Source organism: Diadema antillarum, unplaced genomic scaffold (genome assembly GCF_040938485.1).
Source record: "Diadema antillarum isolate AM-2024a unplaced genomic scaffold, OU_Dant_1.0 seq00000663_RagTag, whole genome shotgun sequence".
Lineage (NCBI taxonomy): Eukaryota > Metazoa > Echinodermata > Echinoidea > Diadematoida > Diadematidae > Diadema > Diadema antillarum.
The window spans coordinates 4435-65382 of record NW_027271575.1 but is presented as its reverse complement, the minus strand read 5'-3'; the positions used below and the strand labels follow the sequence as shown (position 1 = coordinate 65382).

General features: G+C 37.2%; 1 protein-coding gene across 1 annotated transcript; it reads left to right on the top strand.

The window, feature by feature from the left end:
• The first annotated feature begins 302 nt into the window (after positions 1-302).
• Positions 303-21929, top strand: LOC139736818 (annexin A5-like). The gene is made up of 9 exons (XM_071647480.1): positions 303-344; positions 2778-2853; positions 4433-4527; positions 5628-5741; positions 6482-6538; positions 11300-11401; positions 11791-11878; positions 21091-21203; positions 21786-21929. Exons 1-9 carry the CDS (start codon positions 303-305, stop codon positions 21927-21929), a joined length of 831 nt encoding a protein of 276 aa, XP_071503581.1.
• The last annotated feature ends 39019 nt before the right edge of the window (positions 21930-60948 follow it).

The window sequence follows — 60948 nt, the reverse complement described above, 5'->3', positions numbered from 1 at the left end:
ACATGTACCGAAAACAACAAATAGGGAACGAATAAGAACTGAGATACATGCGGAATTATACTAAAAGAAAAACAAGCAATATGGCCCGTGTGGCGGGGGGGGGGGGGGGGGGGGGAGGGGTATAGAATGAGAGGGACAGAAAGATTAAGAGAAGGTTAGAGACCAAAACGAATAGTTTTCCTTGGGTGTGTCACTCGCCGAACAGCTGCTTTCGGCTTCACTCTGCATTTCGCCGTCTTGCCGAAAGGTTGATCTTTGCTTTCTCTTTCCCCGCGCTCCTCATCGGTCTCCAAAACATCACGATGTCTGCTCCGACACCAACTACCGAATCGACCACGCCAGTCGTAAATATTTCACTTCGATTGTAGATTTACTAATTTCTTTCTCTTCCTAGTCTTTTTTTTCATGTCTGTTTTAAAGGGTCTTGGACTTCAGATAACTGTGAGGATTTCGATTTTTGCCCTCGTATCGCGAGGGTAAAAATAAATCATTTTCTTCAAGATATATTTTGTTGACAGAGAGCACTTGCACTTTAGTAAATTTGTATATTTCCTTAATATTTCCACATTATCCGCCACACTTGATTAAGTCTCCAGCATCCGAAATGTACATGTCCATTATTGATTTCCAGGTTTGCTTGGTTTTTTTTTTCTCTCCCCTCACTGATCCGCTCTTTCTGATATCATCCACGTGAATGGCCTAATATGCCTTAACATTCTGTCGCGTTTTATACATTTAGTATCATCTGTCTCAATTTTTCAGGCTTAATATCAGAATGGCTTTTATGAATTTTCTGGATAGTCAATTTACATTTGTTCCTTCAAAAATTACTCTACCCAGCGCTTATTCATGACTTCACAAACGCTAGAGAAGACAATCAGTCAGCGACGTAAGCCATCGAGAAATATCTTACCTTTTTAACAATAACTTTGGAGTACCGTCGTAAATGTATTGGTGATGTAAGGTATAGCTTTGCTTCTTTTAATCCTTTGTATGCCACGTTATTTCCTGTCCATGGATATGCATGAGAAATTTGTCCACACTCTCTACTCATTGGTGAAGTAAGTGTTAACAACGGGCTGGGCATTACCCATTTTACAAAGTAATATATTTTTATAACCAACTCACCAGGAAACAACATCATGATGATGTGGTTGTCAGTTAAATCAAGATGTTACGGTGAGGGAAATCCCAGGAAATTAAATGTTTGCGATGTGATACGCTATAATTTTCACTGCGTCGGATCGAACATTTATTGAAACTCGTAAACCGCGCGCTCATAGAGAATATTGTAGAGAGCACGGTAAGCTTTGTCCCCAAAGAGGTTGCAAATGATAGGAAAATAGTTGAGATACCTCGAAGGGTTTCTTGACTTTTCCGATGTTTATAAAGGTGAATAACTCTTTAATGTGGTAAGAGACTGGTTACTTTTTTATATGTGAAGCGTCTCCTTTGTAGAATGTATAACTTTGATGAGGCAGTAGTTTAGCTGTCCCTTTATAAGTTTAGCTGTCCCTTTTATAAGCTGTAGCATTAAGAAGTTTGCAATTACTAGTATCACGAAGTTCCTGAACTAAGATGTTGTTCCCTTTACGTGTAAACTTCTGAATGTATTCATTATCTTGTCCATAATTACTTTTCGGAGAAAACTGCTAGATATAATTGTATACTCTCCAGTCACCGAAATCACTAAGCATACGCCATACGGATGCAATGTCAAACGATGACTGTAGAAACAATTTTATTTACCGAGATATCGAATCGTTCATTGTTGTCCTTACATACCATAGGAATCCATCATGATTAGTTTATTCAAAAACTAAAATTTCATGTAGATTGTAATGAATGGATTTTTTTAATGTGAACTTCTAATGTACATTTTTTCTGAAGGAAATTGCAGGCAGGGCTCCATTTGGTCTTAAAGATATCAAACACTACAGCATCAACCTACCTATGAGGAAGTTTATTACTGTTTATTATAGTTAATTTCTGGTACCTCTTACTCGCATGCGCCGATATAACGTTAGATATATTTTCCATTTATTTCATTTAAAAAATAAAGTGCAATTACATTAAAACATTTACGTATTTAAAATTACACAAAATCAGTACAACATTGTGATTAAGTAAAATACAGTGAATTAAAGTACAAGAAGTTTGCTGTTAGGGAAGACTTTTCGAGTTGTGAGAGTTTGATGCAGAAAGTTTAAGATTAAGTTTGCTGACTAAATCTTTTCATACATGAAAATGTCTTTAGACTTTTAGCTGTCATTTGCAACTCCCACACATCAATTACTTCATTTTTACAAAGCATTACAGACGCTAGTAGCAAGAAGGGCCGCGTACGGCGTGAGAATTCACCAAACAGAAAAAGAAAACGTCTAATAATGAAACGTTAACGAAATGTCACACATGAAATCAATCACTTTACGTACAAAAAAAAAGTATCGTGATGTGATCTGCGTCCTGCAACATCTTTTTGGGTATGTGTGTATGTGTGTGTACATGTCCATTCTGTGTCTGTTTTTATGCTCTTTCAAAGTGGTAATATTGTTCCTAAATCTAGTCTGATATGATGATTATGTATTACATAGATTTAGTATGGATCTTTGCGTTGGTCGGATCCTTTTATTTTCATTGTTTTCTGCATCCTTCACGGTGTGGGCGTATATCAGGACGTTTGTCTGCTTATCCGTTACTACAGAAGATACATGTATTTCCCACATGTTAAATTCGGTAGTAGATGAATTATATCAATATGTTCTTCTTTTTCGTAGGGAACAGTCACGGCTGCCGACCCGTTTGACAAGGATGCTGACGCCGAAGCCTTGAAGAATGCGATGGCTGGATTCGGTGAGTTCTTATATTTATGATGCTTTGAATTATACCTCTGATCTCATTTTTTTTTTCTTTTAGATTTTTTTCCCTCCATAATGACTATGCCCCCTTTTGACAGCCCTTTTAAAGTAAAGTTGACAAATCTTGATAGTCATGTCCTTTGACTCTAGAGTCGGTAGGATGATGACAGTAGAAAAAGAAACTTGAAGTTTTAAGAAAGAAAGGAAATTAAGATAGTTCGGAGTTCGGAGATCCGCAACGACGTCAGCCGGTAGCTATAACTTGACTGCGCTCCGAATCGAACTCTTTTAAAGGACAATTCCACCTTCATATACATAAGGATTGAGAGAATGCAGCAATGTTAGTAGAACACATCAGTGAAAGTTTGAGGAAAATTGGGCAATCCGTTCAAAAGTTACGAATATTTTAAGTATCTGCGCAGTCACTGCTGGAAGAGAAGACTACTACAGTGTATGATGTCACATGCGTACAACTATATAAGGAAAATAAAAAGAGAATTTCACAAAACTTTACTTTTTGAATAAAGTGCACATTTCCTCGACTTGCTACTGACGTATGTTAAGAGTAATATTATTCCCCCTGCCTTCTGAAAGAGAGAAGTCGAGTGTTCTTTTGTTATGCGAGAAAAAGGGAAATATGTTGAATATTCTTTATTCTTTCTTTATATCGTTGTACTCATGTGACATCACAAGCTATAGTAGTCTTTTCATCCAGCCGTGACTGAGCAGAAACTTCAAAAATGCATTACTTTTTAACGGATTGTCTGATTTTGCTCCAACTGTCACTGATGTGTTCTACTAATATTGCTACTGCTGCATTCACTCAACCCACATGTCTATGAAGGTGAACTTGTCCTTTAAGGAAGGAAGTTGTAATGTGTCTTCGTGACGATAATGTCGTTGATGCTATGCGCATCAGGTGCTGATGTTCTTCTCTGTTTACTTCTTGATCTGGTTGTTATTAAGGTTGTGTTTGCAGATATCTTCGCGAAGTAATTCTCCTGAGCAGTTTGTTTTGTTTTACAATTTCGTAATTGCGTTCATATCTGTCATTCCACTGGACATACTAAAATGTGCACTTACTCTTTTGTAACATCACGCTGTGATTAAAATGTTTTCCCCTCTTTCTTTCGTTTTCATTCGTTTAAGTTTCAACGCGAATGAATCATGCATAAGAATGTGTATTCTATGCAAGATATCTTACTTGGTATTTATCACTTGAAGTAATTGATTTGAGATCTGTATCAGATTTAACACATTTTAAGGTGCAGGTGATATCAATTCATTCTGAAGGAAGTTGTTCTAAGTCGCTTTTTTCATCTCTTGTTAAAGTGCGTAGCAATAATTTGAATGTTGTGAGCGAGCAAATGTGAGCGAGCAATGCGAAGGTGACGACTGGGAAGTTTGATATATTTGAGTGGTTGCATGTTTAAGCGTACGTGACGGTATAGTCTGTCTCTACGTGCTGTGTGTTACTGAATGTGTTGCCTGAAAGTATAGTATACACTAATTGCGCAAACTCAGAGCCAACGAGCTTACGTCATAATCACGTGTTGATTTGCCGACCAATCCAGGTACTGACGAGGACGCTATCAACAAGATTATGACGAAACGCTCCAACGCGCAGCGACAGGAGATAGCCGCGGCCTACAAGACCAAGTACACTGAGGTATGAGCACATTTAGCGGCTTTGCCGACGGCCCTGGCCGCTCTGTAACTTTGGAGTCCGTAGAGTCTATATCAAAATCAGGCTCGCCACTATATCTACTCTACAGACTGCAACAGCGCCAGGGCCCTCGATAAGAGGCTAGAGTAGAGTGGGACCAAACACGAATGTGGTCATAAAGAAATGTTTGTCTCATTTAAAAGAACAGCAGTGTTATGAATAATTGAAGTGTCGTGAACATGACTTACCATTTAGGATGAATTAGAAACGTCATGAAATTTAAGAGCAACCAAAACCATGCAATCGATCAGGAGGTTCGATATTAATACTATGACGTATAATGAAGGTGTGACCAATGACAACAACTCTACATGCGATGAAAGGTTACAGTCCAACATGACACCTTTCTCCTAACAGAGGGAATTTATCAGTAAATACATCGACCACGTAAATTGGATTTCTTACCTTTTTTAAAAATTGTTTTAAGAGAAATATGGTCTCGTTTAGCAAGTTCAGTATCTTCGAAACGAGTTACCGTGCGTGAAGATATTTGATCATAAGCAGGTACAGCTGTATTATAATCCGTGTGTGCTTAACAAGAAAGTTAATTTTTAGCTATACTATTTCCTTTTTGAAGTGCCATCTAACTTTTCCCCCCAAGAACAATGAATTTTAATGTTGTTGTCCTGGAGACATGACGCTCTACTTTCTCTGTTAAAATTGTCGTAAGAGATGTTATAATCTTCCAATTTAACCACGAAGTAGATTTGACGTATAGACAAAATGATTAATCATGTATCAAGCTAACTCTTTTAACATAATTAAATACATTCTTTTATTAGTGAAATATTGAGCAAAGAAAATTGTATTGTTGAGGGATTCGAACCCGAGACCTCCGGTTTGCAAGACTGGTGCTCTACCGACTGAACTATAATGAGCCCTATAGTGCAGTGTTCGTCCTTTTTTGGTATACAGGGAAAAAAACCAACAGTTAGACTTTGGTAAACTTGTCACGTTGTATGTAGTTTTACCGGCAGCCGTTTGGCATAGGTTGACAATTGCATCCTGTTGTTGAAACGCGATATGTGACTCTCTTCCCTCAGAACTTGATCGACTGTCTGAAGGACGAGCTGAGCGGCGACTATCGGCTGACAGTCAGCTGTATGCTCGACGACCCGGCACTCATGCTGGCCAAGTTCGTCAACAGGATCCTCAAAGTAAATCATTGTCAAAATTTCGTCATAGCGCCCTCTATGTATCGTGACTGCCAACAAAGACACAAAACTGAAACTCGTTCATAATAGTATGTATTTATTCAAGTTCATGAAATTCTTCCGTCGAGATGCTTTCATTGCAGCAGCAGCAGCAGCAGCTGCTGCAACTGATTGACAAATTGCCCTGCATCGACGTAAATAAGCACTGAATTGATCAGTGTTTTGGTAGTAGCCATGATAAAAAATCATGGGCGTACATACCAACTTGAGCGGGATCAGGAGGTCGTGGGTTCGAATCCCGCTCGAGTATGATTGTACGCCCATGATCTTTTATCACGGCCTCCTACTAAAACACTGTTCAATTCAGTGCTTATTTACGTCGACGGAGGGCAATTTGTCAATCAGTTGCAGTATGTATTCAAATTATGCTGCCAGCATAACAGTAACCCTCTCTGTGCCAACATGGCCAATAAGTCAAACGTGTGTAAATTTCACACACAATACCTATGGACAAAAGATTAATCTGTCAGCCCTTTCATAACCTCTATCTGTAATTGGCCTCCTAATGTGTATGCGCAATTCTATGCGGTATTGACCAAGTCAAGTTTTTCAACGTAATACGCATTCATGTGCGTGCGTATTTCAAAATGTATGTTTGCTTGCAGACTGCTTACCAATATACATAACCTATGCCCATCTAAATAAAACATAAATATTGTTGTGTTTTATACTTTGAATTCCAGGATGGTGACTGCAAGTCCGTGCAACTTCTAGAAATAATCTTCCCTCTCAAGCCCACTGTAAGTTCTTGATGTTTTTTGCAATGAACATTATAACTATATATCTAAAGAAAAATAGTAAATAGATGTAATATGTATAATCATTAATATTCGCAACGTTAGTACTGACAAGCCAAACAGCGTATCTTTTTGACAAAGGGTAGTTAAGATGAGAATCGACTTGACCACTGATATACTGAAACATTTAACCAGCTCAGAAATACTTTGAAAGTTTAACAGTCGGTTTTTAGTGTGTTTGTTTGTTTGTTTGTTGTTTCGTTTGAGTTTTAATCAAAGAGATGTCCAAGTATCTTTTCATTTATTTCCGTATACATACACATGTATGGGAAAACTTAAAAACAAAATGGCCCCGGTCATCTGCCCTTATTTGTAATCTTGTCGAATTTTCCTCTTTATAATCATTCCTCACTCTACACCACTGTCCGGAGAATGACTCTAACTATCTACCTTGTGTCATCTACAACACAAATGTTTTACCACGTATGCATGAAATCGTCAAACAAGGGGTCTAAATTCTTAAATTCATTCACACTACACTTGTCTGAATACAACATTATATCAAAATAAAGAGATTACTTGATGCAGTTTCTATGCAACAAAACAATTATAGCTGAATACTAATTTGCATTTTACCAGGCGAATGCATCTCTGACAGTGGTGGCTGTTGCCTTTGATATAATAATCACTTCGGTTCTGATACTTTTCAATGTTGGAACAGTGATAAAGAAACGATTTTCTTGAATGGAACGGCAAGCAATAAAAAGACAAAGAACTCTCCCTCTGGAAATCAGAACTTTTCAGTGGTGCATATTTTTCTCTGATGATACTTTGAAATGTAGGCAAGGAGCGTCAGAAGTTATAGTACACTTGCTATTAAATGTCTCCCTCTTTACGCTCTTTTGGCGAATGTAGGAGGTTCTGGCCGTGGCGGCGGCGTACAATGAAGGCAAGTATAGACAGATGTAATAATGTAATCTGTTGAATCATTTAAAATTCTTCTCAAAACTCATCTGTTTAATCAGTTGTATTTTTTTTTCCTGGAGGCGCACACAGTCAGTTATTAATTACTATATCACTGTATCACATGCATTTTTCTTCTTCTTCTTTTGTTACTGTTATGCTGGTTTTGCTAATGTTACTGTGTTTTCTAGCCTTTTTTTATGAATAGCACCAGTGCGCTTAGAAACACCAGTATGAAGTGCCATTTAAATGCAATTATTATTATTAGTATAATTATCATTATAATTATAATTATTATTATTATTATTATTATTATTATTATTATTACTATTATTATTATTATTATTATCATTATTATTATTATGTAATCATGTATGTCAAAATCTAATACAGAAGCATGCCTATAATGTTATAGATAGATGGATGGATGGATAGACAGATAGATAGGTAGATAGATAGATAGATAGATAGAGAGAGAGAGAGAGAGAGATAGATAGATAGAGAAGATGATAGTAGATAGGCCTTTGTGCACACGCACTCACCGATATATACCTAACATACGAATTTATATAATTCATGTATGTACTCATTATAATGGCTAGATTGTCACAGATGGGAAAGGGTCATATCCGTTTACTAAAAAGCAGAAGCTGTGATTTCTACAGCAATCATCATTTTGTTTGCAAAGGTCGCAAGGATTGAATCTCCCGTTAAAAATTTTGCGTATTACCCCTGTCACGTGATCACGTTTATCCAATCACTGGCCGATGTCTGGCGTATCTGAAAGATGTAATATTAACATGTTTTGCTGAGAATGCTTCAACCGCATTGTTAACATTGGCGTATAAAAATGGAGCGTTCAATCATTTTTCTCCGTGTGAATTCGGAAGGGTGAACGATAGTAGATTCAGCAATGAATACTCGTCTTCGCACTAAGATCATGTTTTTTGTTTTTTGGTTTTTTTTTATTGATAGGATCACACTACTTTGTTGTCGTTGTCAATATCGAAAAACTATTATTATGAAGAACTTTATTTTCATAGCCATTCATGTTGAGCAAAGGTATCATTGACATGTATATCAACTTAATACCCCCTGCTGTGTCATGTGTTATTGCTACTATTTTAAGTAACACTGATATAAATATATTAATGACGTATTATCCTATTTTGTGGTTTTAAAGTCCAAAATTGCTTTTTATTATGTTTCTTGGTTGTCCTTTTAAAACATTTTGCCAATGATATCAAATCAAGAACCCATTTTATGATCTAACTTCTAAAGAACATTGTTCTGACTTTTGATTACTCAGCCTTTTCTACAAAGATGTCAGATGACGTCATGAATGGTCTGGACAGTCCCTTTAAGACCGTACTCGGCAACATCATCGCTGTAAGTCTAAGGGCAAATTAGAGAGGAAAAAAACCCTACGTGAAAATAATTATTCGCACTGAAATTACTCCTGAATAAAGACTAAAACCGCAAAGCAGGGAAGTTTTATGCATGGACACTTTAAGTAAAGCAACTTTTCGAAAGAGTCATCACGTGATGTGCAGACCACGGAGTCTTATCACGTGACGTACAGACCACGGAGTCTTATCACGTGATATGCCTCCTCTCAATCTGCATGTCGTATGAAACGTTAGGCACTTACTTGGACGATTTTGCTCTAGACGTGTATTGCAATATTGTGGATTCGATATTATCAATTTCAGACACTGTATTGATTTTTCTTTGTCGGTGAATTCCTTTTCATGATCACCTGTATTGCGCTACTAAGAAGGAAGTATAATTATACCTCAGAGATCAAGCACTTCCATTTCTACTGACACACATATTGTTTGTTTTTTTTTTTGGGGGGGGGGGTTACGCTGAACGTGACACCAACAAAAATGTGGTTAGATTCACGCGAATACTTGCTTCGTTATGGGTAAACTTTCTCTATTCTGTGAATTCATGAAAAGAAAGGAAAATCAACGAAATAGATACCTAATATATTAAGTATTGCCATCAAATACAATGACCCAGTCACATTCTTTGTCTTCAAAGTTTATCTTCGATGCATTCGGATCTAGGCAATCTGTTCACTACGATACTATGAACTCTTCAGTGATTTTGTAATAGGACATGATTATTATCAGGCTGTGGGTTAACCTTTGTGTCTTTCCACTATTTCAGGGTGAGCGTTCAGCTGAGCCGGACGCCAACCCCGAGTACGCCAAAACTGACGCGGACTACCTCGTACAGGTGAGAAAGATCGACAATGGATAATTTTGGATTTAATCTTACAATAGCATGTCTAAATTTGTTTGTTTGTTTTTTTTTTTTTGTCTGGAGATTTTACGTGAGTGCGATGAAGAGAGAAGAGTGAATGAAACGGTCTTACTAATGGTTTAAATGCCAAAATCGATCAATCCATTTTTATCATCTTAAACAGAAGACATTGTAGGCACGAGCAGTGACAGAAGGTCGCAGTCCTTCAAGAGTCGCGTCCATAACCACTTTCTGCAGATTGTATAGCATATTATCTATCAGGCCCCACTGTTTTCTTTTTGTCATTATCCCTATCTTAAGCTGCATGCGAACCCTTGATTAGGCCACGAGGTTGACACGTATAGTGCACAGCTGCATTGTATGCATGAATTAAACGGCTGAAAAAAGAAACGATTTGAGGAATATGTGATAACTTAAAGGTAGGGGATACCTTTTACAGACCTCCCAAAATGCAGCAAAACATTAAATATGAACCTCAGGGGACTTGTTTAGGCCTCTGCTGAGAAATTTGAAAGTCAACGGTTATCTACAATTTGAATAATGCACAAAACTCAACTACTCAGTAGTTCTGTGTGTTAGCCACACTTAAGCCTTTTTGTTGCAGTCTTCTGTATTTTTATCTATAAACACAAATCTAAAAGTATAAGAGCTGATGTAATAACATATAGAGTGTGTGGCAAGAATGTATATAGAAATGTTTGTAAGTTTTGATGAACTTTCTTCACAAAATATACATGATGGACACACATGCAGTGCATGGGTCTGCAAAGGTAGCCTAGTAATGTACTGGAATTTACGGTGAGCCCCGAAAAAAATTCAATTCAAAATCTAACGGTCAATAAAAATGTACTAAATGTTACCTGCCACTTTCAATACTTTATGGGAGTTTCTAAAATGATACTCTCTTCAACATACCACTGTATTTATGCAACTCTTCATTTAAGGCATGCAAATGGGATTCCCTACCTTTAAGTGATATACGCATGGTAGTTACATGTACTTATCAATGTTTTCGACTGACAATATCAGTGGCAGCCAAGTTAAAGCCACTAAAAATGATAGCTGGTGATATCACTGGGCAATATTATTCTCTTGTTCATTTGTATTTATTTTATGATACTTTTTATGTTCTTATTCAGCCGGTATAAAAAAAAAAACAATTACTACCCTCATTGTTAGGAATACACTTTTGCTTAATGATGATGATGAGAATGATATAATGCAGTCTTTTTATATTTCATTACAGGAAAAAGAACAATCCGTTTTTTCTTTATTGCTGCGCTGGACTTTTTAAGTCATCAATTAGCTCATCTTCTTACAATGACAAAACTTCTACGGAGTGTATTATACGTTATTGAACATAATATCTTTGCTTTGAAAAGTAATACATTGGCGCTACTTTCAACATTTTTCGCATTTGAGTGTAACGTTTGCCGTGAGTATGACGTCATAATCATTTACGTATTTTGGATTTCGTGAGTATGACGTCATAATCATTTACTCGTTTGGGATTCTGCAACTTACTCGCAGACTGACCCGAAGGATTGGCAACTACCCAATGAGAGACTTGACGAGGTGTTCGGCAAAGCAAGCATCTCTCACCTGGTTGAAGTGTTCAAGCAAGCTGATCAGGTACACGCCCACTTTATCTAGTCTTCCTTTCATCCGCCAGCAGCTTTTACATTTGCTTCACATCTCACTGATGCTTTATACACCATCCGCAATGACAAATATGAATATGAAAGGAGAAACCTAAGTAAACGTCAACATTGAACAGCCTCATTCCAGATAATGAATCCTTTTATCAATGTTCACATGCAAGGAAACGGTGAACAATATGTACGAAGAAGAGGGTCTCTTGCTAGCAATTGGGATCTCTCAAGCATGGTAAAACAACAACAACAACAACAAAGAGATTAATAAATTGAAAATTCGGCTGTAAAAATGTACATTCTTTATTCATCCTATCACAGACGACGGTTTAATATCTGTTTTTTTTTCTTTTGCTTTGTCTCTCACAGCGATTTGTTGCAGCCAAAAAGAGCTTAGTGAAAGTTGTGCAGGACAGCGCGATGTCTGAAGAACAGAAGGCTGCATTCATGGTCATGAGTAAGTGCAATGCGTTAAAAAATATATAATGTACCTTAATCGGTTCCATTGGTCGGGCTGTTGGTCATGGAAAATTAATGAATTATCATCATGTGATTGAAGAGCGTGAAGTCTTTAGCAATAAACATAGACGTGTGTTCATAACTTATATAAGTTATAAGTTATATAACTTCATAAGTCATTACTCTGGGGCAATAAACGTGACTGTCACTGACTATCAAAATTGTATGTCTGGCCAAGAATACGGGGAAGCACTTTTCATTTGATTTGACCCAAGGAAGTAACTGAATGATGATCATAATTATGTTCAAGTGTTGATGATATTTCATCCCTTCAATTGAATTGGGCGTTTTTTGTGGTTTTTTTTTTTCTATAAATAAGCTAGTACCCAATATTCTCATATATAACTTTACACTGCTAGAACGCTGTGTAAAATTTCGTTGTTTAAAATATTGTTGTTTAAAATTCTAAACAATGTTGTTTAAATATAGAAAATTGGAGCTTGATTGCCTTAAACAGCGGTTGTTTAAAAACAATTCGGAATGATTGTCCAAACGATTAAACAACGTTGTTTAGAAATTGATGGGCAAAAGTCATGTGATAGTCATGAACCAATCAGCGGGCCTGCATGTATATCCTTCGTCGAATCACCGCGTCGCAATCGATCGCGCGCCGCCGGGGTGGCGGCCACCGCGCCTCACACACACACGTACAGTTCTCACACGTTTATATGTACGTATGTACAGCCCAGTAGCGCGACTATTCATCATGATGGACGGCGGTGACGATGACTGCGATGCAACTATATGGAGTCACGAACATTCTCAGCAAATGGGGTCTAGCTATAGAAGAACTTTGCCAGTCATTCCAAGGTATTTATTTATTTAACTGATAGTTACATCGCTTCATGCCCATCTGTAATTTGCATGATGTATGAAGCTAGTCACGGCTCACGCTTTGGGTTCTTGGCCGGGCTGCGCTACGCCTCGCCTTCATGCATGTAACGTTAGATCTAACTTAAACGTTAAGACTAGGTCGTCTGTACCGGTACGTAGACCACTACATTACTTGTATGTTTTTCAACCAACTCGTGCTTGTATAAACACTTGCATAATTCAATCCTGGCCCTCAATCCTTACATACATTTTCAAAACTTCACATAAAATACGAATTTCCTTTACAAAAACTAATCATCTAAATCAGCGTACGGAATATTCCCATTGTTGACACAGTACAGTGGCCTATTCGTTGTACAGACAATACTAGTAACCACCTTACAGTACCGTATTCTAAGTTGTAACAGGCACCGTATCACATCATGCACAATTATAGTAATAGTTTCTATAGGCGCAGTGTCCGAGTTCGATGATGTAGAAATCTAACAAGTTAGTTAGGCATAGGGTCTAACGTAACGGTTAGGGCCTAGCTAGGCAATATAGGGCCTAGTCAAGGGCTAGGGCCTAGAAATTCTAGAATAGGCTATGTTTTAGACTGCTAGTGCTAACTAAGTTCAATTACATGATGACCTGTCTCGATCATTTCCTACCTCATAATTTAGAACTTATAATGGTCGGCTGTATGATAGCCCTACTACATCGACCACCCTCTTGTAATAAACCGACCGTGTATTAATTGGCGCACTGAACGCTTAGTACGCACTTCACTGCATCACGCAAAACACATACAAATGGATTGGCTTTGACTGTTGATGAGGATGGTGTGGGAAGACGCGAAAATTCACCGTTCATTAACAAAGTTAATGGTTTTAATCAAGGACAAAATTTCGAATGAATATTTTCACCGAATCGTAATGTAATGTCTATGGAAGTTTCTAAAAAGCTTCGTACAACACGGTGTTCAATACAACTCGGCTTGCGTGCATTGTCAATGCAAAAACAGCGGTCGATCTCAATAAGGAGCGTTACCGCGGGGAGCTGAAACGAGTCCACGCAAGTTCGACGGCGATATTTTTGCACTGAAACTTCGAATCGAAAAGGGAACATAGGCATTTGATAGCCTAGCTCTGGATTTTCTCAATCACGTAGGTTTTTTGCATGAATTTCAGTGTTAAAGTGTTCAGTGTTAAATATTCTTATCAAGCAAATAAACATTAGGCAGTCGATGAGTAGTACGTCCACCCGTACAACCAAAATCTACTGTAAACATAACGAACCCCCTAAAATCCAATACTAAAGTGCAAGTTCAGTTCTGCTACTTTTGCTGGAGCAATTCATTCTTTACTGAGCATCATTGCCATCAATGATGCTCGATGAATTAAGGTTTACGTAAGCTTCCAGTAGAAAAAAAGGCCTAGAACCCCTATAGAAAATGAAGATCTGTGGTGTTTTTAACGCACAATATAATCTATGCACAACACGTAAACTTAATGCCTGTAGTAATAATATACCACCTTAGTAGAGTTCTATTTGTTTCGTGTAGGTAGGTGGTTTAGAATCAATTTTTGGCACTTTTGTCACTTTCAAATAAGTTTCTATGCAAAGATTAGGAGCTTTCTTCTCAGTCTGTCAAGATTTCCATACCAAACGAAGCACATTGTGCAAATTCACACAAACTGAATTGTGAGAAAAATGTTTATAGATTGAACATTTTTGCAGAAGCTAATGATCATGCATAATTCACTCCATCATTTATGTTTTTGTTATCAACTTGAGTATTATATTTTTTTCCATTTGGTTTATAGCATTCTTTCTGGGCCACCCTTAATATGATTACAAATGCAATCTTGTTCCCTAATTTGTACAGATCAAGCAAGACTTCAGCCAGGAGATCATGGCTGAAGACAGGATGTTTGCAGCATGGCCATGTATGCTGACAAAGTACTCTAGTATGGGGAATCAAGATGTCCATCGTAGCAAACGCTGCTTATTCATCACACGGGTGACACCGATGGCCTTTCCCAAGGTACATTTTAAAAAGTATTGCTCTGTGTAGAGATTCTAATCTACAGCCCCAGTACCACCCTCTCCTTTTTTGCATTTGAGTTGAGGTGAATTTATTAACAACATTAACAAAATACTTACAGTATGTACATGACTATAAAAAAAAATTGTTAGACCGAGAAATTCATTCAATGCTTGTTAATTAATTTCTAAGACTTTCGCAAAAACCTGCAAAAACTGAAGTGGATCTGTAATTTCAAAGCCAATATCAAAGAGATCATCCGGGCTTATGCATGCCGACTCTTGATGACTCTGCTTTGTCCATCATTCAACTTGCATGTCATGTTCCCGTATTTGGTTTTGTTGCCGATTCGACATCATGAGCTTCCTTGGCATTTATCATGCACTGATCGAGTGACACATTGCATGCCTTTAGATCTTCATTGATGTACACACTTTTCATGTTCTCTTTTCCTTTCAGACTAGAATGCCCAGAATACAGTTTGTTCCTTTTGTTTGCAATAAAGTGGACTTTGATCTGCCTGCTCTTTCCTTCTTGCCTTTTCCCCAAGATGATGACAAGATCATGAAGATGAGATGTCCTCTTTCCAAATGTCTAAGCCACCTTCCTTGGCAACATTTGACTCGCCCTCAGTAAGCTCTTTCTCTGTCTCCTCAGCCCCCTCTGGCAGGCCAGTCAGGCAGAGATTGTCCCTCCTTAGCTCATGTTGGACCTCCTGCTGGAACTGAATCCTCAAGAGATGACATGTGGATTCAGAACATCTTTAATTGTGCTCATACAAGCTTCTTTCGCTCCTTGTATCACATGCGGTAGTGCAGCTTTAATGACTGTAACTACAGCTTGGACAATTATTTGGGAGAGGCTGTCTCCTGCCCCTCTCTCACATTATAGCACCCCACGGCCACACAGTTCATGTACACTGAAACTTCTGGATGGTTTGTCCTTGCCTCCTTCATCTACCATTCCCCTTTTCTTCTCCACTGCCTGATCAACTCACATGATAATCAAGCTTTTGTCATTATTGGATAACATTAACAGAGAAGTCTTTTATGAACTATTAAAGTTTTTGCATTCTTTTTCCTACTACTTGGAATAAAAATCACTGGATCTTGAACATCCCTTGCTCTTGCTAGTCTAATTAAGATATATGCATATTAACTGATCTTGCTTTATGCAATGCCAGAATATGACATGAACCTCCTGCAAAAACCCAAATGTCATTCATATTGCAGTAGTCTTTGTTAAGCACTTAAAATTAGTGCAAGATTATTCTTATTAAGGCACTGGCTGTCAACACCATTCAACTTTCTTTCATCCAAGTTCATGGTAACTCTGATTGCTGCTTTGTAGAATAGCATGATGATTATTACAGCATTATAATTCTAATGCTTGGCCTTACAAGTTTGGCTCTACTCATCCACAATTACTTGCCCGTCTTGGTAGTAAATGCCGTTGCCAGAATCAGTCCCTCATTCAAAATGTGTAGTATTTTCTACAATACCCTCCAAACAACTTGAAAACAGCCCCCCCCCCCCCCCACACACAGTTAGTAATCCTGGTTGCAATCAAGTACAATATAAGTACATAAGCTAGCATCTGAATATGAGCTAATACTAGTCAGCATTTCTCTTTATCAGCCTTGATTGTGTTAATATTTTTAAAGGGTATATTTGTACTTATCATTCACAGTACTCCCCCTGTGTCATACATTTTGCTCCACAGAGGAAAAAGAGACGCTTGCATTCAGCATGCTGCCGCTAGTTTGCCGAGGCTGGACTGCGAGGGTGTGGGGCAAGTGCTCCTTTCAGGAGTCGGAGTTATTCTACGACTTTCAACCTGTAAGTACCTAACTGTTCGGAGGCTAATCTTCTAAAACAAGTGATGTGTTGCCCTCTTATTAAAATGATGAGATGGACTTTGACATTGCAATACAAAATATAAAAATCATCAAGCTGTGGTCCATAGTTACACAAATTCCCAGTTTATGCTTTTTCATTTGTTAGTTTAGTCCATGGATTCTACATATTTATGCAAATTTACTATGTTGCTAATGTGTGCTGTGAATCACAATAATTTTTTTTAATGAAAAAAAAAATCTTATATTACATAGTCAACATACATATTTACTTTATTTTGTGCCTGACTGCTCAATCACACACTTGTCCATTTATGTCCTTTTCATTTTGATAAAAAGGGGAAAAAATTCGCATGAAATACAAAATTGGTCCCAAATGTCGCCAACAAGGAATATTCCATTCATCAATAAATATTGCACTTGACCTATGGTATCATTATATTCAGCAAGATGCTGGAAATATATCACATACCACTCATATACATCCAATGTGATACAGGGTGTCCCCCCCCCCCCCCCATACCAAAAAGAAAAAAGACCTCGCATACTCCTTAATGTTCCTACAATGTAAGTGGACAAAATTGTTATACTACTAGCATTGGAAAGAGTAACTTACCCAAAATAATGAAATGCAATTCAGAAGTAGTTTTTGTTTGATAATACTTTTTGCCTGGGCTTGCCAGCAATAAAACTAATTGCCTTTCAGAAGTTCCCATAGGCCACACAGTTGAAAATTCATTCAGCCAGGTCATGGTTAGCCCTTGCAAGAATAGAAAATGTAATACTGTACATGGATGTTATATACTACATAATATACCCAATTTAGGGTATATGTTTGCAAATGAAATGTTGCAGAATTTGGCCAGGCACTTTATTATGAACTCTACCTTGAACATTGGAGAGGTGTGGGAAATATATCTGTTCTGATGGACTTCATTGTACCAATGCCTCAACCCAACACTTCTGCGTAGATTATTTCAAGATTTTATCGAGATGTATATGCATGTTTCTTTTCCACTTCCATTTCATTTTACAGGAGGGCACAGACCTGGCTTTCTACATTGGACAAATCGACAGGAAGCAGAGACCACAGCCCTTCATCTTGCTGATGGGAGGATCCTGGAAGAAGCCACTGCAAACCTTTGTCATTAGGAAGTTTTCGCTACACGACGCGAAGACCGAGAATACGAGGAAGCGATCACTTGTGACAGTCCCCGTACTCTGACTCCCGTCCCCATATGTATGCAGTTTCGCTTTCCTGTACAGGACGGAGGCGTGGGGACAAGATCGCTGATTGGTTGGCTGACTGGCTGGCTCACTCCTGCCCAGCATCGGGACCGAACGCTATTTTGGGCAAGTACTGTACTCGTTTTCCCCCGGACGGGACGTTCCTCGGATTTGATCATGTGCAGAAGCAAATTTCGCATACGACACGCTTAACTCCCGGCTGCGTTGTGCTTGCAAAAACTCCCTATTGTAGAGAGACAGGGATTCTTGTTTCCAACTTTGACAACGGCTGTGGACTGTGCATTCAAAGTGCATTATGTCCTAGATGTAGAGTACCAGGCTCAATGTTTTGCTGCCTGGCAGTTTTTGGAGACAGTTGTGTATAAAATGCCTGGTAAAGTGACGTCCAATTCTGTGAGAGAGATCAGGACATACCTGAACTATTCAAATCAGGAAGATTAGATGCGTAGAATGAGATTTTCATGGTCATCAGAAGTTTAATTGACAAAGTTGACTTTTAGGTCATTCGTCAAAGCAAAGGTTTGGTATCTATGTTTTATTTGTTTATAACTCAATAAGTAATGGATACATGTCACATGGAAAGATCAAAGGTCATGAGAAGATTGTTCTATTAGTGGGTAATGTTGGCCCTTGAAAACTTGTGATAAAGATGGGCTAGAAATGAATTAAAAAGGGTATTTTGCATAGTAGTGACTTAATGAAATATTGGGCAAGATCTTCACAGGTTTATACTGAAGCATGACAGTCAATTTTCAGAACTATAGCAATTGTGAAATTAAAACCTCATATCTGTTGAGCATAATGGAGGTGACACTCTGTACTGAATGTGGCCTTCATGAAATTCAAGATGAACTGTTTCGTAGAATGTATACACCTGTATTTCCATTATAAATTTAGTTCATTGTATATAGAGTAATCTTCATTACTGCCATCTCTATCACAGGAGTGACTGAGATGATCTTTGCTGGACAGATGTGCTGTACTTGGCACATCCCAGTTATGAAAAAAAAAACTGTATGTGTTGGTAGCAGGTATGACTTCTCAAATTACACCAGTAAACAGGAGTAAGTTTCATTATAATTACAATGTACTGTATATGTTATTTGGTCTGTTCAGATATGCTGAATATAGGTATGGAGTAGAATTTTCACAAGAGATAAAACTTATTTCTTAATGTGAATGGTTTCTCCATCTGCAGTATATTTACAGTCATCATTGTACTGTCAAGGAAATATAATCTAATAACCCCTGACTTACTATTGCAGATGTTCCCCAAAAGCATTGCAACTGAAATGATTCAAATGCTGTTACATCAAATTGAACATTGTTAAAAATGATCTAGTTAATAGAGAAGCTGTGTAGTGCAATACCTTCAGTAATATTTTCTTAGTGGGGCAACAAAGTACAGTATTGGGACAGAAAAGCAAATCCTTAGAGGGCCATTCCCTTATGCTTCGCTTATGAGATTTCCAAGCGCATGTAATAGTGACAAACACTTCAAGAACAAAGTCAGTGGTTCTAAGAAAATCAGATAATTATTCCAGGAAATAAGACTCATTCAAGATTTATCTTGTCTTGTCAGGGTATGATCACTATAAAACTGGATAATGTGTTTGTGAGGTGTGCATTGGACTGTAAAAGCATTCTGAAAAATTACATTCTCTGTGTACTGTTCATTCAGTTAGCCCTTTTGGACCCATCTGAGGGCAACTGATGGTCCCCATGCACCCACACAATATGAGAAATGAAGCAACAAAATATTCAATGTGGCACAGGTATAGATAATCTCAAGCTGAACACATCCATGTTATGCGTAATAATTAATTCTTTAATTATGCATGTATCAAATTCAATTTGTCATTGCAGTTTAGTTGAAATATTGTGAAATGTGATTTTTACGGCGTTAAGCGCCCCATTTGTATGTAAGTGGAATCAAAATGTACATTTGACAATACACTAAGCTTTAGATGAGTCGAGGTCAATTCAGCTGGGAAATCACTTAACTCAAGCATAACAAAAGCTCGTGATTTTTACTCTGCAGTCAAACTGCATATTTTTACTAAATCCGCGCAAGTCGACACATTTTTCTCGGTTCTCGAGAACTTCGACTTATCAAAGGTTAACTGTATAAGAAGAATTGTTACTCTGTATATATTTTGAAAATGGATGAGACAATTCTTGATTGGCTCAATTTGTTATTTGTAATAAGTTTGCACATCGATGGACAGATTGACCGATTGAAGGTTTTCTAATGATACGCTGTCAGTGATATAGACAGTGAAAATGTGCTGAAATATATAATTGGCCAAAAAATAAACATTTGTGTTATTGTGCTTATATACAAGTGAGTTGTACAGTAATATGGGATTAAGAACTGTTTAAATTCTAAACATGAATATTTAATATTTGCTTTAAACAACCCAGTTGTATAAAATTACTTTTAAACAACCCGGTTGTATAAAATGACTTTTAAACAACAGTTGTTTAGAGTTTTAAACAACTTTTTTTAAACAACTCAGTTGTGTAAAATTACATTTAAACAACAGTTGTTTAGACTTTTAAACAACTTTTTTTAAACAACCCAGTTGTATAAAATGACTTTTAAACAACAGTTGTTTAAATTTTTAAACAACTTTTTTAAACAACCCAGTTGTTTAAATTTCTTTTAAACAACAGTTGTTTAGAATTTTTAAACAACAAAGGGTTAAAAGTTTAAACAACTACGTGTTGTTTAATTTTTAAACAACAGTTGAGCGATTCACCGGTTAACTTGTGGTTGTTTAAAATTTTAAACAACCTTGTTGATTTTTTTCTAACAGTGTAGCAAAAGCAGAAACGTATTGCTATGTTGGTTGTTAGGGTTGAAGAACCGGAAGAGTGATAGACATGTTATTTTTCATTGTCTTGCATTGCGTAAACATGTTGTCTTTACGTCTTTGGTAATAGCTTTTTTTAATTCTCACAACGTAGATGTACAAAAGAGTATTATTGATTAGGCATTTTGATATTCGCGTAATTCTTCCACTCTGCTATAAACGGATTTTTCAAGTGTTAAACATCAAGGGTTGATCTTGATAACAACGCATAAAGTATCGCTTAGAACAGGTCCTCGACAATACTTAAACTGATGATGTGATCACAGTTGCCATGACAACAGCTCTACCCGTCCTTTTAATCTCCCTTACAGTCAAGAGCCTCTATACTCCTATTGCCTTCTACGCTGATGGGCTCTACTACTCCATGAAGGGACTCGGTACCAAGGACGAAAAGCTCATCAGAATCATCGTCGGGCGCTCTGAGGTATTCTAACAGCGTCTTTTAGCTTCTTTCATTTTGATTAGAAACTTCAAATACTTATTTCTACTGTACGGACCCGGATGTAATACACACTCTATAGATTCTAATTTAACCTGGGACAATACGTCGTGGAGGAGGAGCGAGGAATCTTTTAGAAGGTAATAATGGGGGCGCTGTGGCATAGTGGATAAGACTCCAGACTCCCGATCGGAGGACCCGAGTTCGAATCCCGGCCAGTGCTTACGTTGATGTTTTACCTACCATGTCCCTCTCGGCCCTGGTGTATAAATAGGTACCTGGCGACGCAAGGGTAATAAATAATGGCAGTGCCCTCTGGTAGAGCAGTGGCAGCACTGAAGAGGCTACCCTGGGTTAATAAAACCTTATTACATTATTGTTATCATTATTATTGTTATTATCATTATTATTATTATTATCATTATTATTACTATTATCATTATCATCAATAGAGTAATTCTCCCTTTTAACGTCATGATTTCCAAAGTGAAACATGAAAGAGTATTTCCCTGACACGGCCCAGTCACTTAATTGTTTTTGTTTGCACGTTTTCTCTCATTTCCACAGATCGACCTAGGGACGATCAAGGCAAAGTTCCAGACCGCCTACTCCACGTCTCTGGCCGATATGGTGACAAGCGACACGAGCGGAGACTACAAGAACATCTTACTGGGAATCATCAACGCCGATGCGCCACCTGCCTCCTCTTAAGTAACTAAGGAGTCGGGACCAGATGTACATAGTTTACAAAGTGGCTGGAGGGAGTAAACTATTTGTGTGTTTTATATCCGTGACTTAGATAACTTTTATGATAGAATATGTTTCTCTCTTTACCCCCCCCCCCCGTCTCTCCCTCTCTATCTATCTGTCTATCTATCTATCTATCTGTCTATCTATCTATTTATCTATGTATCTATCTATCTTTTTCTTTCCCTCACCTATATAGAATGGTAAACAACATAATCGTGTCATAGTAAAGTTTTCTTATTTCTCTTTCTGCCACTTATTCTGTTTTTATCTCCTTCTCTCCTATGAAATTATATAAACTATACAAACATTATACATAACAAAGTAACCTTTGTTCTCTCCCGTTGGTGATCTTTTTACAGCTCCCTCCCCCTCTCTCTATCTATCTTTCTATCTATTTTAATTTCTCTCTCTCTATAATAAATATATTAGCTTTCATTCCCCATTATATCCCTCTCTTGGTTATAAGAAAAGAAACGAAAAGTATGTGGTCATGTCTTTGCTGAAAGATATATTCATCCATTTTAATTATTAACTTGTATGATCAGTGATAAGACATTTGCTATTTCAGTGTATGTTATTCAACTCGAACTATTAGTGCAAATTGTGAGAACTTATTTTTCTTTTGTTTGTTTTCTTCTTTGATTCCACTGAGACAAATGCATTCAAATTAAAGCATTAGAATAACTCCGAAGATAATTAGTCAAATTATAATGAGCTCGGCATCTTTTGGGCAATGTCGTCACGACTCATTACCGGAAGCACGCGACAGGTTGACGTCACAAGCTGCTGTATCTGAAAAATCAATGCCTACATTAATTCGATCTGTGGAAGTTGTAAAAGTCAATTCACTCATTTGTGTTTGCATGCTCATTGATCATCTTCACTTGGAATGATGAAAGCTGGTATCGAGCGATTAGAGTTGATAGACTTTCAAGAGTCGAAGTGCATTGACCTTTAGCATGTCAGGTCTCTTTAAAACCTTTCACCAAACTTTCGATACTAGCGTATCAGTGTGTAATCATATTATGCTGCATTTCACCTACTGAGTATATTCCATGTGAGTGCGTAGATGTTCACAGGTATAAGTCGTAATCTAAGCAAATCGGTACAATTTCCTCGATTTTTGTGTTTCTAGATTTTCGATCAATCTTATTTCTTTCTATTTTTTTTTTTACTCAGGGAAAGAACAAAATATATTTTCATATGCTTGAAGCCAAGACAGTGCATTTCATGAGATGATGTAAGATGATGGCTGTTCAGCTGTAATAATGACGGGTTAAAGCTAGAGTGGGTGTTTGCCTTCGTAGTGGTTAAATGTGAGTCATATACATATATTATGTGATGTATACGTATTGTTATTATGACCTTTGTTGTGTACCGAAGGTAAAAGGTATCCACCGGAACGGGATTAAACAATAAATAAAAAGCAAGTGATCTCAAGCTTGTTATGATTATATACTTTGGTGTCAGAATCTGCTGATTTGCTTTAATACAGGAGGAAATACATTTTATATGTTATACCCGCTTGATGTCTCTTGTGAACCACGGCAGCGATTGATTGCAAAAGGAGTTAACTCGATTCTTGTTAATGTGAGATATCTGTGATTAAAGCTGTTGTAGAAACAAAACAAAAAATAACAAGAAATATGGGATATTCTTTCTCATAACTTCAAGAAGATTTCTTGTGATAAGACATAGGTATCACTGGAAAGGTTTTAATTTGCTCAAACTGATGATGAACTTACCTTAATGGCGCTTAGCCCCATTTGCTACACCAAACTCTTCATTTGAAGATTCCTCATGTGTGTATTCAGATTCAGATTTATTCAACACTTTCACTAAAAACAGAGGAAAAATACAGAAAATTGAAAACACCATACTATAACAAGAAAAGAATGATCACAATAAGCATGAGTATAACATTACGAATATACAATACATTTGAAAGTGTTCGGAGACAGACAGAAAGGCTATGCCTTATTTAAAAGTCCTGTCCCCATACTATTTCATTCATAAAGTATCAAAATATTGATTGAATACATTTCTTTATGAATTGATACACACATACATACGCACGCACACACACACACACGCTGACATATTTTATAAGAGAATAATTTATCACACAATTTCGACATACTGATTTAAAACATGTAATCTTAATTTTCTTTTAAACATATTCAGCGATGAACTCTGTCTTATTTCAGCCGGAATAGCATTCCATATTTTTGGTCCATTAACAAATATAGAATTATATGATGGCATGATTCTGGCATAAGGCAGTGTAAATCTATCTTTGACTCTCATATCATATCTTTTGTTATTACTCATTTGAAAATAGATCATCAAACATTTTGGAAGCATCTTCCTAAAACATAAGTACATACAATTGCACTTTGAAAATAAAATATATCATTAGATTGTAAAATCTGCAGATTAAAAAGTATAGGCGATGTATGGGCGAGAAAATCACAGTGATGAATAATACGGACCAGCTTTTTCTGCAATAAAAACAATCTCCTGGCATTGGTCATACCTGAATTTGCCCAAGCTATTGCACAGTAGTTTGATTGAGGTGATATACGAGAATATTACAAAGAAGAAGCAACACCTTTCTGGAGAGAAATCGCAATTTATGAAATATCCCTACATATTTTGACAATCTATTGCAAACGACACTAGTATGTTCGTTCCAATTAAGTTTGTTATCAATTGTCACACCAAGGAATTTAATCGAACAAACTTGACCAAAATGTAAATCGTTAACTTCGATCTTAATTTCGTTGATATCTATCTGTCTTTTCGTGAATACCATATAGCTTGTTTTCTTTGCATTAAGAACAAGTTTATTAGTCTAACCAATCAAAAAAATTCGAAAATTCTTTATTAAAATCATTTTGAAGAACAACTGGATCTCTACCCTTCATGAACATACTGGTGTCATCCGCAAACATTATTAACTGCAAAGAATCTAAAATATTACATATATCATTTGTATATTACAAAAAAAGCAAAGGACCAAGGATAGATCCTTGTGGCACACCACATCTTACTGTCATCATATCAGATTTAATATTATCGTACACAACATATTGCTTTCTTCCACTTAAATAGGTATCAAACCATTGTAGGTTCACTCCCCTTATACTATACAAATCTAGTTTAATGAATCAAAGGCTTTACTCAAATCTACAAAAAAAGACCAATCATTATTTCTTTATCATCAAAAGTATCAGCGACCTTGTGTATGAGTTCAACAATGGCAGAAGATGTAGAATGTCCGGCTCGGAATCCAAACTACTTATTACTAATCATATTGTACTTTTCCCAAAACAAAACACAAATAAACGATTATACACACATTTTTCTAACATCTTTGAGAAAAGAGGAAGAATAGATATAGGTCGATAATTACTAACTTCTTCTTTTGAACCTCCCTTGTAAACTGGAATGACCCTAGCAATTTTCATTTGATCCGGAACAATGCCTGATGTAAAATATAAATTGATAATTGAACTCAGTGGATAAGCTAACATAATCATGAATAACTTTTTTTAATATCATAACATTAACATTATCAAAACCAGGGCTCTTACTATTCTTGAATTTAGAAACAATGTCGATAACTTCTATCGGGGTACATGGCAATAAGAAAAGAGTAGATTGATTTTTGTTGACATACAGCAAGAAATTTCCAGTGCCTCGACATTTGGCGGCTAAACTTGGACCAACATTATAAAAAAAAAAATCATTAAAAATGTTACTTATTGCATACTTTTCGGTAATAATACTGTTATTGCACTTGATCGAAGTTGGTAAAGTTTTCTTCGACCCAGAGCCTAATATCCCAGGTATAATATTCCATGTAATCTTCATATTTCCTGCAGCACTTTCAAATTTCTTTGTAAAGTACAATCTTTTAGCTTCTTTAATTTTCTGTGTCACTTTATTTCTCAATATCTTATACTTATCATACATATCTTTACTATAGTTTTTCTTACGTCTTTTATACAAACAATATTTATTATTACATAATTTTCTTGATGATTTATCAAACCATGGCTTATTTCTTAACTTCTTTTTCAAAACTTTCGTAGTTGAAAAACACAAATCAGAAATATACATAAACTTTTCCAAAAAAGCATCGTAAGATACATTTATATCATTATCATAGACATTCCACCGAGAATTCTGCGTCTCGGTAATAAAACGAGCAATATTTTCTTCATTCATAACACGTTTCATCTTAATATCAGGCTTCTCATTTTGGCGTAAAGATACATTGGATATTGCAAAAATCGGGAAATGATCACTAATGTCTGCTACAATGACACCTGAGAAAATATTTTCAAGGTCATTTGTTAAAATGTTATCAATCAAAGTAGCTGAATTACTGGTGATGCGTGTCGGACTATGGATCAAAGGATAAATACAACTTGTCATACAAATATCAAGAAAATTATTTACATTCTGAGGAAAAGAAACATAAAATAAATTTAAGTTATAATCCCCTAAAAGATGAAATTATTTCTTTTCTTTATTTACAACTCTCAAAATTTCTTCTAAAACATCATTACATAAAAGCACAGATTGGTCAGGTGGACGGTATACAACACCAACTATTATATTTCTATCAGTATTTTGTATCTCAACAAATACAGATTCAATGTACAAAGTATTTACATCTAAATCTGGCCTATGTTTAAAATTCAGAATATTATCAAATCCGACTCCTCCTCCTCATTTTTGTTTCTCTTCCTTTTGTAATGAAAACATAATTATCAATATCAAAAAATGAATCATTGCTTTTCAGCCACGTTTCAGAAATACATATTACTGAAAATTCCACTTTCAACATATTAAGTAAGGTTAGCATACCGTCAAAGTTTTTGTTTAAGCTTCGACAATTGCAATGAAAAGTAGAAAACATATCTGATGACTTAATACTTTGATTATTGAATTCATTTGGGGCATAAAAGGAATGAGAAGGCTCAAATACATGGTCATCGCTGTGAATCGGAGATAAATATTAAGAAATTCTTTCAATATTGCATGAACTTAGTGATTGCTGAATATCTTTCTTTGTCAGTCATCATCAAACATTTCAATGCACACGCGCACACTCACACACACCATATACAAACAAATTACAGATGTAAGAAATTATAGATACATACAATCAAAACATACAAAACTATAATTCAAACGATAATCAAAGTGACATATTGGACCCTGGAGATAAATTCCTTTTGCTTATACATTGACCGTTTATGTACATTTTATATTGATAAATAGCACAAGTTTTAAAAAAAAAAATCTCAATATCTACCTGTAAGTGATGAAAAGTTCAAGCATTGCTATGTGACTTTACAGTAGATCAAGGTCTCTTTTCGAGTGGATCACCTTTGTCATCATCCCCCCAGATTCTGTGGTCATTGAAACGTAGATTCGACCATCCATCGTCCAGGCATGCTTGATTTTGCTGTCGGGGGCCTTTATCTTGGAGAACGCCTCCCATAGTAGAGCTCTCCTCAAGTCTGTTAAGTCTTCAAACATGCTGATGCCTTTGTGCTTCCCTTTCGCGTCCTTGAGCTTCTTCCTATGTTCTTCCTGTGTGTGTGTGTGTGTACGTATTAAAGGGATCGTATAGTTTTGGTTGAGACCTAATTTCAGGTTTCTAACATTTTTTGGTGAGATAATAAGAAACCTCTTATGAAATATGAAAGAGCATGTAATTCTATGAGGAATTCAACGTTTATTTGATGAAAATTGGTTTTGAAATGGCTGAGATATCCAAAAAGGAGCGATTCTAATAAAGTATGGGACCCACACTTTATTACGATCGCTTTGTTTTACTTTGTTTTTGGATATTTCAGTCATTCCAAACCCGTTTTTTATCAAATAAACTTTGAATTCCTCTTAAAATGGTATGCTATGTACTATATCATAAGTGTTTTCTTGGTATCTCGCAAAAAGTTAAAAGCCTAATTCTCATCTCCACCAATACTGTACCATCCCTTTAAGTGTACACATAATTATACATTTACTTGAAAGGTACAAATAAGAGAAGAGTGAGGTAATGATCTCTATATTTTAATCCTTGTTGGGCTGTTGGGTATGAAATACGATAGCTTGAAAAAAAAAAGGTCAGTGCAGATCCAAATAAATCAATGTAGAAATCTTATGTATTATGGTGTACATAATAGCCACCGCACACTACGACTTTCGGTCGCGCGACTGAAGCGACTTCGGATCTGAAATAAACAAGCGTGTTTATTCTGAGGCTAACGTGATTTATTTTGGATCCAAAATCTGTCAGTCGTGCGACCGAAAGTCGTATAGTGTGCGGCGGCCATTAATAAGTGTGTGGTGTCTATATGTGTGTTTGTGTGTGCTTGTAAGTGACTCTGGAATGTACACGAGATCCAAATAAATATGTAATCACTGGCATCATCGGTTGGAGGTTTGACGAAAAAGACATTCTATAGACAAGATCACGGGCAGGATTCTAACTTTGAACTTTCTGAATGAGATTCCCTAACCCATACCAGGGTACATCCGCTATACTATCCGGCTATCATAACAACAATTTATCTTTTGTGACCGTGAAATCTTCCATACGGCTTTGCGCATGGATGGGGTGACAATTACAGAAACCATAGATAAGTCTATAATATTTATGTTCCATGCTCCTTCGTTGCATTCTGAGTTATGCCTTTAAACATAGCTGTATTCATAATAGCTGGGACACAAAGAGTTTTTACTTCGCCATCTGTACAGTTATAGACATCTCCTCGCTGGTCTGATTATGAAGCACAGATTTGCATATTTCCTGAAGTAAATCAATTAACTCACAAAATATGATGGCGTTAATGTAATAAGTAGCCACTGCACGACACAAAAAAAAAAATGAAATCAATAATGTGTGCCGTTATCGCAAAGCTCATTAATTGATTTCCTAAAATGTCAATTGTAATCAACTGATAGGTACATTTTCATTCAAAAAAAAAACCTCTAATTTATCTGAATTGATTCATAAGCTTATGAATTCCTAAACAAATTATCAATTTATGTAGAGTAGTTAAGCAGAGTGGCAGGTCAATGAATATCCTGGGAACATTCTCTCACTGCTATGAATCGATTGAATACACAAACAAACTCTTCTTTCTATTATTATCGCAAATATCAGGATTTCATCATGAATACTTTGTTGCTGCCAGTTGGAAATCGCTTTGATATTCGGATGGGAGAAGGGCCTTATATACGGCCGGATAACAGAGGTCGGACTGTACCATGAAATAAGGGTTTTAGCAATCCCCCCCCCCCAAAAAAAAGGGAAAAGATGAGAAAAAATCAGCAAATTGGCAACACTCCACGTCGACATAATTAAGTGACGTCAAAATCAAAAGGTTCCTCTCCTCATCGCCTCTTGTGCGTGTACCAAATCAAATAATTCTCATTACAGTTTCGTGGCAGTGCGTTGCAGCAGTCCAGTTCAACAAATACCTTTAAAAGCACCCCCCTCCCTCCTCCCCCAAGATTAATCAATTCCGATGAGTATCAAACAATGACGTCAGCGTTCAGCATACATGCCACGAGTTCTTACCAGATAACATCCCAGTACCGTGATTGGATACTTGTTGCATGGTAGAAGCTTTTGATTACCACGTTATCAGCGTTAATGACTTTCGCGGAATGTCATCAGTTGATGGGCCATTAATGTTTAGTCTTCAATGAAGTCACTTAAGGGGCTCAATTCCTATATGAGGTCAAGTTTGTTCCGTTGGGTATCAATATAGAGACCATAATAACTATCATTCCATTGCATGATGACAGTAGTGTAAGTTTCGATGATCCTCCCATAAGCACACTAAAAATGTACTGAAAAAAAAAATAATCGCCATTTCTATTATTGTTTATTTGCCTTATGTATTATAAAAGTATATGATATATACTTATATATAAATTATATATATATTGTATAATATATAAATAAGTATATATATATATATATATATATATATGACATATGAGAAAGGGAGGAGAAATCGGTGCGTAGCTTTGACATTGTTATTCCTCATACTGTTCCTCCTTTTTGGAAAAGCGCAAGAGTTGAAAAATTGGTCTCCGCCGGGAATCGAATCCGGGTCTTTGGCATGGAACGCCAACGCCTTAACCGCTCGGCCACGGAGACGTCATAGCGATCCAGGCAGACCCAAGCTCGAATACCCGACGGACCAACCTTTCAACTCTTTAGCATACGTTCCTTTTTGGGAGAGTTGTGAATAACGACCAGCCGCGTGCCTCAGCTGGATCTGCAATGAGATTCACGTAGCGGTTAATTAGGATAATGTTTTTGCGAAAGAGATCACCGCTACAACAGCTTTTTGGCTTCTCCTTAATAATTTTGCATATGTGACATATGAGAAAGGGAGGAGAAATCGGTGCGTAGCTTTGACATCGTTATTCCTCTTACTGTTCCTCCTTTTTAGAAAAGCGCAAGAGTTGAAAAATTGGTCTCCGCCGGGATATATATATATATATATATATATATATATATATATACGTACATATATGTATATATATATATATATACTATCACTACGCACGTGCGGTACCAGTTTCATATCTACGAGAGATATTACATCACTGAGATTGAAAACACTATTTGCACTAGGGTTCGAATCCCTGTGGGCCATGTGTAACCATGCATGATAAAACAACAGCAAAAAGATATAAAAGACTGATTTCCCATTGGCCCTGAATATGTGCACTTGTGGTCATACACCGACAATAGCGGAATTTTCAGTTTGTCCTTGCAAATTTATTGAGCAAGCATAGTCCATAATGTGTTCAACAAAAGAAACAAAGAATGATGAATTAAAGGTTTTGTTTACCATTGGGAGCCGTGATTTTAAACATGAATTATTCAAGTTATCCCTTTTGATGTATTGTGCAGGTCAGTTGTATCATAAAACATCCTACCATTAAGAAAATCGCAATAAAGCCTAAGACATAATGAGATATTATTGCTTTTCTCAATAAACAAAAAATGTAGACGGTTTATTGTAGAAACAATTTGATTGTACGTATTGTTCACATTTTGTGTATTTAAGAATACTTAACACTGATTAAACTGATTAACATTATTTTCTAAATTGATTGTTTCTATCTGTTACTCACATTTGGGAAATGTTTTTAAGCACTAAAGCTGGGTTTTTGTTTCATTTGCAAATGGTAAAAACTGCCATTTAGGGATAAGTAGAGCCTTTTTAATTTTTGTATATCAAAAGGATTATTAAAGAAAGAGATGAAAAGATGGGGAGATAGGACAAGAGAAGGGATAGGGGTGTAATAGAGCGAGGATTGCAAATAGGTATAGATGCGGAGAAAATGGATGATTAAAGGACTCCAAAGGCAGGCTAAATGCAAGATGCATGGAGGTCACTTGTCTTCGTTATCTTGTTCGCTAAATTTCAGACACACAATGACCATTAGCTGTCAGTTCTCATCGAAGAAGGATCGACATAGAGGTAAAACTCTCGATGACCAATCCATTTTTCTCATCACGCTCAATTAACCTCTTCAGTTTAACTTGGCCCCTGAAGTGATCTTTCCTGTCAGCCTCAAGTAAGAGAGTAAATTTACTCACTTGGGGTGGGGGGGGGGGTGGGGGAGATGGTTTGATGTGATCTCCTGTAAGATGCATGTTTTTTTCAATTTCTTTTTAACTTTTTAACTCTTTTTAACTAAGGATGCCCTTGGAGGCTTTTTTTTTAATCATGGAAACAAACTTAAACTACGTGTCTTCCCAAAACATTCCTGAAACAACAAAAAAATAACAGCAATGAACAGGTCTTGTTGGGGCACTCTTTGTTTGAGGTGTTCTCCAAGCGAGTTTTGTAAACTGTTTGACATCTTATACAAATACAGACAGGAATGCTCATTCAATTTTGTCATTGGTGCTTGCAAAATATTATGAATATGTGGGCTCTTTATAGAATGTAAGGTTACTAAGAGTTGTAATAGCGTATACCATTCCGACGAGTCTTTTCACACAATCATGTTTCGTGAAATGTTGTCATCGAAAACGAAACTAATTCTGATATCTGTTTACTACTAAAATGACTGCCTCCACGTGTGCTTAGAAACATAACACGCTTCAAAATAGTGATACAAATAGGTTTAGTATATTCGTTTGAAAGACATCGTAATGCAAGGAAAATGTAGGTCAGAATAGCGCTTCAGATATCATGCGAGCAGATAATGAAATATATACCTCGTTTTTTTCATCTTTCGAGCCTAGTTCAGACCGAAGAGAGAATTTCACTTTCTAACTTTTCTTTATATTATGATTTGAAAAGAAGATTTGAAAAGAAATGTTGTCATTTTGTTATGTTCAGAACATTTTCTTGGATGGCACATTTCATGAATGCACTCACCACACTCACTCACTGTTGCCTGTCTTGTAAGTGCTTCTCCGAGATGAAATACAATTATATAGATTAAATTCACCTCTACAGAAACATATTTTAGAGTTGATGTTACCCAGACATAAACACAACGTAAATCTGCGCGCCTCCCCTCCGCCCGTCGCTTGTCATCATGGCTCTAATGAGGAACTAACGATGTCGCGCATGCGATAGATTGAAAGACTAAACACGTACAGTACGTTAACCATGCAAGCGACATCAATGGTATCCAAACGTACCTTGAAGATGCTGACTTCAACTTATTTACAGTTATTATGGTCCAGTTTAAAGGATAAAATACTATATGGGGGCATTTTTTTTTTTTAGTAAACACGTCTTTAGCAGTTTTCAGCTTGACCAAGTATTGTGTCACTAGAGTGAAGTCATGCCAACAATTCGTGTAGGTTTCATTAGAACCGGACCTAAAATATGCAAGATACCAGTGGTGACTACATACACAATTATTTGGCAGACGTGATGACGTCATAAGCTTGAAAGGCCTCCGGTTGATCTACAAGTCATACTTAATATACACACGGTTTCAATGAGAATATTAAGATGTACGTTCGAACAGCTACTTGAATAATGTGACCCTTTAATGTCCTAACGGCGATGTTTGTTCTTTTTTTTTTCGTTTTTTTGCCGTTTGTGAAACAACGACTTAAAACGTGATTTTTGATGAAATTTGTTTTCTTAATAATTTGCATGTTTTGGTTGGAAATTCTTATTTTCTTTCTTGAAGTCGGATTTACATAAAAAATTCACCGCTTTTGCTTCTTGAATGTTACTACTTTTTCATTAAAGTTAGGGTAAAATAATTGATTTGATATTGTTGTATTTTTGCATTCTATTCTAGTCTTTTGCTATTTCCTATTCAACATAGCAAAATAAGTAATCGTAAAACTTTTATGGCGCTTTTATCACAAGTCTATGTGACAAGTACACGTGTCTCGATCTGAGTAAGAGAGTGAGTCTTAAAACTTCATAAAATCATGTATAATTGCAAATGAATGAATGAGACAATGGGTATGTTTCCCGTCCGTATCCCCGATGCAACTACAGCTCATGTGACGACTTAAAGGTACCGTTTACTAATGGGTGCAGTGAGTTAAAAAATGCTTGAGTTATCATATCTGATGCACATGTGTAGGTCAGTTGTATCACAAAACATGCTACCACATAAAAAGAAAATCGCAATAAATCCTAGGATATAAGGAGACATCACTATTTTTTCCTCAATAAACCATAACTGTAGACGGATTATTTCAGAAACAGTTTTATCATAACTTTGTTCACATTCTGTTTATTTAACAATACTTAACATTGAGTATACTGATTATTTTTTTTTTTACATTGGTTGTTTGTATCAATAACTCACATTTTAGAACTATTTCGAAGCACTAAAGCTGGGTTTTTGTTTCATCTGCGAATTGTAAATAATGCCTTTAAATGCCGGGAGGAGAACGCATGAACTACGCCGAGTCTGTTCACCCCGGTATATACCCAGGGAGGTGAGACTACCTCCCTGGTATATCAGACACGGATGACTGGTGTTACCAGGGGGTCCACAGTCCTGGTGTTACTGAATAATGTAGATCTCATAATTGAAGACGGAGGATGGACCTGGCAGTCTCCTTTGGGACCGAGTGGATCAAGAATCTCGCCCGAGTGTGATGGGGTGAGGAGGTTACGGCATATGACGTCACCCCGGCCAACAGCCGGACGAAGAAGAGGCGATTGAGAGAATGACTGGGCGCACACTGACAACATTCCAATACATGTCTATAGTGAATGACTGCCGTTCATGTCGGCTTAACATTTTCAATCCTATTCCCCTCCCCCTCTACCCCCCCCCCCCCCCCTCCCCCTTGCATCTGTCCAGGAACCGGTTCTGGCATGCACTCCTAATGACAGCTGCAACGTCGCTGCTCCCTTTCAACATTATGCAATATCAACCCCGTTCTCTTGGATGCGAGTTATTGCCCTGGCGCACGGATCATACCAAGCGTTCGAGAAGACGCCTACTTCCGAGTTGCCTAGTAACAGCTCCAGAGTTCTATTCTAGTTATTTTTAAAATGTTGTTGTTTTAAGATAATGCTATGCATTCTTCATCTTGTCGCTTTGCTCAAGTGCCTGAGAGAGGAACGCCTGAGAAAGTTTGTCAAAGTTCGTCCAGGAAGAGACGCTCACGGTAAGTCGAGATGACCAAAGAATCAGAGCTGAGAAGAAAGAGGGGTGAGGTTGAATCATTCATTAACTACATTCATACATAATTTCATATTGGACAGTTCAACAATAATTGATTATTGATCGCTGATCTACATAGATTCCTTTTGACTGTAATACATCTGAAAAACCTAATAATAGATCTGAATAGACCCACTATTATGCAACTATTGCTCGTAATGAAGTTGATGGGATTTCGATTGCCAACAAAATCTATTGAGATCATTTTTTCCTCCTAAGGAAGGAGATGGGGATAGGAACAGATATAAGGCTAGCGTTTGAGGAATGCTACTATCCAAAGATAAGTTTATGGAATGGAGAGATAACGGCTCAGCAGCGTTGGCTTGTTTGGGTTAGGATCACCGGAGTGTGCAGAGACGCTACTGCTTGTAACAAAACTGTATGTGCCTTCCGTGGGATGAGATCTGTAGCTGAGTGCGGCCCATTGTACGCGAGACTAGAGTGCAGATTTCATATTGTTTGTTTTCAGCACCTGACACAATAGTACACTGTTACAACGCTTGTGCGTTCCTTGAGAGGTGATCTCCTTTTTTTTTGTTCACACTCTCTGTGCTTTGTTCATCCTGTAGTTGATGTGTGTGATAGTGTATCCCTTGCTACCAACTTAGTTGATCCTTATTGCCCCAGAGATTTTGGACAGTGTGTACAATACCATAGAGGTTTACTTTGCCAATTTGTACTCAGAGCACGCAAAGAAGCTAATCTCCTACCTCCTAGTTTAACAATGTATGCACTCGAGACTATCACTGAGCTCGAATGTGTTTGCCTTGCCCTTTGTTGGTTAATTTGCTTGTTTGTGTGCTTCTTTCTTTGCTCAAATGGACTCTTCTTTATTGTATAATTGTATCCATCAAAATGTAGACTTTTTGCCATGACGTTCAAGCATACCGTTAGCATATCATTAGAAATAAACGCATGTTGTGAAGGCTGTAACAGCGGATTTCGTTTTCATGAAGTATGTCTTATACAATCAACCAATACCATCAAAAGTCATACACGGTACCATAGAGATATATCTAGGGAGAACGTCACCTATGTATTATTATTATTATTATTATTATTATTATTATTATTATTATTATTATTATTATTGTTGTTATTATTATTATTATTTTCATTATGATCATTATCATTATTATCATTATTGTTAATATAATCATTGTTATTATCATTATTATTATTATCACCATTATGATCAATTTCATTATTATCATTATTGTTAATGTATTGTTATTGTTATCATTATTATAGTTATCATCATTATGATCATTATCATTATCATTATTGTTGATTTATTGTTATCATTTTCATCACCACCATTATCTTTATTATCTTAAAGGGATGTTCTGTGTTCATGAAAATGGATTCTTGATGGGCAGTTGATGAGAAGTTCATTCACAAGCTCCCTGTATAAATGAGCAAAGACCGGCCCTTGTGGAGAGATGAGTCGATATTAAAGGAAAGAGTACTGAGAGATATTGGAGAGAGGATATTAGTACAGGGAGAAAGATGTGTGCTAATTGTGTTTGTGTACATGCCAGTATGCGTATACGAGATCCATAGATTCATCCCAAGTTGGATCTGCGGATGAGTAATGATACCTATACAGTTGAAACTACATGCCTGACTAAGGAAAGATAGCTAACCGTGCACTGCCAAGCGTAAATACGTAGGATACTATAGTGGTTAGCTATCGCACTATCGACTAAAATACTGTGTCTGAAAGATAATTGTTTTTAGATTGCAAGTGATATGCCTTGCTCAATTCATGTACAATTGCATGTTTGTTTAATAATTAAGTTTGATTTATCAATTAGGTTTGGATCATAACGTTGGTTATTAACCCTTTCTGTGCCGATGAGACAGATTTGAACAAATTTACCACACAAACCTATGTACGAGAAATTAACATGGCACATAGAGGGTTAAAGGAGATTTAGTTCACCGAAGAAGCTTGAGGAATATATACAGATAGTGCCATATCTTACGATTACATTCTACAAATGATTTTGTGCCTATTTTTGCTGCTGGTACGGTGGATGATATCATGGAAACAAAATTATTGTTTGTTCGACAGAGACTAATCTATTCGCAAGTAACCCATGACATAAGAATGGGGTATGACGTGTATGAGTCACGTGAGCAATCATTAGAAATTAATTCTGACAGACATCGGGTTCATCTGTTTGATTAATATCCTAGGAAAAAGATAGAGCCAAAGATCCAGGCGGATCTGTTTTATCCAACTGACTTCGATATCATTTTCTCGTCTCTCCTTCCTCTGCGGTGAGTTTATCCATCCATTAGTTGGTCCAATTTGATTCTAGTTAGTCAGCAGTAATAATGTATGCCAGATCGGAGTGCGCACGTAAGCTGCCATTAGCGGCGCCAAGCCAAACAAACAGGCGGGGAAAAAACACAATACTTCCCGGACGACAGCGTGTAGGGTGCTGCATGCCAGACGGAAAAATCAATAAAAGAATTTCTTTGAGTTATCTCTTTTTAAATCTGTCTCTATACTTTTGTCTATGTGTTTTACTCTAGCTAACTCATAATTTCATTTTCCTCTTTACTATTTTCAACACTTTTTTCCTTATTTTCCCGTATTGCAGTTGTCTAGCGTTGGTAAGAAAGGTAGTGTAGTTTCCGTTTTGTTATTGTTTCTTTCTTCATGAATTACGATTACAACAGCATAGAATATGAGCGACAGCAACAACAGCATGATAAGTACTCTTTGTCATCTATCATATCAGCTCAAATGTATATTTGTTTGTGACCATTTTTTTTTTTTTACTTGCTGCAACTTTAATGGCGGTTTCCTTTTTTTTCCTTCTCGCCACAGCTGTTGCGGGCATTACTATCTTACTTTGTTTAAGCGGCATGTAACAGAACATTCGCAGTCTGCCTAACAAACGAAGCATGACTGTTGTTAATCTCAAATCTCAAAGCACATTATGTTGCTGGCACCGTTAGTAATGACTAAAGACAAGATGCGGGAGAAAACTTCGGCTCTTTTCTCTCCCTCATTTTCTTGTTCTTTTTCTTCCTCATTCATTTCTTTTCTTCTTCTTTTTTTCTCCTTCCTTTTCCTTTTCTTCTTTTTGTTCTTCTTCTTCCCCTTCTTCTGCTTCTTTTCTTCTTTTTCTCCTCCACCACCTTCTTCTTCGTCTTCTCCTTCTTCTATCCCATAAACAGTCGCAGGCTTTTATACCGGTATGGCGCCACAGAAAAAACAAAAAACTTCAACCAGCTTTCTTCATTCCTCTTTTTATTATTATTATCAATGTTATCTTTACACCTCTTTTTTTTTTTTTTTTGCTCACCCCTTTTGCGGGAAATTACCTGTCCGACGAGTACCCCATCCTTTGTTCTACAACATCCCTCTTTCTTAACCTATACTTGTTATAGAGCATGGACTACCGCGTCCATTGAAAAGTTTTCTCATCCGTGTGTGCTCTGTTCACGCGATTTTCGTCTTTCGGCAGTTTGTGTTCGGCCACAAGACGTCACTTAGTTAATACTTTCTTCATTTTCCTTTGTTCCTGCTGCATGACATAAAGTGAATGAAAAAAAACTTCTAAAATTACAAATAATATTTCAATTTTTGTTCTCAATGCAAATGCACGTATATAGTTTAGGATGTCCATGCAATAATGTCTTTACCATTATTTTGTAACCATTTTTATGTTCACATTAACAAAAACTTGATTCATTCATTCTGATTGCAATTGTCCTACTTCTTGTTTCAATACGGCTGATGATTAAAGAAAGCAAAATTGTCTTTCATTTCGTTGTTTTTTAGAAAAAGGGTCAAGCAAATGAAGTGGACCATATGAAAACATGTGATGTCTATATGGGGAAGCTATCAGGGTGCCCAGTATACTCCAGAAAACGTGTCCAGATTTCATGCGAGCAGTGTCAATCAACCGACGGTCCCCCACAGCAACGCCATAGCTTACACAAGGGTGCCCGAATCAACCCCCCCCCCCCCCCCACAAAAAAAGAACAACAACGACAAAATTAATGCGCAATGCTGCAATGGTCTCTTATTCTTCTTTCCTAATGCTCGTGGCAATTAGCAACAGGTGAACTTGTATACTGGAAGGTGTAGGTACAGTATTATAAAACTATAGTTTACTTGTGGAGTGTACTCGAAATTTGAAAGCACGTCTTATTACGTCATAGTCCGGTCCAGTCAATTATATTTGCTTTCGGTCAAATACTCCTGGACGTGGCGCTAATTCCCTCACTCCTACGTATATCCACCCCCCCCCCCCCCCCGCAAGAGTAATCGAGTTTCTCTCGGCATGCCTCTTGGGCGAGAGACCATTCAGCGAGAAGAACGCACTACTTCACATCACATCAACACCGTGGGGTCGTCCCACCAAACTATACAGCGAAAAGCACTGCTCGTTCATACACAGGGGAGCTATCCAATAGAGCGTACTACAGACTCTCTACGCTGCTTTGATTGTGAGAGGAACAATTATTTTATCACTTCCCCGTTTCCCGTTCTATAGCCGGATGATACACCATGATACACTGACAAGATAAAAAGGAACTCTGAAGATCACTAGTCATTTAAAATTCATTTATTGGATGAAAGGGAAGAATTTCTTCGTAACATCGGTAAGTCCATCCACAGATCATTACGGTAAAGGCATTTGTATTTTTATTTGTCACTATATTGATTTGTTTTGTTCTACACTTCCAAAGTCAGCATATATATATATATATATATATATATATATATATATATATATAATTATATAATTATATATAGGTGTGTTTGTGTGTGTGTGTGTGTGTGTGTGTGATTGCATGTGTGTTTGGGTGGATGGGTATGTGAGCGTAAATGTATTATGTATAATTATAATATGTATCATGGTAAAGAATTGGATAAATACATTCCTGAGAACTTTTTAACGTTATTTTGTTCGTATATGCCTGTACCACGGAAACAAAAGCTAACAAAAAGGAAGATTAATGACCTATTTCAGCTTTCTTTCAAAAAGGTCGCTCGTTGACACCGAATGGGCTTGTTTGTCACCATATAACAAACTGAGTGCCCGTATATCTGTCATTTTAGTGTGCATCAGATTAACACAAACGCGCTAAGAAGAGATATATTTTATATGCCAACTGAATACCTGCATATCTGTGATTCCGGTGTAGATCAGTTTCCGTGCTTTTATCTCGCTTCTATCGATTACAATTAAACGAATTCGCAGTGTTTAATGGCATCCGCTTTGTGACCACATGAAAGCGCCATTAGCGCTTCTTGTCAGAAGAAATGTGGTTTTAATGTAAGAGGCAGAGTCAGCCAGGTAACTACAAGAAAAGAGCAAACAGGTATGCAGTGCCCATCTACTCTTTTAATAATAAGATTTTTTTATTATTATTGAAAAAAATTCACGAATGTGTAGGGTGTATACACCTTGTTTTCTCATATTTCTTGATTTCACTTCAATTTTATTAAGTTTCATTCATAACAGTGAGTTTACATTCTTACAAGCACTCACTGTTTCAGCTAATCGAAACATTTCATAAGATATTCGTCCTTTCGAACTGTTGACATGTTACATTGTTCAACCTGTTGTACTTTATGATTATACCAACTTGCTGAGAAAGAGCAAATAACTAGACTATAACTCGTGGGAAGTTGAGATTATTTTCGCCGTTATGAAACAAATCATTGAAACAATCCAGTATAATTTCATCAAGTAATCACAAAAGGGTAATAGCTCTTGACTCTAGTTGAAATTAGAACCCTATCCATTTGAAGAAGTGGGGAAGTTCTTTATTCTTCTCTGCAAGCATTTACATTCCAACACGAAGGAAAAAATGATTTCTTTATTTTTTTTTCAGTTTGCATCTAACGAGGTCCACAGTGCCATCATATTCCGATAGTTGTTATTGTCCGCGGCAGTTGTTTTGTCAAAGCAACAAAAAACACATTGGGCATGACTTGATAACGAAGCTCGTTGCTGATGTGATGGATTTCTTCTTCACTTCACTTCTTGTAACTTTTTCACGATGCAGCATTATTTTCTCTTTCTTTCTTCCTTTCCTATAATTTCTCCTTGAAAGCAAAATGTTCAGTCATAACAGACATCCGGCTCGCATAGCAGCTTTTTGAGTTCAAAGGTCAGTAGGCATAGCAAGACTTGAACATTAAACTGAGGCCGTTCTGTGTGTTTGAAATAACGTGCAAGGTTGTCTTTGTCCCAGTTTTAAGCCCATTGGCCCGAATTCACGAAGGTGGTACAATATAACCATGGACAAAGATTGTACTACCTTCGTGAATTCGGGCCCTAAAGTCTTCTGATTGTGACTGAGCTATTTAATGTGATTATTTCTTAAGCGATTATATAAAAATAATCAAATCAAATCCTGTCAGATGAAACTAGCAGTTGATATTCTGTTCCATTACGCTCACTCTCTACATTAACTTTGCTTTATACTAGATCATTGTTTCTTGATTTTAAGTTTATGGAAGTCAAAAAATAATGATGATTTGTCCCATCAAACGCGTTTTTAGAACAGCAGGTTACTTTTGTGAGCAAGATTTTTTGCTACATGTGGATGCAGAGGATATTTTTGAGCGTTTTGATTTTTCGACTGAGATGAGTGAAAGAAAATAGTGATCTCATCGACAGGCTGTGAGAAATGTTATAATTAATAATTTGTCGGTAAACCCTAATACTTTAAACCAAAATGTCCGAAGACTGTAAGGCATTTAGTGCTTAGGTAGAGGTATGTTACCATACTGAAGCACGATTCAAAAATGACCTTGTACGAATGTTTTGCGTCTATCGTCGCCGCTGCACAGAGTCGGGGTGCAAGATATATCATTACGTTTCATTCCACATTCAAATGCTGTAATGAAACAACACAATACCATTTTTTTTACATCGATTGAAACTGTATTGTCATAATGACTTAATAAAGTTATGATATCGATCGGCAGCTCTCATTCCTGATTCGTATACAGGGAGTACAGTACAACGTGCGTGCAATATCTCAATCATCGCATCATGTTTGATATTTCACTAGCTAAAAAGTCTTGCGTCATGCAGAAGCATGTGGAAATCTATTTGGCGCCAATAATGAGTTTCGTCAATAATTTGACCGTGACGTCCTCCACATCCACATAATCGCCGAGTGGCCTCGTACCTAATAGAGATTTAGCAATCATAACCCGATCCTGGTCATCAATCGTAAATCCTTAGTTTTCAATAAAGATAGGTTGTTTCATTCTAGGACTAGGATTACAATCCGTTGGCAAGAAATCGCATTTCTGTAATTAGATAATACAGTGCACAGGTGCAGGGCTGGTATACTTTTGGCTAAAGTGGGCTTCAGATGTTTTTTGTGGGATAATGAGGAACTACTTATGAAGTATGAAAGAGCATACGAATTCAAAAGAAAATCAAGGGTTATGTGATGAAAAATAGTTTTGAAACGGCTAAGATATCCAAATACAGACTGGTCCCAATCAAAACTGGGGCTCAACTTTTATTAGGACCACTTTGATTAAGATATCTAAGCCAATTCAAAACCTATTTTTATCAAGTAAATCACTCATAAGATATGAAAGAGCGTACAATTCTGAGAGAAATCCATAGATTCATTTCTGGAAATCAATTTTGAAATAGCTGAGATATCCCAAGACAAAGTGGTCTTTATACAGGTGAGACCAATTGTTTATTAGGAACACTTTGGGTTTGGATATCTCAGCCATCTTAAGAGGATTTTTCATCGAAAAACTTTGAATTCTTCTTAGAATGCTATTAAATGCTATTTCGAGTTTCATAAAGCGGTTTCTCATTATTTTACAAAAAAGAAAGATAAATACACGAAACTCCATCTCAACTAAAACTACACCATCCCTTTAAAAGAAATGGTTTATATTTAGCGATAGAAATGGTTTATATTTAGCGATATGGTGAGCTAGGAGCACCCTTTAAAATATTCTACAGGTATACGCCTTTAACAGCAAAATGCATGTAGGCCTATATATTTCAAATTCTATTGACCACCATATATTTTTGTTACGTTTTATGTTTGATGTGATATGATGTGATGTGATGTGATGTGATGTGATGTGATGTGATGTGATGTGATGTGATGTGATGTGATGTGATGTGATGTGATGTGATGTGATGTGATGTGATGTGATGTGATGTGATGTGATGTGATGTGATGTGATGTGATGTGATGTGATGTGATGTGATGTGATGTGATGTGGTGTGATGTGATATGATATGATAGTCTTGATATGATTGTTAATATATTGTTTGCTCAATCGTGAAAATATAGCTTTGTTTTCCACTGGTACACAACCAAAAAGATTTTGCAGTCAATATGCGTGTATTTGTTTGTTGGTTACAAATTACACTGTGCAATACTACGTCGCCTATTATCAATGTTTGCGAAGTCACTGCTGCCGCGGCAATATTCCAACGCATATCTGCAACAGTTATCAATTAATTACATCGTCTTTTAGTGCATGGAAAAGTGAAAAAAAAGCATTAATGTATTACACATGATTTATTCTGTGAAATCATGCAAGCATTACGTAAGAATACCAAATCACAAATACCTGGCTATTGTCAGACGAACAACATCACGTACATTACGTCAGACTGTAATGACATGTATTGGACTAACGGTTGCGTAATCAATTTAGCCGAGTGAACATGAATGCCTGTCTGTGTACATATTTGCACACACGCTGTTTGAGTGAAGTCTCTCTTATACACACGTCATACAAAGGAAATGAGTACGTGATACTAAGTGTCTCTGGATACACAGCTCCATGTAAATGGAATAATCATATTTCTTCATCCTTGCATGTTTTTTTTTAATAATCTTTGTAGTTATGTGGCGTTGCCAATAGTCAAACATTAAGTTGCTTCACTTTTTGTGTAAGTATAATTATGATGATGATGTGGTCTTATTCTGCAGTGTTGGTTCCGTCCATGCATACATGTCATGTTTTAGAAGAGCGTGTATGTGTGTGTGTATATCATATATATATATATATATATATATATATATATATATATATATATATATATAATTATTTCCTGCACAAATAAAACAATTAAGAGATAAGGGAATATTATAATGTTTAAAAAAGGATTTCGTTTTGATCAAAATCATGATGTAAAATTGACCTGCCGTTGTTTGATCTTACTAGTGTGTATTGTTATCTATACTCCTATAATGTTGTTTTCGTGAAATCGATTTTTATGCTACTGAACGAAATTCAAGAATTGCAAAAGTGTGTGCCAGTGTGTGTTCGTGTGTCTGTGTGTGTCTGTGTGTGTGTTGTAATGTGGTTGACATGGTATATGGAATGCTTTTAATATGAAACATGGAACTTACATATTAATTCCTTTTAGCATCGCTTCTTCAACACATGGTTTCACCTGATTCCATTAACGTCATTTTGCTTCCGTCCTCTGTAGGCACGTAATTTTATATGAAATTAATGAGGTCATAAAATATTTAGCCCTGGCATTAGTCAATAAAATATCGGCCTCAATGAGTCAACATCAACTCACAAATAAATCATAATCCATTCCCTTTACAGTTTTAGAATTACTTTGAATCTTGGTCTAGAAGAGCGGTACTGAAAGCGATTGCCATTTCCCTTTTACCACATTCTTGTACAAATACAACAGCACAATGGAAGAACTGTTACGTTCATGAATCAATCATTTTTGACGTCAGTGTAGTGCTTGTGAAGGTTGCTTTAACTTTAAGAGCAAAGTAGAAGTTCTTTTTTTGCTGTCAGTGTAATGTTGTTGTTGTTTTTTTAAGGAAAATGGAAGTAGATAATCTGAAGGATGCATGTCTTCCTTTTTTTTTTTTTTGTTCATCACATCCACAGGTACATTTCAATTCTGATATTCAACCAGAAAAGTAAGCACCTGTGTAGATAAAAGAGTAAGGACAGAGATGGCCCGCAAGGCGATCTAACAAACGTCTGGGTCATCCCACGAGACCAACACCCACGAACCATACGGCCCACGAGTTCGACAGGGAAAGAAGGTCCACGAGTCATATAGGCCACAAGTCATATAGCCCACGAGTTCGACACAAAGCAAATAAGGTCCATGATTGCGACACAAGGCAAACAAGGCTCATGAGTTCAACACTACGCAAAAACGACTCACGAAACCGACTTTACACATCACTTGGCTTAATGTATCGGTCACGTGCGTCTTTTTTATTCGTGTCCAACTCGTTGTTCCTGTTTGCGTAGTGTCGACCTCATGGGCTGTTTGACTCGTGGGCAGTATATATGATTCGTTAATGTCGAACTCGCGACGGCCATCCTTAACGTCTGGCGCATTTATTCGTAACGATAAAGGCAAGACTTTAAATCCAAATAATTCTGATATTCTCAAGAGTCCAACTTCAGAGTGAGGTTTGATGATAAACTGTCTTCTAATTAGGAACGTCTGTGGCCAGGGTTCTCCATTTTTTAAAGGAAATTTTTTAGATTTTTTTTTAATGTCGTCAATCATTTGTGTCTTAAATGCACCTATCATGTTCTTGTGCAACTTGTTTACATAACTTAGGTATGCATACCTTTTGCACTTTGAACTGCATATTAATCATGTTGAACATGACACGCGCGCAATTAAGCGGTACTCGAAAGAACCCATCGAACGATAGATCCTCTTGGCAGGTGGTTTGTCGGTACTCTGAACTGTTTGGATCACCAACACCTCATAAAGGTCTAACGCCTGGATACGCCTTTGCTACTTAGCCTGTAAAAGTGCAATTCAACGCCGTGTTTAGGTTGGCATTAATGAATAGAGTGGTAGTATCAAAACCGGCTTAAACTGATATAATTATGTTATGGGATATGCTTTAGACTCAAATTAGCCATGCTGATAAACTCCTCACCAGCTGACAAGTCCCCATTCAAACTATAAGCAACGTTTTACAAAAAATTAAATATGTTCTTTTTACTCTAAAATCGATGCGTATATTTAACGTATTTCTCCCATCAATTACTTCAATCTTTAAAAATTCTATATGGAATGAAATGAAACAGTTCATTAATCGGTGACCAATAACACTATTCTGACATTGGTGCTGGGCGTGACCTAAGTGGAAGAGTACTGACAAGTTTGAATGAGACGATTAATTATTTGTGTGTGTGAAATTACGTTAAACTGGAAAGTTCCATAAAATATCTTGTTTCAAGTCAGATTTCGGTGACACATGTACAGCTATCATTCATTTTTATCTGATCTTTCTCTTTTCAAAGAAGTTGAAAATGGACCTATTGCGGCATTGAGCATTAAAGGCACAATTTACCATTTGCAGATGAAACATTCATGTGGCAGCGTGCGGCTCGCTCTTTGGATTACGTTAGAAGATGTCGGTATAAGTATTAAGAATTAGTTTAGGCCCGACATATTCTTTGTATTGGTGCAAAATCAATCTTTTCATCACTACCGGCAACCAGGGATAGACCGGTGGATACAGTGTCGCTGCTCGGAGAGCAGTATAGATGACATGTTCGAATCCCGCTGGTCCCTTTTTTCCGACACATTTGTTAAACTTTAGATTAGTAGTTGTGATCTTACAAATACATTTGTACAGAGGGGGACAAGTGATAAAAATCAACTTTACCATTTTAATCAGTTGCTGTTTTCTCATCATTGATAGTTCTATAGTTACTAACACTGTTGCCTTTAAAACGAATATGGTCAGATGCAGTAAAAGACGAACAGTGAGTTTTAGTAGTAAATAATAGCGGCGGCAAAGGACGTCTTAAAATTATGTTTTTGCAGTCATTGTAGTAGCAGTACTATCAGGAGTAGAGAAAAAAAGGGTAATGACTTGAGTTAAAAGCATTACTGAGAATTAATGGTGTAAGTGTCAGCAGAGATAAAACTCTCTACAAAAGATTATGCTTTAATAGCAAATTCTCATCAGTGTATTACCGTGATAATAAACATACGATTATGAAAAGCCTTGATTTGGTGATTACAAATCCACAAAAAGAGAGCTACTCGCAGGCTTTAAAAAAAATGTGGAACAAAATGAAGTGCTTGATATTTAAAAGATTTAAAAAAAAAACAGCTAAAAACCAAAAGAAAAAAAAACAAAATGTTTTTGCCTTCTATCAGCAAAGAAAGCATCTTACCGAGAATATTACATGAAAATAATTCCTATCAAATTCAAATTCAGTCATGATTATATCGTAGCGTTGTCTACAGCCATAAATATTAGCTTCTTGGACTGGTAGAGAATATTAGGTAAATAGATCTCCCCTCAAATCTCTGTAATGGTATAAATTGATGTGCTTTTCAGACCAGCTAATAACTCCCAAAGTTAATATCAGTTCTTCGGTTTCATAATAGGGTCACTGAATTAAAACCAATCTTTTATCAATTATTCAGTCTTTCATTCATGCATTTCCAGAGGCAATTAGAAAAAGTCCCTATTATGGTAATATCAGCAGCAATCGTAGATAATGTCTTTTAATGATAGCGAATATATTCCAAACGTAATCATTCTCTGACGAAATGAGGTAGAAAGCCGCCAAATTGTCTGCAGCAAATTACTTTTCACATCAGAGGCGTGCCTGGGAATGATGTGTGTTTGCTCATTTTAATCATTAGCAGAAATCACGCAGATTTCTTTCTTTGGGGGAAAAAATAAAAGGACGTACAATATTTAAAGGTAGCGTTGGAAAATAAAAATTGAATTAATATTAAAACCTTTTCTTTCGAAATGTACCGTCAACATAATTCTTGTCTCACAAAGAGTGAAGTGTATTTCATGCTCTGTCAGAAAAAAACAAATATATATATATGTATTTTTTCTATTGAAAATAGATTTGACTGAAATTGGATTCGAGAATTTTCTCCTCTTAAAATTTAGTGTGACTGAAAATGGATCATCAGGTCTTGGCAAGCCCATTTGCAGTTTGAAAACATGATACAAATTTAATTATCTGCCTGCCTGATGTTTCACGTTTCAGTTGATTTAATATTCATCGATCGTCATTGTTCCTCTTAAATTTTGTGTTCACATAAAAAAAAAACCTATGTTGATCAAAATGGATGTGGCATGTTTTCTGGTTTTTTGGTCCCACTTTTTCAGGGTTGGGGCTTTTATTTGGGGGGGGGGGGGAATTGAATAAGCCATAGAATCTTTCAAGTAAAATGTCAGAGACAAATTCACATCGAGTTCTCGCAGACGAAATCAGAAACAAAAATGACTTGCGGATAGTCGGCTTCAATTCAATAGCCTCGCGTCCACCATTTTGAAGAAGGAAATCACTTTTTTTTTTCTATTTCTTATTCCATGCTTAATTTTAGTTTGCTGTCTATTTTTGTATGCGCTGGATGTGACCAGCCCTTGATCGAAATTACATACTTTATTTTAGTGACCTTGCATGATATTCAAAGAAACAAAGGTGGCCCATGATGCTTTCTCATATTCTTCAATCATAAAATGAAATCCGAAGATTTCGTAAAACCGCATTGGAGTAATAGATATCTTCGTCATTGCCCAGTCACAAAAACGTCAATATACGAATGTGTGTATGTGAATATGAAGAATGCAAGATGTATTGATACATCCGATCATATACCATAATATCAATATACATAAAGAGAGAGATAGAAATAGATAGACGAAAAGATAGATAAACGCAAAAAGAAAAAGGGGGAGGGGTGGAGATTCAGGGGGTATAATTATTCCTGAACGTAGATGAAAGTGAATTGAGCGCTCTTCATTCTTTCGAAACACACAAGTAGGACGAGAGTGGTTTCTACGCAGCTTGTTTGCAGCGGGAATACCGGTATCTAGGATACAGTGGCATTTCAGGGAGACAAAAAAATAACCAAAGCATTGAGTTATTAGTAGAGACTCTCTTCACCAAAGTATGCCATTTCAGTGGAGATGAGGCGGTGGATAAAGTCAAAATACGTCTACTTACAGGAGAATACATCAACTTGACATTTTCTGCGTCCAAAAAGTTGATACACGAGGATCCTTTCTGGTGATATATAATATAATAGGATATAATGTAATGTAATATAATGTAATATAATATAATATGATATAATGTAATATGATATAATATAATATAATATGATATAATATAATATAATATGATATAATATAATATGATATAATATAATATGATATAATATAATATAATATAATATAATATAATATAATATAATATAATATAACATTTATTACATTATATTACATTTTATATATATATATATATATATATATATATGTATATATATATATATATATATATACTCCTGGAAGAAACCTTAGGGAGACGTTCGTGAAATACATACCTTACAGCGACAATATGGTAAACTCTGAAAAGAGTGATTTTGTCATAGTTTCTATTTTTACATATTACGTTAAAACATTGGAAATGAAGATCTCTTTTTAATCCGAAATATAAATTGGAACCAAGAAAATTCATTTCAGATATTTATTCTAAAAGTGATAATTTTGTCTCCTTTAGGTTTTCTAACCCAAGAGTCCACCTTAGGGAGACACTTTGAAAAATAAGTATCTTAGGGAGACCTTTTTCCATAATGTGCCAATATCAAATTTCATATTTATGTATCACATATTAGGGAGACAGAGTTTAAGTACACACGTATTCATATACATATTGACAGCAATACGTACATTATTTTTTTTCTTCCTTCTTTTTCTTATTATTTTAATAGCATTTCTGTTGCTATGCTGTTGCTATTGTTCACAAGGAAATATTCAATTCTTATGTTGTTTTAATGATTAAGTACTCGTAACTTAAAGTTTCATACCCTTCCCCGTAAGCTTAACCCTTTAAAGCCCATTAAGGGGAGGGGGGCATTGAGCCCGTACCAGATTTTCATTTGCCTTTCCTTTGCCCTCTATCCAATTTCAACCAGATTTAGTGACCTATCCTAACATCTTATTGCAAACATTTCGATATACATTTAGCTCTATTTGATATTGCTGGCTACCATGGCAACCATAAACTGATAACCATGTCAGTCAGATTCATTTTTTTTTTTCTGTTCTACTTTCAATTAACAAAATTACAATGAATGGAATGGGCGTTTCTGGGCTGAAATTTGCTGGAGAAGCAACATGTGAAGTGATTATGGTCCTAAAAATGTTTTTCTTATCATGTCTATTGTTTGTATGTGACAAAAGCATCAAACGTTGATAGCGAAAATAAAAAACCCGCTTTTTACAACGATTGCCCTTCTATAATGTATCATTTTGATTCTTACACTCTAGTTATGCCTGTAATATCATTACATTATCATAATCAATTATTATCTATCTACAAACTCAAAATTCCAATATCATGCAAATGTGAAATGTGATAACTATACACGTACGCCTACCTATCCCAGGTCACAGGTCTCAAAATGTATTTTTTATGTCATATGAATAGCGCTCCATGTGATGATCTTGAGAAATTTCCACCATAGCCAATAATGAGATTCTACTTACTTATCATTTGTGGCAAATATGAGAATGATTGGTCTATAATAAGACATGTATACCGAGATGAAGATATTACACAGGAAAATCATGTTTTTAGCATATTTCTTATGTATTTCTTTATCGTTTCTCGTAAATAGCGCCCTCCATGGGTGACCATGAGAAAATTCAAATGTACGGTCATGCAGCATGTGAGTTGCTCTATCCATGTGCCAAATATGACGGTGATATATTAAATGATTAAAATAAAAAGTTAGCCCCCCCCCCCCGGGCTTGGGAAGGGTCAAAATAGCTTGGGCTTTTTTTTTTTTTGGGGGGGGGGGGGGGCTAAATCCTAATAAATCCTAAAATCTGTCAGATGTTGCCACAGACTATAGGTGACCCTGCATCACAAAACGCACAGAAAGTCGCCAGACATGTAATTTTAGTTAAGAGCATAATCTAAAATAGCAGACTTTAAGTTTTAAAATGATGTATAACTCAAATCAAATGGACTCTCCTAACATATTTTTATCTAAATATTGAAATGAAAACACACACTCAGGAAAAGTGTGAACTGAGAAAAGAGGCTCTGAAGTGCAGTGTCTATTCAAGCACTAACTAAATCTTTACCAAGCCGCGCTGGCTGTGCAATGAATGGGACAAAAAACAGGATGTAAACCACAAAAGTAACAATGATGAAGAGATTATCAGATTAAACTGAAATTGAGCGTGCCTTATCAACATATTTTGTTCATAAATGATGCTAACTTTCAAAGCAGTAGCATCATCCTTTAAAAAGTTATCAGAGTTGAAAGTGAAGAGTACGCACAAGGTTCTTAAGAAATGAAAAAGGGACTCTAAAAACACACCTGATAACACTATTCTACCAAAACATGTTCAAGATAAACTGCTAAAAAACACACTTTGCTACCCGTTTTATGATCCCAAATTTTAGCATAATGTAGAAGAAGACTTGCTCTTTCAGAAAATATGAAAAACTCAAGATCGCTTAAGTTGGCCCATTTCACTTATTTTCAGTCCTCACACAAAATCAGTGTGTACGACTTTTTGTTCGTTTTGTGGTGCACGGTCACATAGTGTCATGGGTGTCAATCGTAAGAAAAAAAAAGCTCGCACATTTGTATTTGTAGTATTTTTTTTTTTGACTATTCTTCCATGATCAGTACGCAAGCTTATACAATTTGCAAAATCTCACGATTCAATGTTTCAGAATTTAAGTAGCATGACAATGACCCTACCACGAGTACAAGGCATGGGCGTAAATACTAGGGGATGGGGGTATGAATCCCTCCCACCCCCCCCCCCCCCCGAAATACAGGTAACAGAACTGAACAGTATTCTATCTTGTAGGATGTTGTGTAAATACATATTTTTCTCAAGCGCTGAAGAAAGTAATAATCGACATACACTGTAAGGAATGGCCCAGATGTTAACAACGTCAATAGATATAGACCTACATGTAAACATGCTATGACGCGAGCAACTCGGGACCATCTGCAAAATATGTACGAAAAACAAACAAACAATAACAAAAACTATACCGCCATAATTGAACCCTCTCCATTAATTCCTGAATCATTCCTGAGAAACGATGATGACTCTGCTGACTCAGTCAGGATACATCTATGGGTATACTAAGGGATGATCAGGGGCGTCGAATCTATCTGGGGGGAGGCAAAGGGGCATTTGCCCCGCCCCTATGGGAGTGTTTGGGCAGACAAATCATTTGTCCCCACGAATTTTCAAGATGAGGACAAATCTCGAACTCTCTTCATGGAAAATTGACCAAATGCCGCCAGAGCTATGTCCCAGATCGTTGAATTGCACTCATAAACCTGCAAAAGCTCCGCTATATACTGGATCCCTTACAATATACTTTGTACACTTTTGAGATTGACGTATATTTCCAAATAATTTATCACAGAGTGTGCAGCAGATCTTTCACTTACAAAAGCTCCCTCATATGCAGAGGGGTCGGTGGGGGGGGGGGGGGTTCCCCAATAAAAGTATCGTGGACAAACATATCATTTTGCTCCTCCTCGTAACTCCCGAGATGTGGAAATGTTCTTACCTTTTTTTTAAATAGAAAACTGTTTTTATATTTCACCAAAAGATGGCGGAATTTCAATTCTGAAAATACAAAATCTCCTTCGAGTAAGAGGGGGATAGGCCTAGGCCTACCCCCTCCCATACCCTCCCCGTACACTTCAGATTGACAGATTTTAAAATGTTTCATCTAAAGTGTGCACCAGGTCTGTTACTTCAATTAAAAGAAAATGCAAAAGTTCACTGGGTGGGAGGAGATATCTAGATGCTTTCAATTTTTGAAGGGTCCCCCCCCCCCTCAAAAAAAAAGTATACACTTCTGGGATTGAAATTTTCCCAGATTACCTTATAAATGTGTTTGCGACATATTTTCATCTGAATTCTAAAAATGCAAGGGGGGTACCAAACATATAATTTTGATCCCCAATGATTCCCGAAATGAGGAAACTTTTCTTGCGTTTTTGGATAGAAAACTGTCCAAACATCTTATCCAAAGTGTGCAACACATTGCAGAATTTCAATTCTGAAAATGCGAAAAAAAAAATATCTCGCGTGGGAGGGGGTACCCCCTCCCCTTTCGGTCCTTTTTCTTTTTTTCTTTTTAGATTGCAAGATTCCCAAAAGTTTTATCTTAAGAGTGCACCAGGTCTCTCACTTCAGTTACAAGAGAGAACACGACAGATCCATCGCGGTGGGAGGGGATATCTTCTTTGAATCCACATTTTCCCCGCTTTGTTTTCCATTAAAAACCTTATAGTACATTCTGGGGATTGACAGCTTTCCAAATTTTCCATCGAAATTTTTTCATTTGTATCTGTATTCTAAGAACGCAAAAGCCCAGTTCGTATGCATGGGGTAGATTCTGGACGACGGGGGTGGGGGCAAACATGTCATTTTGTCGCCAAATAATTCCCGAAATGAGGAAAATTTTCTTGCGTTTGTCTAAATATCTTTTCCAAAGTATGCACCAGAATGCATGCAATGTAAAATCTCTTGTGCTTACGAGGGGGATCGTACCCCTCCTAACCCCTCCCGCTCTGTGTCCCTTTCCTGAGCCTGTTGCATGTGACCAAAAAAAAAAAAAAAAAAAACTCATTCAAAATTGTTTCATCCAGTAAAACAAACTGGTGACAGAACATTGAGAGATATATTTTTGGAATGCATGTGCAGCTTATCATAATCCTTTCCATATTATAGTTCCGACTTCCAGTTGTTTTGCTGGTTAGGAAACATTGATGTGTACACTATACGTAAAAGATTACAGCCGAAATAATTTATGAAATTATCGTGATGTCCATTATTATTTCACACTGTATCTTTACAAATGAATAATTTCATTCTTTCAGAATGGTCCGTTATAATGAGGAAGAGATAGGCGTAAAAAGGATCACGAATTCAACCATGTCGTCTACCTTTCCAGAACGCATGTATAAAATGCGAAGGATTTTGGGGAGAAAAATACAAAACGCATTTTCAACCCCTGCTGATGCAGACATGGAATACAGCCTAAATATTTAATGTAATCATCGCGATCCCGCTGGGCGCACACAGCGTAAAATAATATACTAATGATGCACAGGATAGAGTGTCAATATCCTGTGCATCATTAGTTTTATAAAATGGGTCGAAAACTAACAGCATTATTCACGTACCTTTGTGGGTCAATACCAGTCAGCTACATGTAGCACTCGCTCAAAAGTCAAGATGTCCGAAGATGTTCGTCCCAAACATTTACGCACGTCGCACTCGGAAATCCCGCACATAAGTACTGTACGTACGTATACAGTTCGGGAAACCCACTCATAAGGGGGGCCCCTCCTTATAAGTAACCCGTCCCCCTTATAAGTAACCCCGTCCCCCTTATAAGTAACCCCCGGGGCACCCCTTATAAGGAGTCTCCACGCTTTTTTGCAATGCAACGCGAAAATGAAAGGACTGCGGCAATTCGCTTGATTATGTCCATAAAGCTTCACAAGTTTCCTAGTCACTCACGAAATTTGAGCAAAATCGGTTTGAGGCATCATATATAAAATCATGGATTTAAATGCGATGTCAAACGACCCATGCGAATGCTGAAATGCGAGCGATTACTGGCGCGAGTGTCGCCAGGCGCGGCGGCGCGGCAATGCTTGAGTGCAGACGTGGCGACTGAGTACGGAGACTACATTAAATATTTAGGCTGTATTCCATGTCTGCATCAGCAGGGGTTGAAAATGCGTTTTGTATTTTTCTCCCCAAAATCCTTCGCATTTTATACATGCGTTCTGGAAAGGTAGACGACATGGTTGAATTCGTGATCCTTTTTACGCCTATCTCTTCCTCTTACTCTTCCTGAGTACGGAGACTTTCGTACTCGGTCGCCACGTCTGCACTCAAGCATTGCCGCGCCGCCGCGCCTGGCGACACTCGCGCCAGTAATCGCTCGCATTTCAGCATTCGCATGGGTCGTTTGACATCGCATTTAAATCCATGATTTTAGATATGATGCCTCAAACCGATTTTGCTCAAATTTCGTGAGTAACTAGGAAACTTGTGAAGCTTTATGGACATAATCAAGCGAATTGCCGCAGTCCTTTCATTTTCGCGTTGCTCTGCAAAAAAGCGTGGAGACTCCTTATAAGGGGTGCCCCGGGGGTTACTTATAAGGGGGACGGGGTTACTTATAAGGGGGACGGGTTACTTATAAGGAGGGGCCCCCCTTGTGAGTGGGTTTCCCGAACTGTATAAGAGTATACGTACTCCACGTACTGTTATGCACAAGAAAGGCCGCCGGCTAGCTGTTGTGGCAGCCCGCGGCCCGAACTAGAAGTTGTTTACAGGATTGACAGCGCGTATAGTAGCGCGTGACGCACTTGTAACAACTGATTGAGTGCGCACTGCTAGTGTAAAACATTGTGACGTACGTCAGGCCAGGGAGGTGGAAGAGAGACTCTTCTTAGTGCATACCTGAAGAAAATAATGCACGCACACGTGACTCCTTTCAGCGCTTCCAATTGGCTACATTCTTGAACCCATTTTATAATATACTAATGATGCACAGGATAGAGTGTGTTAGTGAAGGTGCGGCGCGCTCGAGAGTATTGACAATGGTGCGACATGCACGAGGCGCAGCCGAGTGCATGTTTGCAACCGTTGTCAATACTCGAGAGTGAGCCGCACCTTCACTAACGCCACGAAATAATCCTGTGCATCATTAGTTTTATAAAATGGGTCGAAAACTAAGAGCATTATTCACGTACCTTTGTGGGTCAATACCAGTCAGCTACATGCAGCAATCGCTCAAAAGTCAAGATGTCCGAAGATGTTCGTCCCAAACATTTACGCACGTCGCACTCGGAAATCCCGCACACTCAGCTAGTACTGTACGTACGTACGTATAAGAGTATACGTACGCCACGTACTGTTATGCACAAGAAAGGCCGCCGGCTGTTGTGTGGCAGCCCGCGGCCCGAACTAGAAGTTGTTTACAGGATTGACAGCGCGTATAGTAGCGCGTGACGCACTTGTAACAACTGATTGAGTGCGCACTGCTAGTGTAAAACATTGTGACGTACGTCAGGCCAGGGAGGTGGAAGAGAGACTCTTCTTAGTGCTTACCTGAAGATAATAATGCACGCACACGTGACTCATTTCAGCGCTTCCAATTGGCTACATTCTTGAACCCATTTTATAATTTTGAATAATGCATGTTACTCTGCTTGCACCCATGTTCAGAAAAAAAGTAACAAACGTTTTTAATACAATATGACTTTGCTTATTAAAATTGTATACTGTGTTTCACAAACGATATTTCTATTCTTTCAGAATGGTTCAAAACAAGATGAAGAGATAGGTGTCAGTGTAGAAAGGATTACGAGTTCAACCCTGCCGTGCACTTTTCAAGAACGCATGCACAACACACGCGAAGAGATTTTTCGGAAGAAAAACAAAGAACACGTTTTCAACCCCTTCTTTTTTATTCTTTTGGCTACGGTATCAACTCACAAATGATTCCTTCTTATTCTTTCTCAATTATAATGATACATTTACTTGTGTAATGTAATAACGCAAAGTGCAGACATGAATACAGCCTAAATAATTAATGTAATCATCGCGATCCCGCTGGGCGCACACAGCGTAAAATGATTTTGAATATGCATGTTACTCTGCTTGCACCCATGTTCAGAAAAAAAGTAACAAACGTTTTTAATACAATATGACTTTGCTTATTAAAATTGTATACTGTGTTTCACAAATGATATTTTTATTCTTCAGAATGGTTCAAAACACGAGGAAGAGATAGGTGTAGAAAGGATTACGAGTTCAACCCTGCCGTGCACTTTTCAAGAACGCATGCACAACACACGCGAAGAGATTTTTCGGAAGAAAAACAAAGAACACGTTTTCAACCCCTTCTTTTTTATTCTTTAGGCTACGGTAGCAACTCACAAATGATTCCTTTTTATTCTTTCTCAATAATAATGATACATTTACTTGTGTAATAACAACACAAAGACTGCTCATAAGTTTGATTCCTTGGTATATGCGACTCCACGCTTATGTTTTTCTTTGTTTTTAGTGCGTACGTTGATAACGAGGAACCAGTTATAATTCGGCGGTCCCACGGACCTCGTTATAACGGGTTTCACTGTATATGTTTCTGGCGACTGGCCTGTCTTGCGAGTGTGACGGCGATATTGATTTCTAAGCTTGAGGAGACAGGTCAAATGATATTTTGCTTCCATTGTAATGACATCTCCTACGACTATTCTGGCCATTAGTAAGGTGTCATTGAGCTCTGAGATCATGTCAATGATATTTTTATCAGCGTCGAATGTTGACACTTCATGGAGGACATCCTCCACCCTCTGCTCCTTTCTCACAGAAGAAACATTTTTGAACATCTCTGCGCTTGGTGAGCCTTTTTTGGTCTTTATTTGGGGTGTGCACTCTCTTTTCTTTGGCTTCTCCACTTTAGATTTATTGAATTGCAAATGGTAAGCTCTGTGCCATTGAGCAGAGTTTAGTTGTAAGAAAGCTTTCAACACTTTCTTCGTTCCAAAACAGAGTTAAACTGGAACAGCATTAATGACTCGGAACTGTTCGACATTCGACAGGAAAGACTTGTAGGGATCTGTCTTGTCACCACTTGCCCTTGAACTCTTGAAGGGACACTTCAAGGGTTTATCGGTGTCTTGCTGGCAAATTACGCAACGATCCCACTTACCATGATGGATTACATTCTGAAAAGCAAAAGTATTGGAATTTAATCCAATTATCGTATAAACCTTTGAATTCCATTCAATCATTTCACTTAAAGGACAAGTTCACCTTCATAGACATGTGGGTTGAGTGAATGCAGCAATATTAGTAGAACACATCAATGAGAGTTTGAGGAAAATCGGACAATCCGTTCAAAAGTTATGAATTTTTGAAGTTTCTGCTCAGTCACGGCTGGATGAGAAGACTACTATAGCTTGTGATGTCATATGAGTACAACTACATAAAGAAAGTATAAAGAAAATTAAAGATATTCTCACTTTTCTCACATAATAAAAGAACACTCGACTTCTCTCCTTCAGAAGTCAGGGGAAATAATATTACCCCTAACATAAGTCAGTAACATGTCGAAGAAATGTGCACTTTATTGAAAACGTCAAGTTTTGTGAATTCTCTTTTTATTTTCCTTATATTGTTGTACGCATGTGACATCATGCACTGTAGTAGTCTTCTCCTCCAGCAGTGATTGCACAAATACTTTAAAAATTCATAACTTTTGAACGGATTGTCGGATTTTCCCCTAACTTTCACTGATGTGTTCTACTAATATTGTTGCCATCACTCAATCCATATGTATATGAAGGTGAACTTGTCCTTTAAGGTGGATTGGAGTAATATTGTCATGTATTTGGCAGCAAAGACATTTTCTGGTGAAAATTGATCTCTAGGTATGTACATTTTTGATGCCTTGGGCTGTTTCAGCAGAAAACACATATACATGATAAAGGTAATCCTCTGGGGGGAAAAAGGACAAAGCGACTATGCCAGTCAGCTAGTTTCTTTCGTCTGATGAAACATTCTGCAAAACAAACCTCCCTCATCCCACAAAACTTCAAACATCTGTAAACACAAATATAGATTATGGCCAACACAACTATGACAAGACATCGTGTACATTTTTCTGTCCTCATTTGGTATGATTATCTGATTCAGTGAAATTCCTGGTAAAGATAAAGTTCACCCATAATCTCAGAAGGGAAGTTTTCGGTTGCTGAGACACGTTTCGGTGGCACAAGAAGAATAATGCAGTAGCTGAATGTAGTCAAACATCCTCACTAGTGGTTTCTAAGATGTCTATCTTTGGCTGTTTCTAGATGAATAACTTATCTCAGCATGACCTTCCGTGGCACAACAGGAAGTTGTTCGTGGTTTAAGTAATTAGTTAATCGATGACCATTCAATTTCATGCAATTTAGACCTTGCTAGATTTACGATGGGAGTCAAAATACTGTTTTCTAAAAGACTGCAGTATGCACCTCCATTATAACAAACGTCGTCGGGACCAGCAGTTTCTCTTCCCGTAATATCGAAATTTCGTTACAACCGAACAGTAATGTATTAATAGAAGGATATATGATAGCTTTGGGACCTGGTTTTTAACTTTAACGAAACGTTTATAATGACGAAAATTATTACCACGTTCGTTATTACAAGGGTGCACTGTACCTGAAAACAGTTCAAAATCTTACTGCACAATAATTTCAGTGTAAAACAAGTCTCAGATTATGGGAGAAGCAGGGACAGATGCAGGAATTCCGTGAGGGGGAGGGGCGCCTTTACAAAAATAAAAAAGGGGGGGTACGTGCTCCCCCGCTATATTTTTTTTTCTATTTATTTCTTTTATTTCAACAAAGAAGAGGGCCGGTGCGCCCTAGTTTGCAGGCACAAACCATTGTTGGTCGTATTAGGAGTCTGCATGTGCCAAGACTAATACACGCAAAACTGCACTGTGAAGCTACAACACAGGGCCTATGGGACAGTGCCGAAGTGGTGCATATAGTAGTCTTGGCGCGCAGACTCCTCTACGACCAACAAGGGTTTGTGCCTGTAAACTAGGTGCGCCCCCACCTGGATCCACTATATAGGAAAACCGCTTATGTCAGAAACTATTTTCTTTTTAAACTGTATACATATATTTGATTGGTATGTAATATATGTATTTATAAAATGGGTTCAAGAATGTAGCCAATAGGAAGCGCTGAAATGAGTCACATGTGCTTTGGTTACTCAGTCCCATTGCACTGCGTGTTAAATCCTATTGCCGATCGTCTGTGCGCGCGGCGGCTCCTGCATCACGTCATACGCGCTGTCAATCCTGTAAACAACTTCTAGTTCGGACTGCCGGCCGGCCGGCCTTTCTTCCCTTGTGCATGCATATATATTGTGTGGCGTACGTATCATACGTACAGTGTACAGTAGACCAAGCGTTGTGGGACCGGACGCGTACATGGAGTCACTTTGAAGGGCAAATCCAACGATTTAGCAGGTTAGTTATCACGCCGTTTTCAGAGTATGTTGTCTAGTAGGCCTATATGAGGAGTCTATATCAAGTCTTTAAGGTAAAGGGTGCATATTCTATGTAAAATAAGTAAGTTTTCATGCGGGAACTTAAGTGTCCGGAAACCCAACCCCCCATTATACTTATACTGTATGTGCGGGATTTCCGAGTGCGACGCGCGTAAATGTTTGGGACGAACATCTTCGGACGTCTTGACCCACAAAGGTACGTGAAAAACGTTGAAAAATGCTGTTAGTTTTCGAATTTTCGACCCATTTTATAAAACAAATGACGCACATGATTATTTCGTGGCGTTAGTGAGGCGTAGCTCACTCTCGGGTATCTACAATGTAGTGCATGTTTCACAATTGTAAATACCCTCGAGTGCACTATACGCCTACACTAACGCACTCTATCCTGTGCATCATTTGTATAATCATATTTGATCGGTAATTAATTCCACCAACTCCATGTTTCATATGGTTTGATGTTGATCATGGTTTCAAGTTTACGTTAAATATTTTCAATCCATGAAAACATAAATCAATTCACAACAGATCTGAACCTATATGTCACCATATTCCCCTATATATTACGCAAATACGGTAATAGAGAAATATTGAAATTCAGCATTTTCACCCTAAAAATAAAAAAAATATCCAGAGGGCTCCTGAGTAGGTCCTAGGGGATCACCTCTCCAAATTTGGTGATTGTATCCGCCCTGTAACGGTAAGCCCAAATTTTGACATTAAGCGACCTATATGGGGGCCGGGGACAATATCCCCCCCCCCCCCCCCAATATTTCTGCCCCCACCCTTCACGAGGAAAAATCAGGCGATTTATTAGGAACACATATATTTTACTATCTCTGAAACCTGCGGGGAATGATTGTGCATATACCACCCCCCCCCCCCCCCTGCTATCTACGCCCCTGCTTGGTGGGGAGGGGTGCTCTGGGAGATGGGAACAATATGTTTGCGAAATATGATATTGCTGTAGAAGTAAAGGAACGACCATAATATACATAAATGACAGGTTTATGAACTGAGCTGCCTTCTCCCCCCCCCCCCCCACCTCCGTAAATCGATCTATAAGCTTGACTCTTGTATCTTTTTTTTTTAGTTCTTGCAGCTTGTCAAAAAAGTTAGTGCTAGTGGC

Coding starts and splice junctions, on each gene's coding strand:
- LOC139736818 (XM_071647480.1), top strand. CDS start 303: ATGTCTGCTCCGACACCAACTACCGAATCGACCACGCCAGTC. Junction 345..2,777: donor CCGAATCGACCACGCCAGTC/GTAAATATTTCA, acceptor TCTTTTTCGTAG/GGAACAGTCACGGCTGCCGA. Junction 5,742..6,481: donor TCGTCAACAGGATCCTCAAA/GTAAATCATTGT, acceptor TTTGAATTCCAG/GATGGTGACTGCAAGTCCGT.